The sequence below is a fragment of the Cryptomeria japonica genome, chromosome 3, assembly GCF_030272615.1.
Source record: "Cryptomeria japonica chromosome 3, Sugi_1.0, whole genome shotgun sequence".
In the NCBI taxonomy this organism is placed as follows: domain Eukaryota; kingdom Viridiplantae; phylum Streptophyta; class Pinopsida; order Cupressales; family Cupressaceae; genus Cryptomeria; species Cryptomeria japonica.
In genome coordinates, this window is record NC_081407.1 from 658,826,648 (window position 1) to 658,898,736 (window position 72,089).

At 35.3% G+C, this 72,089-nt stretch overlaps 2 protein-coding genes across 3 annotated transcripts; one reads left to right on the forward strand and one right to left on the reverse strand.

The window, feature by feature from the left end:
• Positions 1 to 9,896: 9,896 nt before the first annotated feature.
• On the forward strand, positions 9,897 to 31,721 carry LOC131033762 (serine/arginine-rich splicing factor SR45). 2 transcript variants are annotated; one of them, XM_057965038.2, is made up of 14 exons: positions 9,897 to 10,051; positions 10,284 to 10,515; positions 16,402 to 16,467; positions 26,769 to 26,857; positions 28,725 to 28,771; positions 28,904 to 28,984; positions 29,071 to 29,239; positions 29,331 to 29,616; positions 29,772 to 29,837; positions 30,391 to 30,510; positions 31,157 to 31,226; positions 31,346 to 31,395; positions 31,478 to 31,565; positions 31,661 to 31,721. In XM_057965038.2, the coding sequence occupies exons 2-13, from the start codon at positions 10,325 to 10,327 to the stop codon at positions 31,542 to 31,544; spliced, it is 1,302 nt and encodes a 433-aa protein (XP_057821021.2). In that variant the 5' UTR covers positions 9,897 to 10,051; positions 10,284 to 10,324; the 3' UTR covers positions 31,545 to 31,565; positions 31,661 to 31,721. The 2 variants fall into 2 exon arrangements, with proteins under 2 accessions (XP_057821021.2, XP_057821022.2); XM_057965039.2 differs by having other exon boundaries at positions 10,047 to 10,515.
• A 14,756-nt stretch (positions 31,722 to 46,477) lies between these two features.
• Positions 46,478 to 63,218, reverse strand: LOC131874309 (ribonuclease 3-like protein 3). Its single transcript, XM_059217617.1, has 5 exons — positions 63,035 to 63,218; positions 48,397 to 48,524; positions 48,120 to 48,269; positions 47,460 to 47,545; positions 46,478 to 46,736 (listed from the first exon to the last, which is right to left on the reverse strand). Exons 1-5 carry the CDS (start codon positions 63,216 to 63,218, stop codon positions 46,478 to 46,480), a joined length of 807 nt encoding a protein of 268 aa, XP_059073600.1.
• Between the last annotated feature and the right edge of the window lie 8,871 nt (positions 63,219 to 72,089).

Consider the following 72,089-nt stretch of genomic DNA (forward strand, 5'->3'; position numbering starts at 1 on the left):
CTTCCTACTTACAATTCTTTACATGATATGCATGATTTCCTTTCTACCAATGCATCTATATGAATCATTCATCTTCTCTAGACCTAATTAACGTCTTCTACCATATTCATTTCTTACTCTATAAACATTCCTCTTCTAAGGTATTACATTATACACATTCCATAGAATAATACGTTTAAACCATGATACAAATCCAATTCTATTTCCATCATAATCCATTTTATTTCCAAGATACATAAATCACATCCTTACAATAGTACAATTGCATCCCTAATGTCTCTTTACAACTTATAACATAATTCTAAATCCAACTACAATTCATCTTATAATTACAAGTACAATAGACACATCATGAGCATAGCTCTTCCTACTACAAGATTCCAAATACTACATATAAGAATATTACATTACATGTATTCCATCTTATCCATTACATAAATCTGCTACAAGGTACATCAATAATCATCATGAAGAAGAATCCACTTCCATGCATGAAGAATCCAAGAGAACATCCCAATGGCTAAAAAGCACCAACAACCCAACCATGTGGAACCAAAGGAACCATCCCCCATTCTACGAGATGACACAAGGTCACAACACACACACTCTAGACCTAAGTTGGCACCCTAACCAAAGAGACCAACCACACAAGAACACTCATGCAAGGACCCACACAATACAAAAAGAATAAACTCCCAGAGGCGTATAACTCATCAAAACATAAATGCATCCAATAAACCATAATCATAAATCATCAAAGGGAAACATGTAGGAGTGGAGTGTCATCACATGCCATCCTCAAAACATAATAATATAAGGTACTACCCTGATGGACATGCATACCCATCTCAACCTATGAGAGACCAAGGGAGATTAGCTTACCATCTTCACGACCTTATCATGTTTATCCTAAAACATCCTCCCTAGGACTAAGTCATAAGGCTCAAATCAATTTATTGTCTTATTAATAAATCTAGATACCCAACCCATCAATTATTAGGTTATCAATTATTTGCAAATCACGACAAACTCCTAATGTGCCCTGGTGGTCTAGACTTCATGCATCCTTACAAGGAACCTCATGCAAGCCTATCTCTCGTGACCCCGATCATCACAAGGAAGCCCACTCCCCCTATCATGGTCCAACAATAAATCATAGGAGGCTCTAAACCATAATGAAACATGAAAATAACATTCATATACAACCAAGAACATCCACACATACTCTTACAACATATGCAAGGCTACAACAACATCAAATATAACAAATGAGCCCCTTGGCCAATAAATACAAGGCATAACAAAGCCATCAAATCTGCCATCAAATAAGAAGATAACATCACAACAAGGCCAATCCACTTGCTGGTCCAAAACAACAATATAACCTACTCATCAACCATGGTTCATCAACATGGAGAGAGTCCAAAACATCCACAATAATGTAGGAAGACAAATAAGCACAACACCATGAAAAAGCATTAAATCTGATCAACTCCAATTTTGAAAATCTTCAACATACCTCAATCAAGTCTCTGGTACAAAAATCCAATCGGAAAAAGACCACAGGAATGAACAAAACTGAGATAACACTTAACACATACAGTTTAGCGCTTTTGTTTAACAATACAATGTATTTACACATTAAAACAACACTTTCAATCCACAAAACAACACAAACAACTCACAGAGCAACGCAATAAAATCACATAACAATGCTTTCAACCACAGAACAACGCATTCAATCCATAGAACAACGCAAACAACTCACAAAACAACGCAAATAATTCACAGAACAATGCAAACATGTTCTGAAACAATGCATTTGCTAAAATAGTGCAAATACATAAATTACACGAAAACTTCAGAAAACTTATGACATAAAAATAAAATCATACACTTAACCAAATCTCACGAAACAAAGACCAACAAGGTCGCCCAGAAATAAGGAATAAAAGGGTATGAATGAAATAAAATCTAACCAAGTATAAATCAAAATATATCAAAGTTTTTCTCACGGTAAAACACATAGATAAACCAGAATAAATACTCACAAAACCTTTGAACAACCCAACAAAACACACACAAGATAATCCTATTTAGAAAGGGGATCCTAAAGCACCCCAACAACCAAATAAGTTCTCAGAGAGGAAGAAACGTTTCTCAGAAAGCGTACAGAACCGTGAATGACATTCACAGGAAAGCCAAAGTAATATTTTCAGCAAACTATAAAAAAAACCCATATAATATAAATTTTCTCCCCCAAATATTATTTTGAAAATTATATTAAAACTCTAGGATATGCAAATATTTCTTCAACCCAAGCCCAATACACTTGCAGACATAATGCATACATAGAGAAGCCATTAAAATTAAAATAGAAAGGCTCAAAGCTCCAACCTGCAACCAAAAGTGATGGTATGTAGTTGAAGAAGAGATCCCCACAAAGCCAAGCCAAAATCCAAGTACAAAATTGAAAGCCAAAAGAAAATACTTGTAGGAAATTTTTTCGGAGAATAGCCAACCTGAAAAACATCACGGAAATGAAAATAAAAAGCAAACAATAACCAGAACCCTAGCCTCAATACCGACATATTAAAATATTCCTTTTTGGAATATATTTTACCAACCCCAACATATACTATAATTTATTCTCTCATTTTGAATTTAACCAATGAGAGTAAAGGGTAGGTATAGTAAATATCAAATGTATTTATCCAGCCAAGTGGGAATGTTTTATTATTATTTTAATTTAATGTGTTCATACACCCCACTTAGGAAATGAAAGTCAAACTATTAAATAAACATAAGCTATCGATAAATAATCCAAATGGGGATTAAAATTAAATAAACCAAAAGCTAATAAAATAAATTAAAGAACCCCAAATAAATATTAAATATCAAATAAATACTAAACCATAGAAAATCAAATAAATAATTAAATAATCAAATGCCGATATAAAATAAATATTAAACAACAATAAAGATTACCAACAAATAATAAATAATCATAAAATCTATAAAATTAAATAACAACTAATTAAATACTCACAACTAATAAATTAAATACATTTAAAATAAACATTATGAAATATGAAACCACACATCAAGAGCCACATAATTACTCTAAACATAATAAAGTAAATCAACCATCACTAAACATACTCACAACACCAAGAAGACCAAGATTACTAACTGACATGGCGAATCACGCCAAGACGCTGATGACTCATGGTGAACAACTTAGACCTAGAGTATGTGAAGGGAACTCATGTCATCTCCGAACCACATAAGCCATTGGAATTAAAGACACACTCAGACTTGTGAAGCCAAGTGGAGTCGATGTCTGGTATCTGCAAAGTCCTACAACCACAAAATGACAAATACATATACATATATAAAACAAGCAAGTGATAGAGAATCGCAATGACGCATCTTGCTCGCAATGAGTGATGTGCAATCATCTCTATCACAAAGACAGTCAAACAATAGTCAAACACATCTCATAAACATCTCATCAAATGTAACTGTGAAATAGGGTTAGCGTAATCATAATCATCATCAAAACCATGATAAATCTAATATATCCATAACCCATTCCATAGTAAGCATATGGAATCCATCGAGCACATATATCTATCAAATCACATGATCAATAATGATAGTATCAACATCCATATATATCATCAAAATAGCATATGTCTAATAGTGCCTAACATCAATAATAAGTAACTGAAGCACATGAGTAATCATCATCCAAATCATCAAATATAGTCTAGATAAGTTTATCAAACATAAAATAAAAGTCAACTCTAGTCAAAATAGGTCAAGTCAAGGGTGGACACTACAGATGTAGGATCCAAAGGTGAAGGATGAGCTTGAGGTGAACGCCTATACTTACCATAATGGGTAGGATGATAGATATTTGCAATGAATGGGAGCTCAAAGGGAGGGCAACTACATATGTTGACAATATAGGTGCCTTTCCTTTATCTGGATTGGGTGCAGACACAAGAAAAGAAGACACCATTGAGGATTGCATATTCCTAGGCGGGTGAGGGGGTCTACTCCAAGGAATAAGTATATCCTTAGCTCTAGATGAAGAAGGGGTAAAAGTAGGCAACACAAGGGTAGATAAGGAAAGAGGATCAAAAGCTAATGTAGGAGCAGGTAAAGAAATCATAGGCTGAACTAATTTAGGTGCCAAATCTCCCATCTTATACTTATAATAGGATTTATATAACAAGTTTCAATGAGGAAGCACGAGCCTAATCGAAGTAGGCCAAAAATGATCCAACGAAAAGCCCTCACGGGCAACCGGTGGTTAATATATAATGTCCTAGACAACGTGCATTACACCTTCATGGCGAAAATTTAAACACTTATGAACAATCGAGGGGATTGCTTCCATGGCAATTTGACAGGGGATATCTATCTTAGCATGAAACAATTTCGACTCAGGAATGACAACGAAAGTGCTCGATGTTGCCTTGGGTGCCACAAGGACTGTCAAGGTGGTGATACCCAAAGAAGGAAAAGACAACCTGCCATGCATACACATAATGACACGACACTCATCATATCTTGCTCAATATAAACCATTGATAAATAGAGCCTCCTCCATGACAACGTAGACTTGGCATGTAGGATTAACCATCACACCTGTAATAGTGTGACCGTTTATCTTAGCCGAGATGTATAAAGGAGCAAGCTACCCACTATAAGGAGCATCCAAAGGTGTAAAATGCATGCCATAAGACTTTGTCGTCTAGCTAAGGAGTGAGATTGGAGTGATAGTGACCGTGTTGACATAAGGGGCACCACTTGATGCAAGATCTGATGATGCAAAAATGAAGTTTGATGATTGAGGTGGGAAATGATTAGTGTAGATTTATAGCTTACAATTGGTCTCATCAACAAACTTATTCAATTTTTGTTTCTAATCACCAATCCGGATAACACCACTGTCTATATAATACTGATAGAATTTGAAACTATCATACCACCAAGGTTATGGTTTGTTGTTGGGAAGTGGTCTAATTTCAAGAAGTGTTACAAGATTGTCCTATAATAATTTTGCAATATACTTAGATAAGAATCATACAATTTCATGAAAAATTGATTCTATTATGGTTCCTGCATAGATCTCTTAGTCTCTTGGGGCACAACTATGAAATTCACCACAACTTTGTTCTTTTTAAACCCTCTTGAAGAAGACACGTTGTTGAAAGCATTAGCACGAGAGTTCAAAGAAGATTCCTAAAACTAAGATTGCATATGTCGATAATTAGTAAGTGTGGAACAAAGATTAGTGAAATTCAAATAATGATTAAGAACCAACTTCTCCCTTAATGTCGATTGCAGATTTCCAATAAACATCCTCTACAAATTACTATCTGGCAAGATAAAGGGGATCTTTGTAGAGATTGATTGATAACAAGAAATGACATCAATAACGTTATTATTAAGTTTTTTCTTACAGTGAACAAGGTTTACTATAGTGACCTTGCTTCTAATGTTCGCTTGAAACATTATACGAAAGGCATCCATGAGTTGATCAAATGATTTAATAGAATAGTCAAGCAATTAATTATACCACTCTAGCATAGTTCCCTTAAAAGACATAGAAAAATCATCAAATGGTATTACAAAAGCACGAGCTAAAACTACCCAATAAAGTGGCACCCATCTTATCTCAAATCCAAGATGCCTTGTGATGTGTCAAAACACAAATCAAAGCATCTACCTCCCTTTTACAACTCATTTATGTGTTCGAAGTGTTTTTACATTTCCTATTTTAGGAGACTTAATTTTCAGACATCATAACTTTTGAATTGGGTGTCCAATTGACAAGTCGTTTGAAGCGCCATAAAGATCGTGACATCCTCTATCAAGATATAACTTTTACATTAGTTACAACCACTTTTGGTCCATTTTGGAGCTTCTAAAGCCCTTAAAATTAACTTTGAAACTTTAATTTGTAACTTTCAAAAATGAAAACATTAATATCTTCAAATATAGACATGTTCTTGCAACAAAAAATTATCGACATGCTTATCAAGCCAATATAAAGCTTTGGAAAAAAATTCAGATCAAGTTGTGCTTAAACAAAAACTTACTATGAATAGTGACCTTATGCAAATGAAAGGTTGAGACACCATTTTCCAGACACAAGATGCTCAATTCAAGTGGACTATGACAATAGTAAGTAGGCAACAAAGATTGATTGGTGACAAATGCAAGGGTGATAAGTTGTTGTTAGAATATTTAATCTTTACTTGGCTTAGGTTTATTTGTATTTAGTTTGGGATATTCCTTAAAAATCCCTACATGCAATTTATCCTCTAGTACATGTGTGAGGACAAGTCATTTCTTTTATTTTCCTTTATTAAGGAATATTAGTTTATCCTCCTTAAGAGGATGTTGACACATTGCACACACATATTATGAATGGTGGCATTCATAGATTTGGGAGTTACTTTGTATCTCCTCTTCTCATCTCTATTTAAGAGATGCTTCTTCTCTCATTCTTCACTTTGGATATCATTGTAATGAGCTTATTGCTCTCTCTATCTCTCTTTTTTCTCTTTAGGCTTTGCCTTCATTCATAATACATAAGGGGTTTTTCTTTGCTTTTCCCCTTTCAAAAGCTCTCGTGTCTCCTCTTCAAGTTTTGGGTGATTTCTCTCAAGTTGCTCTCTACTTTGGTAACATTATTTCAATCAACATACTTACTTGGATTAATTTTTCATTTCCTTGCTCTTGTATTTCCTTCCAGTTTTTTGTGCAATTATCCCATGTTTTGCAAGATGGTGTTTAAAACTGGGTTGTTAAGTGGAGGCAAAGGTAGAGCAATAAAGACACGAACACATCCACCACTCCTAGCACCAGAACCAGGACCAGTACTAGAAACCGCACTAGTGCTAGCAAAAGCATCCCGTGTACTAGAACTAGAGGTAGTGGAAGTAGTAGCCATATTGATATATCCTAAGGGTGGTTGAGAGACATTAACACTAGGTATAGTTCCACCTAATAACAGCTGAACAATAGGTCCATCATTCGCCATGTGAACCGACAATGTAGAGATATCGACACCAAGTTGTGACATTAAATCTTACAATCATAAAAAGAGCCCTTAACGCCTTCAAGTCCTTGTTGTCTGATATAAACACATTTCTCATATTATGATAACAAAATCAACCTAGGGGAGAACATTTTCTTGATCAAGAAAGCCCTTGAAGTCCCCTTAGCTTCTCTAAATATTGAATATGGTTAAATGGAATTGCAAGAGCAAACTCATGATCAACAACAGGAGGAGACCCAGGGGGAGTATTTGTCAGAGTATTATTTTGAGAATTATGTTGTGAGCTAGATTTAGAAGAGCCTCCCATAAGAATGTTCTTAATAGGATCAGAAGCAAAAGGATCATTTCGATCCACCATACCTAAGAACATCAGGCTAGGTTGAGTAGGACTACAACAATCTAGAGGGATACTTGGTCTATAAGTTCTCCTTACAACCACCCCAAAGGCATTCTAGGTCATAAAAGCTCATAGACAATCTCTACAACACTTCGATAGCTTTAGAAGTGTGCAACAAAGGAACTCTGCAAAATTATTAGAATGATTGTTTAAGGAAAGCATTTTCACAAAGCATTAAGATAAACCAAACAAAAAAGAGACAAGCTTTCACATCAGGTTCTCCAAAATGTAGAGAGGAAAAACGCGAACCACTCCTTAAAGGCATTTGGCAACCTCTCGAGGACTCACTTAATCAACCTCTCTACTTAGGATAAGCACAAAGTGTGAAAATCGTCAAGTGCCAATCGATAACAATGTTTTAATTACTGAACTTGAAAGTAAAATTCATAAAGATCTTTTGGTGACCTTAGTTAATTCTCTACCCCAGGACACACATGCGGGTCGTGGATGACAACATGACATGTTGGCGTCCCGTATGAATAAAGTACGAAGTTGCACACCAAAATATGTAAATGTGTTAGGTTACGTATTTTTTATATTTTAAATATAAGAAACCGATGATAGAAGATTAAACTAACTACAAATGGAAAATAGAATGACAAGGGAAATGAAGAAGTTTACAAAGGGTCCACAAATGAAACTTCCAACTAGCCCAATGCTTCTTCAACACACCTACACATAAGATGGAGAGATGAAAATGTTGGGGTTGTATTTAAGGGGTTTGCCATGGTCAAACCCCATTTCAATATTTCCACCTACACGAATAGCCAAGATAGATAATAGGTAATATAATAGTTGAAACACAAACGAATAAGATAATTGATATGTTACGAAGATAATTGAAAATGCAATGAAAGAAAAAGAAATCCCCCTTCAACACCAGAAAAGAAAGAGCCTACAAGAGTGAAGAAGAAACATGAAACCCTTTGGGATGCGAAGCTACAATGAGAGTGAGGACACAACGAACAAGATGCAATAATGGTGGAAAATAAAACAAAACTAGTGATGGAGTTTCAAACACAAGGTTAAACCAAAGATGAAGAATAAATTATAGTTTTCAAAATGTGAGAGAGTGTGAGAGCCAAAATGAAGCCTAGAAAGGCAAGATATGCAACCTGGAAGGTAAATCAATGTCAATTCACATAGGAGGTGTTACAACTGCTACAAATAATAGGTGTAATGTTCCAATGATCACCTTTAGACTATATTTTCATGGGGTGCTAGCATGGTGTGTGGATTTCTCTGTGGCACGCTACAGTCCCCAAGTCAAACAATCAACTGGGTCAGGGAAAGGACAATTAGGAAGTTAATAGGACAAGCCAAGTGGGTGAGCAGACAAGAGTTAGGAGAATTCTCCAATCATCTTAAAGTGGAGTCGCTTATGTAGCGTGGAATTGCATGGGGTACAATTTACAACGTTACACCTAGTCATTTGATAGGACAGGAATTCTCATGGTATATTAAATAATTATTGTGATATTGACATGGTATATTGAGTTTGTAATGTTTAAATAACAATATATAGACTCAAGTAATCTAATTAATTACCCTCTCCAGACTGAAGATATCACGTGCAAGCCTTTAGTTGTGAATATTGAAGTCATGATATAAAAAGTATAAAGAATCAATTAATGGTAAATATTGAAATGAAGAAGAAAGTGAAACTTACATCAAAGACTGCAACCAACCTACTAATAACTAACATTCATTTGAAGATAAAGTCATTAGAGAATTTACATTGCACGTGTTATTTGTTGAAAATCATGACCTTATCCAACAATGCTTTTAAGTTTTTCATTTTTAATTTAAGATTTTTGGTTTGTGATTCTCTTAGGCAAGCTTCCTTTTAGGATCACTCCTCACAATGAAAAATTTGGAACCAAGTTGTAGCCTCCTCGATGGGATAAAATTGAATGAGGATGACTGCAAACTTGTTTCTATATGTATAAAACGATAGTTTAGATAGAGGACTCGATTTAACATCCATGAGATTATAATCAATAAAAAGATCAAACATGTATTTGTATGTTGGTCCAACAAACATATCAATTGTTAGTAGCTCAAAGACATAAGGGTAGTTGATATTTATTTAATTATATAGATAATTTATTACTATTTTTTGTTCATATTTGAACATATAAGTGAATTTTTTTTGTGATAATATATTCAACTATTAATGCAAGTGCAATTGAAAACTAAGTGTGGTAACTAACTATTATGGGTTGGGACCCAAGATAATGGTGTTTTGGACACCTTTTATGACTACGTGTAATAAAGACATCAAAATTGATAATGACAACTTAAACCTTAGATTTAAATATTTCAAATGAACAAGAAATCTCATTACAAATTTCAAACCTACTTAAAAATTGAAAAGTTAAACCTTGCCATTGAGGGTTGCTATAAAATTTAAGTTCCTATTCAAAAAGAAGTTGGAAAAAAGAAAAACGGAAAACTGAAAAATTGAAAATCAAACACGACCACATAGTCTCTTTTGTCACTGTGAAGGAACCTAGCGCCACTTGAAGTATCTCTAGTTAAAGGCCAAATCTACAATTGACAAAGATCAACAGGTGAATGTTTTTCCCCTGCTTTCATCCGGATTTCATTTTTATTATATTATTATGTTTTTCCCCTGGTTTTTGATATAGACTCTCTTTCACGGCATAACGTTAATATTAACGAGTTTTTTTTCCACTTGTTTGCGAGGGTTTAAGTATTAATATTATTTTTGTGTCGCCAGGGCTTAAGTAGATTTTGCGTTGCCTGGTAGGGTTTTAAGTGCATTTTGCATTATTTTTGTAGGGGTTGTGTTGAAGCTAGGGTTTAAAAAAGGAGCTTTCTGCATGGCGAGATCAGGGCGGCCTAGACCTGCAACTCCTTCGGGCTCAATATCACGGTCTTCTTCGTATACTTCTTCTTCTTCAGCCTCGGGCTCACGCTCACGCTCTCGGTCCCGTTCGGCATCGTTTTCTTCGTCGTCTGTGTCTCGCAGTGATAGTTCCCGGAGCCGCAGCCCACCCCCACCCGAGAAAAGGTACCATTTCTATTCCATTAATTAATCAAATTCAGTTGTTTCTCTCTTTTTTCCACACTGAACAAAAAAGATTAAGGCCAGTAGCCGCATTCCTGGAAAGGATACCATTTTTATCCCATTAATTTATAAAAATTCAATTTTTTTTCTCTTTTTTAGACTGAATGAAAAAGAGCAAGGCCAGTTAGTAGTTTTAGTGGCTCTAGCATAGTTAGGTTTTATGGTTTTGTTTGTCATGATTAGTTGCTTGTTTGCAGGAATTTTATTTCTCTCTTCTTTCTTCCTCCTACATATTGTGAAATTCATTATTGTTGTTGTAGAAGCTTCTTTTCTGGATGGGAAGCAGTGAACAATGTTTGAAATCCTTTAAACGAGAAACTCTAATAATAATTTCCTTTGAAGCTTCTCTTCTGGATGGGAACCATGCACCCATTTAGTTTAGGGTTATATTGTTGATTTATATAATGTTGCTGCATGGAATTGTCCATTGGTCTAAATGTTCATATAGGTTCAGGGTATGGGGTTCAATATTTCATATTTATTGGATTTGGGGCCCAAGTTTTAGTATGTAAATAGGATTGAGGTTAGTTAAGTACGAGGCTGTGTGAAGTCTCATTATGCTAGTTAATCTGTAATAACGAATGTAGAGTAGATCATTATTCTCAATCTCTCAAGGAATGTTTGTTGGTTAAAAGGGTTGAGGTTTGGTGTTTTTGCGTAATTATGACTCAGGGTTTGGTATTTATACGACTCAGTGTTAAGGTTCTCATGCCTATGCGGGTAGGGTTTGTAGGGAACAGTTTTGCGACATCTAATTTTCCTGGTTTCTATCCTTTTGTGTGTATGGAATGCTTGGAATATGAACTTAACTGTTTGAGCTGAACTTCATGCCTGTGAGAGAGGGGCTTTGGGAAGTGTTACTCACTAGAGATGAGGCCTAGAAGAAATGACTTTAGTATTAAGTGCATTAGTTAGTTAAATCCCAAAATTTCCTTGGGTTAAACTTCTGTACCAAGTGACGAGAATGTCAACTTGCTAGTCAACCCCTGGGGCATTCACTTGGCAAATAATAGAATCTTAAATAAGACCAGTAATCTCTTTTCTTCCTTTACATATTCATTTTTTTATGTTCCCTCCTAACACACAATTCCTATATTAAAATATCCTTTCCTTTTACCATATATCCTAAATACCTATTTTTTAATAACATTTTTATACCCCTCCTAGTTCAATTTAACATTTCATTTCTGCTTCCTTTTGCTTGTGATGCGGGTGCTATCAATAAATTGGCCATTTTCCACCACCCCTTCTCAAAATATTGCTTAAGACATTTGCCTTTTAGGGGACATTGGCATGATATTGGTCAAGGGATTTTTTTTAGTAATCTTTCCACCCATGGGACACCCCTATCGCAATCCATGATCTCTCATGCTATTCAATGAATATTCAACTAGCTTCATGTCCTTGTCCAGTAAGGTGCCATGCACCTTTTCATAACATGGTCCCTTGTACATTTTTGAAGCCTTATTAATTTTGCTCATCATTTCTTACCAATATGGTTAGCGAACAATGTTGAAAGAAAACCCATTTGCATAAATACCAAGGGTACACGGGGATGTGTCTTTGGTTTTTTTTGCCTGTGTCCCCACACTGAAGATGTCTTCGGGTCAGGGACGACTTGGGGATATATTGGGGAGGGCTGGCCATCGCTGGTATGCATCAAGGATTTTTGAGATGTCCCTGACCGTCCTGAGGATGGCTGGCCATCTCCTTTTTTCCAATGCTTGAATAAAAAACGGTCAGCTTAAAAAAGCTCATTTTAAAAATTTTGGTACTCAGTTACTCGATTTTCAATTTTTCTACCAAATCATAGTACTTACATAATACAACAGAAAAACATAATTATGTACTGGATCACTTGTTACTTTAGTGAACCTTACTCTGCAAATAATAATTTTAAATGTATACCAGACCCAGACTAGAAACTAATAGATTTTCTGCATGGCAACATTTACAATAATGACAATGGAAATGCTAAGAACAATTACAGTACCAGAAAAGCAATCTAACAAGGCTCCGAATATGCTTACAGTAAGAAATTCTCAGGTTATATTACATTCCACAGTGCTTAAAACAAAATATTAAAATAAACAAAAATTAATAGAAATCATAGTAAAGATAAAGCAATCATTTCTTTAATAAATCCTACATATGTACAAAAACAAATTGACAAAGTACATGTAGTTTGTAATTTGTATTTATACAGTTATTGGAACATATATCCAGAACCTTAAGAGTACAACGACTAGTGTATGGTTGGAACAATATGTACACAAATATATCAAATTTATATACATAGGCTATCATATGAATATTTGAAATCATATGTACATATGTATATATATCTACACATGTACATATGTATATATATCTACATATCTACATATGTTTAGATATCTACATATGTACATATGTATACATATCTTTGCATATATATATATATATATATATATATGTACAAATGATGTAAATATCTATACATATGTACATATCATGTAGATATATGTACACATGTAGTTATATATACATATGATTTCAAATATTCATATGTACATATATCTACATCATATGTACATATGTATAGATATCTACATCATGTGTACATATGTAGAGATATTTACATATGTACACACACACACATATACACACACATATAGATATACATATACACACATATACATATGCATATACATATGTACATACGTACATATATGTGTCTGTGTGTGTATATATGTGTGTGTGTGTGTATATACACGTGTATATATGTACGTATGTGTGTATATATATACATATGTACATGTGTATATACATATATACATATGTACATGTGTGTATATATATCTATATATATATAGCCATCCCCTTTGTCATCACCTGCCTTCCCCAAAAATAGCCTCAAAAAATGTTGTCCTCGAAATGCGTCTCCCCATCCCTGCATTCTTGTGTCTCGGAAACTTGGCGGAACATAGACAAATAACTCTTGATATGTGTTGATCGGCAATGCCTCAAGTCTCATTAGAATTGCCATTTCCTGAGGTTTGTTTTGTCTTTTATTTGTAGCGAGTTGTTCTGAGGAGTGGCCAAAAATGGGTGGCTCTCTACCACAACATTGGGATTAGATGGGAGCATAGGAGGTGTCATTGCCTTTGATCTTCTCTTGGTTAGTAGATGGTTTGTTCTATGGCATGCTAATTCATTTGTTTGCTTCTGCTCATCAATATATACTATAACTTGCTTAGATGGCACAGGCATGCCATTCCTTCCAGGGCAAGAATTCATGTTTAGTCTAGAAATTCCACACAAATGTGCTTTCATCTGACTATGTGAACTTGAATACTTGACATCACACTCCTTGCAAATTGAAATGTAACCCCTACAACATGGAACTAGTTGTATTATATCATTGTAATTTGAAAGAGAACTTGTTTTAAATTTTGGTTAGCTTGTGGAATTAGTACTAGTTGCAATTGCAGTTTTTATGGCAAGAAATTTATTAGCAACACATTCAAAATTCAAACCAAATAAAAACAAAAATTAGCTATAATGATACATTCATAGAAAAATGAAAGAAAAAGAAAGCTAGAGAGTTTGTTTTGTGTTTGCAAAACAAAAATGCAGGAAAGAAACAATTCTATCTCTCTTCAAACAAATTATTCTATGGTCTTCTTGGTAGCTAATGGACACTTGCACATTTGTAGGAATACTGATTAACAATGCAATTGCTATGGAAGTTTCAATGATCAATCTTGGACTTTTTTGGTTGAATGACAATCAAGAGGGGAAGTTCATCCTTTTAGAATTGTATTTGTCGTGTGCAATGAAAATGAGTAAAATCAGTTTGTTTAGTTTTTAAATGTTTTAGTTGCACTTTGAGGGTTAGGAATTCATTTCAGGGCATTTATTTTAAATTCAAAAGTGTCTTATAAAAAATAAAGATATTTAAATTTTAATAAAAAAATTGATGATTTTCATGTGGGTTTATTGTGATCTGTATGGATCCTTCCCATGTTCGCCTGCCCTGTCACACCTTGCTGGAATCCACAAGTGATCCTTTGTAACATAGTTAAATTAGATCCTTTGTGGGCCATTTAAAGGATCCCCAAGCCTAGGAGATGAATTCATGGAGACTGTAGAAGTGTTATAAGCTAAGTACTGCAGGATATAGTTACAACACTTGTGAATCCTCCAGAGTAGCTTCCTACCCGTATAGTAATAAATCTTGTCCCATTTTATGGTCAGTTAGTTTCTTGATTTATTACATTGCAAGTCCTTTATTCTGTTTATGAATTTGGCCATTTTCCCTTGTAAAATTTTAGAGTGAACCTTAGAAACAAAACAGTAATGGAACTTCTACATATTGAAGGAATAAATTGACACAAAGTAAGACTATGGTTCCAACTGGTACATTATTCTTGGCCAATGCATCCTATTGATATGTGGTACCATGTTATCTTCTTTGAACAGATATTCTATCTATTTGAACAAGCAAATGAGGTAAGTCCATGTAATTCATTATTGTCCTTGGTAATGGAATAACTTTTGGGTAAAGATTCTGATCTTGCTGTTTAGTTACTGGGCTATTAAGTGGGCAGTGGAAAGGCTTTGGGAAGGGAATGGGTGTGGTCTGTTACTCTGATTACAGTCAAATGATAAAGGGTTGAGACCAAGGTTAGCATGACATTTCTAAACTCTAAGGAGAAGATTAAATTGTTTGCAATGGGAAACCTAAAATTGCAAGTGTATTTATGTGCTTAGCAAGAGACATCTTTCTGACAAAAGATATGCGGACCATGGTGGACCATCAGATTGCTGGTAAAGACTGGTTTTGAATTGGTTACATATGAAATGTATGTTGAATCCATTGATCAAAATGGTTGACAAAGAACATTTATGGTGTACTATGTTTCAAATGAATGGTAGAAGATCCTTTTGGTGACAAACTCCTTTCCATCTCTTCCTACCATGTATAAGGATATTGTATAAAATTGCTGTATGAATTATATTATCAATGCCGACTTTTATTAAGTTATGTTACTGAAAGATATCAATTAACATTGTCTTTTGTAAAGTGTGTAAAATTAAGATCAAGTGAAATTCATATAAAAGTCATTAGAGAACTTCCAATTTACCTATTTTAAACACACTTGGAGCTGAGATAGACATCTGAACAAGAATAGATAAGAAACAGTGACAGAGAATTGAAAACACATGACTATGAGATTGAAATTGGCTTAAAAGTAGGTCTGGAATCTGGATCAACTTGTAGTGAAGAGTTGTCATATGGATCAACTTCCTATGATTGGACTCCTTAGTGTGTTGATCCACCATGATAGAGGGTCGACGTGTATTCACAATAGGGTGTCCCGGAAGTCACTGCCTTGTAAGCCCAAGGGCAGTATTCCTTGTACCCCCTTGGCCTCATGGGACTCCCCAGTCTACTACCATGAGGTGGTGTACTTAGAATAGGACCCCAATGTTGTTTCCCCTCCTTGTAATCCCACATTGCCCCTATCGTGGCTGATTATAAGAGTTAAGCAAAACATTCCAGAGAGTGCAATTTTCATCATTACAGTTTCTTAGATCAAACTTGATGCATTGAATGTGTGAAGAGGTTCATTCAAACTATATGTTTAAGGGTCAAATACAAGATCTAGTAGATAGGCAGTTTCAACATATATATTAAGTTGGTGCTTTATAAACATTTTAAGTAGCTTTAATGTTTTAGAATCTAGATTATTTATCTTCTCATATGTTTTTACTGGTGGTTGACTACTATCCTGCATTTCTTTGACTATTCTCTTTGGTAACATTCAACATAAATTTTTACAGGTCAACATCATCAGCAAGGAGAGACCGGACACCACCAGTGCCACCTAAAAAGGCATCGCCAGTCAGGTTATGCATTATTTCACTTAAAAAGTTAGAACCATGTATTTTTTTTTCTGTTTTGGCACTTAAAATTATTTTGTTTCTTTTTTGGTTTTGTTTTTGTAGTGTATGAAGAATTTTGAATGTTATCTTTTTCCACATCAAGATAAATTAAAAAATAATTTGGATTTCTTTGTTTTGGTTGTCGAGATATTATTTTTCATGAAAAAGAACTTGGAATTCTGGGGAAACTTTCTTTCTTTCAATTTGTGAAAAGAAACTTTTTCAGAAACACTACTTTTTCTCTAAGTTACCAGTCCTAGAACTGGTTCAGTTTCAGGTTTGCGGGTTTGATAAAAAAAATTGGGGGCTGTGTTTGTTTTGGGTTCGTCCATGCAAAAACATATTAAAAAATTACATATAGAAGGCTTTTCTTTATTAATTATATAATAAATAACTATATTAAAATAAAAAAATATGTAATATCCATTAATATAAATAAAAGAAAATATAGTAATATGATTGAATATATGTAAGAAATATAAAGTTACATTGATATAAAATATTAATGTGAATATAATTATTAACTTAAAATATTAATATTCATAGTATTCCTCTTGTTATTTATATATTTTAAAATAAATTATATATATTAATAATTATAATATCCATTAATATAAATAAAAGAAAATATAGTAATATGATTGAATATATGTAAGAAATATAAAGTTACATTGATATAAAATATTAATGTGAATATAATTATTAACTTATAATATTAATATTCATAGCATTCCTCTTGTTATTTAAATATTTTAAAATAAATTAAATATATTAATAATTATATATTTTAAATATATTTAAACTATTAAATATTAATATTAAAAAGACAGTAAACATTTCTAAATCGAATGTTCAATGTACATTTATTTGACCTAGGTCAATTGTTTTAATATAGGTCCAGGAACAGTAGCCATTAGAGTTTGCATCAATCCAGTCAAAGAAAATAAAGAAAAATTGATATGATGTGATGCCCTTTCTTCTGCCTCCAGTAGCTGTCTTTTGCAGGGTCTACCACAGCAGTTTTTCGCAAGCTTGCAACATCTTGACACTCGCCTGAACAGAATACAGTATCCACGAATGCTAAAGTTTTCATTGCAGCAGCAGAGGAAAATGGTGGAAAATTTGTAGGACCCAGAAGGGGTTCCCTGTAAACCAAAACTGGATCCATATTCGGGCTAGATTGGACCTGAATCTGCAGGTTGAAGGAGGGTGGGGGGGGGTGGTGAACTGGTAACATAGCTTTTTTCATAGCCAAAAAGAGTTTGGGTATAGAAATGGTGAAAAGAAATTTTGTTGACATAAGTAAAGAAATGATGCCTGGCTTAACCTTATTGAATATTGACCAATCAGTTTCAAAGAGCTCGCTAGCTACAAATTTATTGTTCATTGTAACCTCGTTTAAAATACTATCTTTCTCAAATAAAATATCAATGGTGCTTGCAAGTAGATATGATTAGGTTTCAAAATTCAGAGTTCCCATTTCAAACATACAATTAAAATAATAGAACTATGAAAACAAACTTCAATATCTCTGCTATTAACACCTTCTCAGGAGCACACAGAAGACTTGGCAGAAATATAACAGGTTCCACTTTTTGTAGTAGCAGTCCAGATGAAGGATGAAACTGATACAAAGTTTATGTCTGTGTTTAGAGGTGCTAGACATTAATTTAAATATTTAATTCATTGAAAACGTAATTCCAACTTCTGGGTTCTTTCTGTGTATAGCAATGATGTACAGTAACCTATGATTGATGCAGAATGTTGTTATCCCAGAGAGATATTCATTGAAAACTCGGGCTACAAACTGAATATGGAACTCCTGATATAGACTCTAAATTCCCTCCATTACTGATAGATGAACATCCACTCACTTTACCATAAAACTCCGTCCAAGAACTGAGACATGCTCCCAGGATGACTCTATTATTGAATATGCCCAGACTTCCGAACTTTTATTTACTGTTTCTCCAAACCAGGAGCCCTGTTCAAAGATAAGCTCTTCCACTAAGTCTGAAGGAACTGTGCCCAAATTGTAGATGGCTCCGATTCAATCAGATTTACGGTGGCTCCGACTCAATAAGATGTGCGGTGGTAAGAAATATTATATCGGCCCTGTTATTACTTCTCAAAGTCACAGCTTCATATTATTTACCAAACTTTGTATTAGTTGGCCAAATAAAGAATGGGCCCAATAATTATATCGCTTGAAACCTTATCACTCCCGACAAGGCTTTAAACTTCCCAATTGCACAAATAATTAAAATATTCACTTACGCACCCAATGCTCATGATTTGGAGGAAACTTCAATATTAATCTTATCAAACCATATTGCCAACATTGGCCTACGGCAGATATTACCTTATTATTTCCAATAATGAAGAACCAAATGAAGAATCGGCTTCCACAAGAGTCATACCGAATTTTAACTAACAGCCACTATTATATTTAGAATAACTTTTTTGTTTTTTTAAACAGATACAAATTACCTCTGATCTGCAATATCTTTTATTTCTGCAAATTTGTCTTCGGAAGAAGACTTCACAAATTTGGCACAGATGTAGACTCCATCACGAATCCACCCCTTTAGAAGAACTAGGATTTTGTCCAGCCCTTCTGTCAAACTCATGAAGGTTTCCGTCTCCAGAAATCATAAATCATTTATCAAATCCATAAGCATGCCTGATACATCACTAGGAACTTCCTTATAATTATCTCCAAGAAGCATGTAGAAGATAGTGACTATTTTATAGTTTTATAATTTATTATTCAAATTATTTTATAATTATATTAATTAATTAAAGATCCTTAAGAAATAAAACTAATTTTTGGACAACCTAACCAATTAATTTAATTAAGCCACTTTTTAAAAATTTGGAGACATTACATTTACAGATTTTATAATTGAATCTTATCATTTGCCTTTCTGCCCTAGGTGCTGTCTCCTTAGTTATCCCCCTCGCTTTATTTTAGTTACAAAAGAGCACTCTAGGGTGCACTGTAAGGCACTTTTTTATCCGCAGAAGTTGTTTCTCTATCCAATTCTGTGCTGTTACAAATCAATGTCCTCCTTTCTGGTACATTCTACTGAGATTAGCACTATCTGATATGCAGGAAAAATGATGGCTATAAAAAATTGTCCAACTTTTCCACCACACAATTGCCTGCTGGCTCTTCATCTGTATTTCCTGTAATCTTTTGGTCCCCTTTTTAATTGCTTAATAAAAAGTATTGAGATCCCTTCTCCCTAAATTTTTTGCTGCCCCTTTCTTTACCAGCCTTATTCCTTTCAGGGTCATTGCTTGTGGTTTATTATTTGTCTATTCCCAAGTGGACTAGACCATAGTTTACAAACTTGGAACTTGGTTTCAGCAGACCAAAAATTTCCGACTTGGCAAAAACTCGGCAACTCAAAAAATACTTAAATTTAGGAAAAAAATGTAAATTTTATGCAAAATACAGATTCAAGTCATACCAAACAAGTTTGGTGGGCATTTGGGGGCAGTGCTCTTGCCGCAGTCCTTGTTGTGATACAGGGAGGGGTCGAGGGGCAGAGCCCCTGCCACCAATCCCAACTGAAGACCTTGGAAAGCACAGATCTTCACGGGCCACAACATTCCCATAATTTTCAAAGGGCAAAAGGCAAAAAAGAAGAAGCTTTTTTAAAGTCTTATCCGTAATTTTGACATGCAGTGTGAGTCAAGGCTTGAGACTTGCTGAAAATTGTCAAAGATTCTCCATAAAATTCTCTGAGTTAACTCTGGATTCTGGAAGAACTTGCCGTGAAATATTTTTTTGAGTACGCATGTCCACTGAGTCTGCTAATTATGGACCGCAATTTAAATGAGGTTGTACATCATCATAGCTTTAGATCCTCCTCATGTTAATCTGATAGTTTCTTTACATTTCAATCAAAATTTAGCTTAAATCCAAGGGGTTTCCTTTCCACAGCCTTGTATGTTTTCTATTCACTAGTAATGATTGAAATTTTGCTAAGTTACCGGTTCCGGTTCGGATTCAGGTTCGGATTTGGGTATGGATTCGCGGATTCGGCAAAAAAATAAATTTTGGGGGTACGGGTACGGGTTCGTCCGTACATATATGGATATTTTTAAATTTTTTTTATATATATATATATATATGTTCAAACTTCAAACATCAAAATTATATATGTTCACAGTTCAAACATACAAATATTAAGATTAAAAAATTTGTTTTTTAATTGTTTTTATTTGTTTTCTAACCCGTGGGCCCCGTTTTTGGGAACCCACAGGCTTGGGTTCACCTGGGTCCTCCTGGGTTCGACCTGGGTCCCACCCGGGTCCTGCCCAGGCGGCTGGGTTCCCTGTGGGTCCTGTGTGGGAACCCAGCCGCCTGGGCAGGACCCGGGTGGGACCTAGGTCGAACCAGGCTCGGACCAGGACCGGGCACGGACCAGGACCAGGACCCAGCCATTTTTGGCAAGAACCGGTAACTGAGAAATTTTGTTAAGCATTTGACTTTTTTAATTGGATAGAATATTTGTTTCAGTACTTTGATTCTCAGATGCTATGTAAAGCCATATCTTTGAAACAGATTTTTATTGAACGTAACTTTAAATTGTTTACTGATAAGTGTTACTAGAAGCGGTACATAGTACTGTTGGAATGCACTGATACCGGCAGTAAACTGAGAGGAGGGGCGGTGAATCAGTTTACTAACAATAACAACAATCAATTCAATTATAAACCTTAAACTGGAGCACAACCCAATGAAGAATATAACATGAAAGCACAACACACATAACACCAATATTTGACGTGGAAAACCCGGAAAGGGAAAAACCACGGTGGGAAACCCTACCCACAAGCAGATGAATACTCTGTAGTAGTATTGTGAATAATTACAATGGGGTTAGCACATGCAGAAAGACCAACAACCTAGGGCACACTGCTCATCACAAAGGGAAGTCTCGCTCACTTACAAAATCATCGGACTACCATCCGGAAAACAATGAACTGTGAAAGTAGCATCTACTAATGCCTGATACAGTTCCGGTTAAGCACTAATGTCTGTTTTGCAATACAAAACCTTTCCAACCTTCACCTAAATGATATGACTTTATTCGCACTTAATTCTTCTCTGATAATGCAAACTTAACCAATCATTGATATCTAAATTACATGAGCAAGTCACCTATAAATACAGATCATCAAACTTATTGACAAGGTCGGCTAAACCCTAAATCCACAAACCCATAATTACAAAAATTACATCACAGGATATCATCGGACCAATATTAGGATTTACATTACATAGCATGGACCTAAATCAAGTAACCAAACAATTATATTTGCTAGGGATTTCGCTAAGAGCAAATTCCAACACGCTTCACTTGTCGGTAGAAACCCTTAGTGAAAGTTTAACCGGATCCAAATAGGACCACCATAATAGCACACCATCCAATGCAAAGTCGCCAATGCTCGGGATATGATCAAGAAGCATCAACAACATGAAAGAAACCGATTCCATAAGCTAGATCCAAAATCCATTGACCAAGTCACCAAAACAACATATTGGTAAAGCTAACCGAGAACGCCAGAAGCCAGTAAAGGCAAAAGCTAGCCGGTGAAGCCAAGAACAAGCCGGTAACTGGAAATACCAAAAGCGATAACCAAATCTTGAAACCACCAGAATATAACAAGCATATAACCATCAGAATAAGCATCCAAAACTGATTCCAGAGGTCTGATCATACCGGATCAGAATCACAGCCAAAACCAAAAAGATCACCAAGACTAATCAGGATAGATCTAACCGAGATAGTCTCCAACCGGGATACAGTGTTGACATCAATGACAACACTTAACCAAATCCAGCATATTGCCAACAATCTCCCCCTTGGGCATTGATGGCAACACTGAATGTGAAAAACATCCAAGTGCCAAGGAATGCCAACAAACTCCAAAACCATCAAAGGATCTAGTAGTTTTCGCATGAATACCTTCTCCCCCTTTGACATCAATGACAAAGGACGGATACTAAACCAAGAATATTGAGCCAAACAGTTGACTACTCCCCTTGAGTAGCAGCACCATCTTCATCAACCCGGATCAGAAAAGTATGTCTGATAAGCTCACCAAATTGATGCATCTCTGCATCACTAAGTCTCTTCCGGAGGTTTGGTAACCCCCAACTAATCTCTTAGATATTCAAAAGTGTCTTTAGGCTATGACTTTGTTAGAATATCTGCAATCTGTTCCTTAGTAGGCACATAAACCAATCTGACTTCCTTTGCTTCAACCTTTTCCTTCAAGAAATTATACCTTATAGAAATGTGTTTTGATTTGGAATGAATACCGGATTCTTTGACATATCAATAGCAATACTATTATCACAGTGAATAACAATAGGCTCATTATAACTTACCCTTATATCCTTTAACATCCGTTTCATCCATAAAATTTGAGTATAGTTGGTAGCAGCTACAACATATTTTGCTTCAGCTGTAGACAATGAAGCGCATGATTGTTTCTTACTAAGCCATGAAACCAACTTCTTTCCAAGAAAGAATGCACTGCCAGTAGTGCTCTTTCGGTCATCCACATCTCCTGCCCAATCAGAATCAGTATCGCCTTTAATGTGTACTCTGTTGAAAGTGTATACAGCGGTGTTGACAACCTCTCTCCAATAGATATCAGGTAACTTAGCTTCAGTCATCATAGTCCTTGTAGAATCCAAAATTGTTCTGTTCTTTTTTTCCACCAATCCGTTCTGCTGTGGGGTTCTAGGTGCAGAAAGTTGTCTCCTAATACCATTCCTTTCACAAAAGTTGTTGAACTCACCGGATGTAAACTCACTGCCATGATCTGATCTTAAGCACTTTATCTTCAGTCTTGTCTCAGTCTCAACCATAGCCTTAAAGATTTTGAATTTTTCAAAAGCTTCAGATTTCTCTTTCAAAAATGCCACCCACATCATTCTAGAATAGTCATTAGTAAGTAACATAAAATATCTATCACCTTGAAAGCTTTTAGTCCTTGCCGGTCCACACAAATCAATATGAACAAGATCAAGAATTTCATTAGATTTATCATGTACACTTCTGAAAGAAGTTCTAACTTGCTTACCCATTTGACATTCTCTACATACTAGATTATGAGGTTTAACAATCTTGGGCAAATTCTGACAGCCGGTATTGAACTGATCTTTACTACGCAATCAAAATTAACATGACACACCCTCTTATGCCATAACCATCTTTCATCAATTTGAGCAATCAAGCAAGCCTTCTCATCGGAGTTCAAATGAAAGACATTACTATTAGTCTGAGTTTCGGAAGCAATCTCCAATCTTGATTTATTAAGGATCTTGCATTTTCCATCCTTGAATTGCAAATGAAATCCTCTATCCACCATCTGACCTACACTTAAAAGATTATGCTTTAAGCCTAAAACATAATAAACATTATCAGTATTAGTCTTACCATCCAATGAAATTGTTCCTTTGCCTTTGATCCTACATGCCTTGTTGTCTCCAAATCTGACCAATCCACCATCGAATTCTTGCAGTGATAGGAACTTTCTTTTGTCACCAGTCATGTGATGTGAGCAACCACTGTCTATAGCCCATTCATCATTTTCTTCAGTTTTAGCAGCCAAGGCCTTTTCCTCAGTATGTGTTGGTTCAATGATAGATTCCGGAGAATCATTCTTGATAGCAATAAAGACCCAATCTTTGCCGGATGAAGCACCATTACCGGATCCACTCACAAGTTCATCATCATCATCAGAAATACCATCATCATCACCAACATAATAACATGATTTATCCTTATTCCTTCTGAATCTAGGTCTGCATTGATATTCAGGATTAGGCTTATAATTTCTCATAAATCTTTCATGATTCCTAGCAGCTTTTTCAGGACATCCAGATGCAAAATGACCAATCTTATTGCATGAAAAACATTTAAAAGGGACTTTTCCTTCATACTTACTTCTAGATGGTCCTTTAGGAATTCTTCTAGCATACATCTCTTTCCAATCTATCTTCTGTTTATCGGATGTAGATGCTCTAAATGCAGTCTCAGTTTTAGCAGCACTCCGATCTCCAAATTCTTCAAGTTCAAAAGCAGTCAATTTCCCAAGTAGTGTATCTTTGCTCACAGGTGTACTTGACATTGTTCGGAGTTCATTGATAGCAGTAGCCTTCATCTTGTAAACCGGAGGTAGAACTCTTAGAACTTTTGACACTATCTCATCCTCACTAACAGATCCGCCACAACATTTTTGATACCCATGACAATCTCATTGACTCTATCTATAAAAGAACTTATCTTCTCATCGTCTTCCATCTTTAAAGTTTCATATCTTACTCAAAAACCTTCAAGTTTAGCAATCTTCAGACCCTGGTCGCCTTCATAAAGAGTTTCAAGCTTTGTACAGATTAGCTTAGCATTTTCCAACTCTATGACATTCAATAGCTTTTCATCAGATAGGGCGCTCAACAATGCTTCTTTTGCTCTCACATCATTTTCAGCTCTCTTCTGTTCATCAACAAGTGCCGGTGTTCCGAGATTAGGATCATGAGGTATATGCCCTTTCTCCACTATCTCCCAAACTTTAGCTCCAAGACATTTGAGATGAATCTTCATTCGCTCCTTCCATATCTTGTAATTTGTACCATCAAATTTGGGACTCTCCTTCTGATAAGGATTGAATGTAGAACTAGATGCAGTTGCCATCTGATCTCCTCAAGCGGTTAAGCTTCTGCAGAGAGGACCTCGCTCTAATATCAATTGTTGGAATGCATTGATACCGGCAGTAAACTGAGAGAGGGGGGGGGGGGGTGAATCAGTTTACTAACAATAACAACAATCAATTCAATTATAAACTTTAAGTCGGAGCAAAACCCAATGAAGAATATAACATGAAAGCACAACACACATAACACCAATATTTGACGTGGAAAACTTGGAAAGGGAAAAACCATGGTGGGAAACCCTATCCACAATCAGATGAATACTTTGTAGTAGTATTGTGAATAATTACAATGGGGTCTACACATGCAGAAAGGCCAATAGTCTAGAGTGCACTGCTTATCACAAAGGGAAGTCTCACTGACTTACAAAATCATCGGACTACAATCTGGAAAACAATGAACTGTGAAAGTAGCATCTACTAATGCCTGATACAGTTCCGGTTAAGCATTGATGTCTGCTCTGCAATACAAAACCTTTCCAACCTTCACCTGAATGATATGACTTTATTCGCATTTAATCCTTCTTTGATAATGCAGACTTAACCAACCATCAATATCTAAATTACATGAGCAAGTCACCTATAAATACAAATCATCAACCTTATTGATAGGGTCGGCTAAACCGTAAACCCATAAACCCATAATTACAAAAATTACATCACATGATATCATTGGACCAATATTATGATTTACATTACATAGCATGGACCCAAATCAAGTAACCAAACAATTATATCTGTCTGGGATTCCGCTAAGACTAAAATCCAACACGTTTCACGTGCCGGTAGAAACCCTCAGTGAAAGTTTAACTGGATCCAAATAGGACCACCATAATAGCACACCATCCAATGCAAAGTTGCCAAATGCTCGGGATATGATCAAGAAGCATCAACAACATGAAAGAAACCGATTCCATAAGCCGGATCCAAAATCCACTGACCAAGTCACCAAAACAACATATTGGTAAAGCTAACCGAGAACGCTAGAAGCCGGTAAAGGCAAAAGCTAGCCGGTGAAGCCAAGAAAAAGCCGGTAACTGGAAATACCAAAAGCGATAACCAAATCATGAAACCACCAAAATATAACAAGCATATAACCATTAGAATAAGCATCCAAAACTGATTCCAGAGGTCTGATCATACCGGATCAGAATCACAGCCAAAACCAAAAAGATCACCAAGACTAACCGGGATAGATCTAACTGGGATAGTCTCCAACCGGGATACAGTGTTGACATCAATGACAACACTTAACCAAATCCAGCATATTGCCAACAAGTACATGTGAAGACAATTGGAATAGACTATAGGATTATTGTTTACTGATTTAGAAGATGTATTTTATAATTCTAATTACATGCATGCAGTCTCTGTTCTTCATTTTCAAAGCCTCTCTGAATGTCTTAATTTGTAGCACAGGACTTGACAGGCTTGGCAGTTGATAGTTTTTAAATGTTTTTCTTTTGCCTCAAACGACATGTTTGATACATTCTTTGTCTTTGACATACACAAATGTTGCATTTCAGGAAATCTCCACCACCCCCTGAGTCAGTAGTTCTTCATGTTGCAAATTTGACCCGAAATGTGAATGAAGGTCATCTGAAGGAAATTTTCTGTAAGTATTTTATGACTTTTATATGTTTGTAGATTATTGTATAAGTATTATATTATGATGTTATATAATCTGTTTACTGGTTACACTATAATCCTATGACTCCCGCAAGCAGCGCAAAATGCATATACATACCAATTATAATTGCATCACTTATTATCTTATCATAAATTGTTGCAATTTGTTAAAGGGCAGGCAAAATTACATGAAGAGAAACTATAAAATTTGTATATGATACAGAACACACTGCTTTAGGACACTGTAAAGCAGGATATTCAATGATTTTTTCGTTTTATTTTTTGATAAATAACTCTCTCTTGCGATCTTTTAATAATCATTAATTAGTAACACAATTTCACAAGCTGAACTGTATCTGAATATTGAAGGATGACATATATTCTTTATTTAAATATTCTAAAAGTTTTCTATTCATGTGCTGAGTATTAGATTGTGCAATTTTGGTAGTGTTATATTAAATATGTCTGCATTCGGTTGAAAATTTGATTAACATTTTGTGTTGTCTTCCATTTTATCATTGTTAAATTGTGTGGAGGAAAACAATCTAGTACACACATTATTAAGGATGGTCTTAAAGTGTATATACACTATTTGAGTGTACCTGGATCTGTGGTGATGGATTTGACGAGTCCTTTTGCTTGGGGATGGCTAAGGGATGTTGCACTTCTCAGGCATTTTCAATTTGCCTAGAAATCTTGAACTGATAATCTTTTTTCCTTTAATTTACTCCTTATGGTTTTCGTATCTTGAAAAAGCTACTATTGTCAATAACAAATGAAGAGTGGTATTGTGCAAGATGTCAGTGTACTGGTAGTTTTGTGTGCTACATATAAGTAATCTGCACATCATTACTATATTTGTCTATATTGTTTTTCGACACTGCAAGCCAGCAGAAACTTCTCATTGCTATCTGTTTTAGTGTCATTGTTCACAAATGCTTGGAGATTTCCCAGAGTTCACCTTTCAACCACAAGATGGGAGGTAGTTTAGGGGCAACTCTTCCCGGGTACTCAAAAGGGTATCTCAGGGGGAGTTAGTTGTGGTGGCCCTTTAGAATTGTAGGGGGCTAGAATACGCTAGAGTAAGGAATCCTAGTTCGTTCATTAATGCTACCTGTTAGAATACTTAATTAGTTCATAACTATGCCCCCTGGGATGGGTGGGAGAACCTTAGCCCCCTTATTGTAGCAAGCTGATTAATTAACCAATTCAAAGCACAAGGTTTTATGTTGGGTTGTCAACGTTTGTTACCGTTATAACTTGTAAGTCTTTTAGATAAAGTGTTTCTCAAGTTCTGATCCCTTTTGGTCACTTATTATGCTAGCTTTTCTTCCTTGTTCATTATGGCAATTATTAACAAGAGGCAATACAGTTATGAGTTATGACTTGTGGACTCTCAGAACCCTTCCCTTTTCAATTTCAAAGACATTTTGTGTATAAATAAACAAGTGATAGCATTAATATTAATTAGTTCACCTTTATATTGTCAGGGTTGGTACATGTGGGTTGTCTTGAATAAGAATTCTATGGTAAATGTGAATTACCGTATAAAATTCTGCTTTTAGAATGGTCTCCATACAAAAACACGCTTGAAAGCATTTATATCCAGTGTATGTAATAACTATGTGCGGTGGACTTGGTGATGGTTTTTAGACTGTCTGTCAAATCAAGCACAAAAAGTATCTTAGGATATGTGAATCAAGCTGAAGGGTCCTTTTGCCCTTGGAACAAAATCCATGGGTCATATGGATGGTGTTTGTTTATCATTTCTTTAATCATTTGAAGTAAAGGTACTTCTAAGATATTTAACTTGAATGTACGCTAACTGATAGTTGTTATCTGAATATTTGCAGGTAACTTTGGCGATGTAGTAAATGTGGAACTGTCAATGGATCGAAGTGTAAGATTAATTGATCTTGTTGTGTGTTAACAGTTTTCATACTATTTACATAGTTTTCAATTTTTTGAAGTGCTTTTGAATGACATTATATGTTTCTTGTTTTTGAAGACACTCACAATTATTATTTTGCAGGTTCAGCTGCCCAAGGGATATGGATATGTTGAGTTTAAAGCAAGAGCTGATGCAGAAAAGGCTTTGTTGTACATGGACGGAGTAAGAAGTTAATTATGTTACAACCAATATTCAATAGTGATTGATTTGTTAGAAAGTTTAATCAGTTAATTCTTTACTATTTACAGGGACAGATTGATGGTAATGTTGTTAGTGCACGTTTTACACTTCCTCAACGTACAAAAGCATCCACACCCCCAAAGGCTGTTGCAACAGCCCCTCCTAAAAGAGAACATGGAACAAGGGAGCCTGTTGGTCCTGGTGTAGAAAAGGATGATTTAGTGCATCAGAGAGAAGGTGAGTTACTGTACAGGATACTTGATAATTCAATTATGAAGTGATCTTGGAGAACATGATTTTTGAGCCATGGATTGACATTGTTTTGCAGCTTCTCCACTACGAAGAAAAGCATCCCCACCACACAGACGATCTCCAATAGTGCGCCGTGTTGAATCTCCCCCTCGTCGTCGTGCTGAATCTCCTCCTCGCCGTCGTGTTGAGTCACCACCTCGTCGTCGAGGAGAGTCGCCTTTGCGGCGTCGGGTTGATTCACCACTTCGAAGACGGAGGGATTCTCCTCCTCGGCGAAGGGATTCTCCACCTCGGCGAAGAGATTCTCCTCCTCGGCGTCGTCCGTCCTCTCCACCTCGCAGGCGTTCTCGATCACCAATTAGGTTAGTTTCATAAGCAATATCCTCTTTCCCCTATTTGATTAGGGTTGAAGCATTTTCAATTTATTTTAAATATTTCACCAATTAGATGTTAGTTTTTTTCTATTAATGTATTCTGTATTTAACTAGTGTTTTGGAATGTGTACTGGGTTTTTTAGAATATCTCCTAGGAGGGTTAGAGGAAGCCCAGTTAGCCGCAAGCGTTCACCAATTTCTCGACGACGGTAAACATCTAACCTAAGCCAGATATTTGTGGTTAGAATTTCAATAGAAGGCTAGTGTAGTTGCAGGTGCGTTTTCTGAATTTAAATATGAAAGGAAAGCTACTTTTGAATCCTTCTAGTTCTACAGATTTTACAGTGTGGCTGCGGACTTCAATCTATAGAAAAAATTGTATTTTGTATTTATGTTGTGGTCTATTCATCAATGATATGTAATAATATAGTGATACATGACATTTCTCTTTTCTTCAATGAGCCAAGTTTTGGAATGTGAGCTTTTATCACGATAATCTGTAGCCCATATTGCATTTCCAAAATATTCACTCTATTTTCTTGTTGACACTCTATGTTGTCAAGAAGCAATTCCGATTTGTCTTCTTTGTTAGGTGTCTTAAATTGAATAGATTATTTAAGTATGGTCGATATTGTTTTGTTTATTTTTCATTTAGATTGTTCATGTCAAATGAAAGATGAAATTCTAAATTGTTTGCCTTTGTGCTACATCATGTATTATATATTATAACTCTTTAGTTAATACATTATACTGTTCTTACAGCTCACCTCCACCCAGACGTGGTCGTACTCCTCCACGTAGGTCTCCTCCTCATCGTCGCAGTCGGTCTCCTGTTCGTAGGCCTATACGATCTCAATCAAGATCATTGTCTCCACCTCACAGGTAGTCATCTATTTTCTTTTATAGAGTAAATGGCCGTTCTTGAGCTAAATATTTTTTCTTATTTTTTTTAGATAAAAAACTACAATAATTCAGATGTGACCTCTATGCACCAAATCAATATTGATATTTGGGCCAGTGCTCATACAGATTTGCTGTTCTGATCCTACAATTGAATGCAGATGATTGGTTCGAAATAAATTCTAGGATCGTAAGATTTAAAAAATAAATATAGCTTGTAACAAGGCAATCAAATATTAGTGTTCTGGCATTCGTCTGTAAACAAAAGGAACTTTAGAAGTTGTAGGGAGCTTTAGTTATCAAATCATGTCCCTGGTAGGTCGAGACACAAAATGTATGAGTTTGTGGCTCTTCTAAACTGTTGTATGTGTAATCAGATTGATTAAATAAATGATTTTTTCTTCTTTTACAAACTTCTTTGCAATATGTTATGAATATTTTTTGTATCACATCTTTTGATATTTGGTAGTCTCATCTTTCCTAACTGGAACCTGTATAATGTGCAAGTGTTGATGCCCTCATATTGTATAGGCTATAGTTCCTTGTTTGTATGTTGTCTATAATGTTTCAAGGAAGCTTGTATTGTTGTTTTATCTGCGTACACATAATCGGTTATGTTTCTTATCAGGGTGCGAGGGCCCACTCGAAGACGAGGAAGGTCTGATTCTTCATCATCGGAGTCCCCGAGCCCAAGAAAGGTGTGCCCCTTTGCTTTGATATTGTGTTTTTCTTTTTTTGATATCATGTTTGGCCTGCTTATTTTAAAATGATTGCAAGTCCCTGTTCTTCTGACCTGAAATATATGTTTGATGCACAGCGTTCACCTCGTGGAAGCAGGAAAGCTTCAAGAAGTCGAAGTCCTAAAAGGTATGTTTTAATAGATGTAATATTTATTGCACTATCTTGCAGTAGTTATGTAGTGAGAATGCCTAACAAAATTTGTGTACAGGCTTGCAAGAGGAAGAAGTGTTAGTAATACTAGTAGCAGTAGCTCCCCCTCTCCATCTAAAAATTAGCCAATATTTAATCAAATTGAGGTAATATTTTCTTGTAGTCATTTCACCCAATAATTTGATATTCATGTTTGGCATTTGAAGCTCACTTAGATTTATTTGCTATCTGCTTATTGCAGGTTCCCTGATTTGGATGGGGACTCAGCTGCTAGCATAGAGCAATGGGTAGGCTTGACATCTTGTCCTCTGCACAAGCATTGTTTGCTTGTCGGCAATGGCTAGGTCTCTTATTTTCTTTTGAGTTTGTTTCCCTTGGTTGTCTGTTGTCATTCTTTAGAAATATGTCGTAGGACCTTAACTTTTTCGTGTTTCTTGTGATTCCATAGATTAATTGTGCATCAGGCCATCTTTGTTTTGTTTGTACTGTTGTTTTTCTGTTAGTTTCTTCAGGGCCCCACTTATCAACCAAGCAAGTCTTCAGTTAGTAGAGCATGCGATCGACATGGCATGTTTCAGTTCACAGGTTAAACTTGCAGTTCGGTCTCAAAAAGGTTGAGAAATCAAGCCAGAGTTTTTGCATGATGGATAGGAATCTGGCAGTTTCAATGGGCAAAGGAATAAAGCATGATGCCATATGTGTCTATCTTGCTTTTTCTTCAATATCTACCTGGTTGACACACTCATGGTAATGCTTCGATGTTCTGGAATATGGAATGCAGAGGAGAGTCACTAAGTTCTCTAAATGGCATTACTTTGTGTTGCTATGCAGCAAAATTATATACATCAAACTTCATCTGTGGGCTTAAAATTGAACAAGTCATTGTGAGGAGAAGAAATTAGGACTTCTATCAGTGTAAGGCAGTTTCATGGGTGCTGTGCTATGGGACTATTGAGTTTGTTTCCAAAATTCATCATTTTAGAAATTTGTCTTACTTCACATTTTCCTAATACTTTAGCTGATCTTAGGTGCAATACCCTAAAATTATCCCAGTTATGAATCTCTTTTATGTCTTGTTTTAAACGTTTATCAATGTGTTAAGTTTATTTGGTGGACTTTAACTACTTGAAATTGTTTGCATTGTTTTATTTGCTATTTGTGTTGTGGGACCCACTAAATGAAATATCAGCAGGGGAGCAACACATCAGTCTGAGGAGGAGAATCTCTATATAGAGTAGTATAGGCAGAAATTGCCAAAGATATTTTAATTGCCAAAGATATTTTAATTGCCAATGTTCTCAATTTCATAGTTGAAGGTCACTAATAGATAGATAGTTCCATTGATGATTGCAATGCCCTAAAACATCCCACTTATGCATCTCTTTTGCCTCTTGTCTAAAACCTTACCTATGTTTAAGGTTTTTGGGTGGACCTAAGACAGTTTCAAATTTGCTCGATCACCTGTAATTTTCTTGCAAAATAAATGTGATTCTCTAGATTTGCTAATGTTTTGTGGGCCCCTCTAAATGAAATATCAGTAGAGGGAGCAACACATCATAGCAATATTGTTGATCTCATAGTTGAAGTTCCCTAATAGATAGATGGTTTCATTGGCGGTGTTATTTATTTGATTTGTTTTGTTTTTGGCAATTCTATTTCATCCCATTTTACTGTCTTTATTGACAACATATTACAATATGAAATTGGTTTAAACGAAAGGTTTTTTCCCCAATTTCAAATGGATACTAAAGTAGTTGATTAAGTTGACTGCTATAGCTCAATTGTTTAAGCTAAAACTAAGTATGTTTTAGTTCACTTACATAAAAGTGAAGATACTGTATGTGTTCTTATTACCAGCGTTACCTCTATTAGTGAACGATGCTTTGAACTTGAGTAAGATAATGTATTGATGTAGGTGTGGATAATTAGCAAACCATGACTAGTAATGTAGCTTTTTGAAATTATTAGGTCACAAATCATAACTCAAAAGGCCTGACAATGAAATAAGCAATCGAGTTGCAAAAATACCTATGGATCTAATGACATAGGGAAGTGTAGACAACGTGAGGTAGGTTAGGTGTGGGCTAGCTAGGATGGGACAAAAGGTTTTTTAGAATTTTAACAAACAAATAATCTGTTTGGATTTTTTTAGTTGTGCACATTCATGTTGACTGTAAAAGTTCTTGGTTTGATGTAAAAGCATATGCCACAACACTAATCCAGCTTTTTAAAACATTTTTTGAATTCAATAAAAAGGTTTTCATTCAATAGAAAATTTAATGCTACGAGAACATTGTTGTTAGTTTCCTTGAAGTCCCTAATGATAGGAGAGGTCTCAGACAAATTGAATGATGTCGGATTCTTTGATGGAGTTTTCACCATGTTGAGGATTCTTTAGGTGGAGCGCACATGGTTAACATTCGTTTCATGGGATGTTCCATTGCCTGCTTATGCAATCTCCTCACTGATTCCTAATGTTTTATCAGTTTCTGAGACTCAATATGCTCAGGGCTACAAAAACTAGCAGTGGTGGATGCTTTCATGCAGGCTTATGATGGCGAGGGAAATAACAGCACTGGAAAGATAGGCAGTGGCACTATTTCTTAGGTATTTGGGTGAATTGACAATAACCAAATGGTTTGATTTCGAGGAATATACCTGATGCTTTGTAAGCTTGAAGCATAGAGCACTTATGTATGTCATGAGTTTGTGTGATGAATTTTGTGATATGCTGTCTTGCAAAGCCTATGATGCCAGTAAGAGTCATGGTTGGTAGGTTTAAGGGCTATGAGATCAATTATAGTTGATGACATGATCAGTAAGATCATTATGGCAAAGCTTCAAGAAAATACATCTTGATTGCATCAGAAGAATGGGCTTTGGCATTACATGCAAATTTACAGTATTGAATAGCAAATTCTTCAAATTGTGATAAATCACAGATCTTCATTTTTGCAATTCATTGATGGGATTTTATTTCTTTATTGACTTGTGGTGGTGCAAACTTATTTATCAACATTTAAAATAATGCTTTTGTAGGATTACTAAGAGAGAAGACCATCACCTCTGCTTGATGATACTATATAGTAGAGGTTCTTCTCTGATTCCTATTTCAAGTTTGTGACGAGAAGATTCACCCAGAAACATTGATTAACCTCTCTTCTGGAAGCTAATACACTGCTTTAGCTTTTCATTTGTCCAAGATTTTGTATCTTGGATTAGCAAGAGTAGCTTTCTGAAATTTCTCCATTATCTCCTCAACTAAAATACTTGAGAAAGTGAAGTCAAACTGCAACTATCAACAGAGAATAAAGAAAACATGACAATAAATTATCTTGAAAGAAACTTTCTCAGGAGGTTTACAATTATCACAAACACAGGCATTAAGATACTAAACATACCCAGGCTTACAAAAACAAGCGGTCGATGGTGTGGCTGGAATGGACATGACTTCAAATTTATAAAATAAATCAGTTACAAGGCTTATTTTACGATATGACTTGTAAAGCAAATTTTTAATTCCTTACACCGCTGTAGGCACAAAAGAACATACACATTGCTTAAACTTATTAAGACTGAGTCTGCTTCAAATGAGGGAGGAGCATCATGTTATAGAATAAGAAGTCATCGGATGAACCAGGAAAAAGAAAAATAACCTAGAAACCTAAGTAAACAGTAAGCAGGTGATGAGTTCTTATATGCATATCTTTTTGACAGTCTGTTACCATCTACTTTTACAATAGTGATTTTATTTAAATTGAAATAGTATTAATCAGATGAGAACTGTGAATAATTTCTCGGTGCATTAAATAATTTCTCGGTGAGTAGATCAATTTCATTTATGGTATTAAATGGACACCTGTTCTGGTAAATTATGTTGTGCTCCAGTCCTTGTCATCATCAGTCGTCTAGAGCTTGACGTGGAATTAAGTATACCACTCGACTTCTTTGTATTCTTGTGCTGATCATAGTTTTCTTGAGAGAAATAGACATCATGAATAGCATGTGGGATATAACTTTTATAAACCTATATAGAAATTTAATTAGATTTGTTCTGATCTTTATTTTCTTGGTCTAATTTGCTCTTATGATCAGATCTGCATATTGCTGTAGTTGAAGACCATAAGCGTGTATATAATTATTTTTCCAATGTTTTCTCTTGCAATATTATGGGCCTCCCCAATCATCTGCAAATCCTCGCATCTGAGGATCTGACTTTGAGTTTGTGCATTTAGATCAGACAATCATAAATTTTTAATTTTATTAAATCAAATCGTGAAATTGGTTGATAGTAGCAAGACTAATCGGCAACTGTATTTTTTTTGGCTTGCTATATGCTCAACGACATAATAGAACTGACTGCAGTCCCGTGACTAGACATACTCTTCCATATTTTTTGCCATAATCTTTCTCCTTGAAAGGAAGGAATTTCGTATGGTCAATCATAGTACTAAATTACTTCGAATGCATCAACTTAAGGCAAAATTTTTTAATAGATTTTTTAACGGCATAGATTTCCTTGTAAAGCAAATTTTTAATAGTTTTTTCAACGGCATAGATTTTTAAACTTATTTACATTGTCAGCAAATATGATACTAACACCTTTTACAAATCTAAGAATACCACTCCAAGCTGTATGATAGGTGCAAGTGTACAAAACATAATATTCTATAGAAGGAACCTGTATAAGAGGTAGATTTTTAATTTTTTCTTTTGTTTATTGTACTACTTGCAAATGCTCTATGTTCCATTCAAATTTGTTCCTTTCCTGTAGTAAATATTGGAGTAAGTACATATCATTACCTAAATTCTAGGAAAAGCGATTTACATAATGCAGGATGTCCAAGAATGCTTGAAGTTGACAGTGGAATAGAAGATTTCTTATTCACATTGTCAACAAACATGCTACTAACATATTCACAGACAAACTCGTTAACAAACATGCTACTAACATATTCACAGACAAACTCGTTAACAAACATGCTACTAACATATTCACAGACAAACTCATTATCTTCTTTTACAAAACTTAGAATACCTCCCCGAGCTGTGTAAGAGGTGTTAGTTTATGAAACATAATCATCCATAGAACGAACAAGTATAATGAGTAGCTTTTTATATAATTTTATTTTCTCTTACCATTCAAACTTGTAGATTTTTTGTATCTATCATAACTTGAATCTTGGAAAAAGGTATTTACATAATGAGGGATCTCTAAGAAGGCTTGAGTTTGCTTTCTATATAAAGCATCGGAAACTAGAGGTTTTCTTCTTGGATATGGGGTTGTATCTGTAATTCCCTATTCTTATATCCATCCCAAGAAAATTGCGATTTTGCTAGTAGGGTTGTATCTTTGTGCTTGATAGCGCAATTCTTGCTTTGTAAGAAAGGATTGTTGTCAATAGGTGGTTTCCAAAAGTATCTTTTCTTCTTGGATATGGGGTTGTATCTGTAATTCCCTATTCTTATATCCATCTCAAGAAAATTGCGATTTTGCTAGTAGGGTTGGATCTTTGTGCTTGATAGCGCAATTCTTGCTTTCTAAGAAAGGATTGTTGTCAATAGGTGGTTTCCAAAAGTATCTTTGCAAACTAGAATGCCACCAATGTATATACGGAGAAATTCAGGTGTTCCTACAAAGATTTTAGCCATGTGAGCTTGAAAGTAATAGGGGCATTCATGGGGTCAAAAGGTATCGCATTCCATTGAAAGTGCCCGAAGTGACAATAAAAGTGCTCTTATGTTTATCTTTCTTTTATATCCTAATTTGATAAAAATCTAGATATGTAATCAAAATGCTGAAAATATTTATAATTATCTAGCGTTTTGCAACAATCAACTTTTGTCAGGTATAGGATAGGGATAAAGCTTTGTGATACCCGTTCCAGGTTAGTTGGGGGTAGGGGTTGTTAGATAATGAGAGGTTCACTTTTTATTAATTGATTGATGGATTATTTCAGTGCTTGGATTTTAGGATTTCTTAACCAGCCTTTTCTATTTCTTCATAATCTGTTGTTGGGTCACAAAACTAATTTACCATCTTTATGGTTTTCCGTCTGATTATTATTCCATTTTTTGGCATAGATTTTTGCTAGAATTTTGAGGATTGTTAAGAGTAGATTTCTTATCTATTTTTTCCCACTGTTTTCTCTTCCTCACTAGTTTGATTAGTGGGCCATTAGTTCACTGATTAGTGGGACTGGATTATTGATCAGAGAAATTGCTTAGCAGTATATGCTAATCTAGGGAGCTTTTTTTCGTTCTTCATACAGGGTAAACAATAAATTCTTAAGTGTGCTACAATATGGAGAGTTGGTATCTTTGAAATATCCTCGTAATATATTTACAGGCATTTTGCCTGCCTAAAAGAAATCACAATTGATTTATTAGCATTGTGTTGTCATTGGTTATTGATGTTTATACTTGTAGACCAAATCATTACCCTATAAGAGACCTGTATTGATGCTCTAATTGCTAGAGAAAACACGAGAGAAATAACCGCACACAAGTTTTTACTAGTGATCTTCATTGCAATATCTGATCTTAAGACCTAATTAGATGGATAAAAAAATATTTGAATAAATGCGAATGAATTCCTATACATGCGTATTGAAGTTATGGCCCACATGCTATTCATGCCGATCTCTCTCTCTCTCTAATGCTATGCAGAAGGCTTGAGTGGGAAAACCGTCTTTTTAATTCTATAAATGAAGTCAATTTACTTGGAGGATCATAATCATTGAACTAAATAGAAGGATATAAACAACTATATAATTCAACAGTATATTTTTGTGAAAGTTGCATTATGGTCTGTGGATTGACTAAGCATTTGATCGATTTAGATATGCACTTGATTGTGTTTGAACCTTTGATAATGAATACGTGGTGTTAAAAACCATCCACTTGACTATAGAACATTAGAAATTAAAAAGAAATATAGAATGTGTGAGGAAAAGATAATTAGAAATTCGAAAAGAAATATAGAATGTGATGAAAAGATAATTAGAAATTCAAAAATAAATATAAAATGTGTGGTAAAAAGATGTTAGTGTTTTTTCTTGTTAAAATTCATTTTTTTTTCCTTTTTTTTTTTTTTACCTCCTTAAGATTTGAATGTGAGCAATAAATTGATGTTAGTGAATTATACAATAGAATCTCTTTATTTATCACATATTAAATATCATTGGGTTAATCAACATGCAATTTTTTTACATGATCTCTTAAGGTTAAAAGGTGATAGGCGATTCAAGTTTTAAAATGATTATTTGAAGAAATCATGAATTTTAAAGCATTAAATAAGAGTCAAGATATATTCATAACAATGCGGATAAGATTTAAATTTTTTCTTAGATGCTGAACATACATTTATAATGACTAAATAAATAAGAGCAATGGTGTGTTTAATTCCTGTGTTGTAAAGAGCCAAAGACATGAATAATTATTTCGAAGGCGATTGTTTCTTTAAGAGAAAATGAGATGGATCTAAGGTCAATGATTCAGATTACTAAAGGAGTACACGAGAATAATGAAAAACCAATATTGTGTAGCACTTTTAAAAATGAAAGTTAATATCGATAATAGCTTAATAATTAGAATGTTTTGAATTTTAAAATGATGTATTAATGAAATAATTTGTTTTGTGTGTATTTTATGTTAATACTAAAAAATAAATGTAATTTTCTATAAAATTGACATTATAATTTAGTTGTTGATAAAAATGTTAAAAAATAAGATTAAGGGGGGCTCTTTTTAAAATAAATATTCTTTTTCCATTTATAATTTGAAATTTTAATGCGTAGATTTTTTCTTATTTTTATAGATATTTTAAAAATAAATATTGAAAGTCTTATGTACAAAAAAGATAATTATTTTGAGGGGCCCTAAATTTTTGTCATAACATGATTTCAATACTATCCGTCTTCTAATGAATCATATATGTTTTTACAAACTTTAATATTTTTTCTTGAGAAAATAATCAATCTTATATTCTAGTGTTGATGATCTATTTTTTAGTAAAAACAAAAATAAATATTAAATTAATAATTAAAATAATTAAAAAAAAAGATATTTACATATTGATAATTTTATAATTAAAAAATATTATTTATGCGTGTAGGAGTAACACTACATTTTTTGAATTGATTTATATTACCAATAAAAATTGCTTTCAAGCATAGGTTTAGAAAAGACCATATACAGTTCAAGTATAAATAAGACCCCAAAAAGAAGATCAATGCTTACCAACATATAGGGATTTAGTACAAAAATAGCACAAAATTCAGTAGTTCCATCATTCACTAAACTTGTCCTTTTTATCCAATAGGAGGATCAATTTAGGAGTACTCTCTTTAGATTTGACAACTTCAAGATTGTAGTCTTCATTAGGAGCGCATTGCTTCTCCTTGAGATCGACGTCCTCAAGAAGCATTTCGTGAGTATAATTTTTATTGTATTTCTTTTTAAATTCCAAGTAGTTATTTAAAAAAATATTATCTTCATCCTTGGCATAAGGCCAATATTTCGTTGGCTTCACTTTACACCTCTTGAAATTAACTTGACTTGTGTCCATAAGATACCACAATTTCTCTTTAGACAACTCCAAAGTTATGCAACCTACATGGAAATGGAATGAAACATGAGTCTTTTTGAAAACTCATCAAACTTTCTCTTTTTTACCTTGGAAACAATCCTCACTTTTTTCTTTATATAAACACCACAAAATATCACTAGTCAAAACCAACTTAAAGAGATTAAAAGCTTTACTAAGCTCTTTGACATAACCAAATAATATTTCTTTTCAAGAGGAGTTGCCTTTGCTATCCCAACCCCCAAAATAAAAAAATAATCAAATTTATTTGGTAAAAAAAAATTATTCACAGTCTCAAGGGTCTTACAAATTGAAGCCACAGTATTAATTGGTTCAATATGAATTATATTGATAAGAAATATTTTCAACATAAGGATAAATTTAAAGTAGAATTTTTAAGGCTTAATAACATACGATGATGACCCCTCTCAGAATGAAGTTGTGCCTCTTACTATTGAGCCCCTTACTGGCCCTCTGGTTGTTATTGATGTGGCCTCCTTTGGATATGAACCTGTTGCTCTTGTTTTGCAACAATGATCTGCTCCTGGTGAGTTGTTGTTTTGCAACAATACTCTGCTCCTGTTGTGGATAGAAACTCTGTGGGGATTTCCCTGCTTGATTCTTCTTACGATAGTCCTAATAATAGTATTTCTTGGACTGTTGTTTATTGTAGGTGGAAAGGTAAAAACTCCTTCGTGTTAGGTTTTGGGTGTTTCTTCCCACTCTTGAGTTAGTTCCTTTTGGGCTGTTATTGGTTCGATAAGCCTCTAATAGTGGTATCTTGACTTGCTGTTGAAGGCGTGTTTGACTTGAGTTTGTTAAGGGTCAACACCCTTGTTCTTTTATTTTTTTGTTGCCTACAGACTGTTTTTATACATGTCCAACACCCTTGTTTTGCTGCTTATTTTAATAAAAAACATAGGATGAAGAGTGCTTAAATATTTTACACGAGTGACTATGATTAAATTTAAATGCCAACATTCATTAAGGTCCTTAACAACCTCCTTATAATGAGCAAGAGTATTGTAAATCTTCTTGGAATTCACTTTTTAAAGGGAAGTTCCATTACACCATTGAGATTATCATAAATTTCAATGTCAAAACCAAGCTGCATAGGATAATGAAAGCTCTTCCATGCTCTCCTAAGGACTACCTATGTTCTCATGTGAGATTGAGGTAGACTATACTCACCACTCAAGGAGGCCCAATATTTCAAGTGATCATTGTTCAAGATGTTTCCATAATCTTTAATCTCTTTACTATCCTATTTTTAAATAGAGCAACCATGCATGCGTGCAAGGGGTTTGTTCTTCCATTGTAGGTTCCACCAAACTTGAAACTGCAGATTTTATTTTTCTATTCATTATATAACTCATTACCTTTTATCTTATTTTGATAAACTCCCAAGTCTTTCATATACTCTTTAAAATATTAGAGCCAAAACCTTCATTATTTAGAAATGTTAGAGACATAGATGGTCAAAAACTTGGAGTACCCAAAATTTAAAATTCATAGGTTAGAAAATAAAAATAGTTGAAGCGTGAGCAACAATGGAAGACGATCATGGGTTTTTTGTTCCTCTTTGTGCTAATCATTCTAGAGCAATCAATATCATGACTCGACAAACCCATGAAAATTTCCCCTAAATATTATTGATTCTTTACATTTAATGAGGTGCTTAGTTTCTTCATTATTTAGAAATCTCAACACAAATTTGATTAGGACTATGAAATTAAAAATGAGTGACAATGGAAGATGATCACGGGTATTTATACCTATTTGTGCTAATAATCTAAGAGTTATCAATATTATGTCTCGATAGAACCATGATATTTTTTCCCAAATGTTATTGATTCTTTACATATAATCAAGTGCTTACTTTTTCATCATTTAGAAATGTCAAAGATGCAGATGATCAAAACCCGAATTGGCCCGACTTTGAAATTGGCAAGTTAGAGAATAAAAAATGTACAAGCATGAGTGAAAATGGAAGATGATCATGAGTATTTGTTCCTATTTGTGCTCATTATCTTAGGGCAATCAATATAGTGACTTGATATACCCGTGACAGTTTTTTGCAATGCTAATGAAGCTACAAACTTCAAAGGATTGACCGAGGAAATACCTTTCAAAAGAGAGTGTTGCAACATGAGCTTGCATGAATACTGCAAAATGATCAATTGATACTGAGTTATGTTACAATGTACAAGCATATTGAACATATAGGCAAGGTGTAATGATGTATGATAACTACCCTTGATACAAACATTAAATACTTAATGCATAACAATAAATGCCTAAAGCAAATATTAAATATCTAAATGACTAAAAGTAAATAATTAGACATGGCTCCATTATAATAACACCTAGAATGTGACACCTAGGACTAACTTAACTCCTAAGTAAACTTAACATGTGAATAGGTTCCCACTAATAACTAGATAGGAAATCACCTCATTCACACTAACACCCCCCCCTAAGTGGAAATTAGAGAGTGAGATCATTATGCAAATGATGTAAGATCCTAAACTTGATGATGCAATATGCAAATGAAAATGCAATATGGTTCCTAACAACTAAGGCGTGCTAGGCACCCAAGTACAACTAAGGAATGCTAGGTACCCAAGCACAACTAATCTCTCACAATTGGAGAAGAGGAGAAAACCTTGTGGGACAAAACTCCTTTCCAAAAGAGAGAAAATGCAAATCATGTACAAGTGATAGAATAAGTGATGTATGGGGGTCTCAACACTAATGCCCTCCAAGAACTATATCCATCACAAGGATACAATACATAACCCTTCCAATGAAGGGAAACATAGAGACTATATTGTCCTCCCATAATGAAGTATCATCAAAACCAGTGAAGTAATTCTAAAGCCAAAAGAAAATTCAATAATGAACAAACAACATGTCTCCCCTTAGGAAGAAACAAATCAAATTTCCAATGATATCTTCTTTGATTTTTTTGCCTCCTGGATCAAAAGTTATCTCAATTTGAAAAAAAGGCCCATATGGAGCCAAAGGAGGGCCACGAATAACCCCTAGGCTCTTAGGTGTTGTCATTTGGTCACCAATCTGATCATGGTGGAGTGCTAGGAAAAAATTAAAAAGTCCTTGAGGGTTTAAGGTAGACGAACACTTGGCGGGTGGAGTTGGAGCAATAGTTTATTTCTTAGTATTTTTCCATTTCACATTATTTATTGTATCTTGAAGTGGAAAATCCCTTTTGGACTCCTGAGCTCATAAATTTTTTCTACATTGTTCAACTTTGGTGATTCAAAATGACATTAGAAAGGTGATAAGGAGCTATATCATTATGTCCATGCACTTTTTCCAAATTCAGCTCCAGGTATTATTTATTGAGTTTTTGCAATTTGAGGCATCAACTTGATTACTTGGACATGCTATATCTTGGAGAAGTTCTATTTGTTGGGGGGCTTCATTTTTAGTTGTGCATAATATCTTGGAAGTTTCTCTATTCATGTGATGGTTCTATCTTTGTGATTTTGAAAAATGTCATAGCATGTAATGGGTTTTTCATTTCACCCTTCTTTGATTATCTTGAGGGGTAACTATAGGGATTAGAGAGGTGGCCTTATCACCCATCTTAGATGACTTCATTTGTTGTCCCATTTGTATAATCTTGTTCTCCTACTTAACACTCCTTGTCAAAAATTTGTTTGGAATTGCAAAATTGATCATGTCATATGTGTTATTGCTATGCATGTATATGATGACATTTTGAAGTCTATTGTTGGTTTTGAGTTTCTTCATGCTCTTTGGACTGAAATTTGGGAGTTATATGGAGATCCTGATAGTCAACCATTCCCAGATGATCCTATTTTAGATTGCAATATGCCTCTACACTTTTTTAGAAAGGATACCCTATGCTTGCGATACTATTAGGGAATTTGATACTTTGGAGTACTTTTAAACTTGAGATTAGGACAAGGTTGCTTTAGGCGTTCCAAATTTTTCTTTAGAGATAGTTGATGTAAATTCACTTCCATTGATTCCAAGACTTTAGTAGAGTAGGACACATTTGGTTTTCAAATTTGTAGTTGTTGGATGGATTGATTTTAGATGTTTCAAACTTGGTTTGTCATTCTTCTTCTATAGCTTTGGAGGACATGCTTGAGTGTGTAACTCTTATCTTTGCTTATATCACATTGGAGGATGTTCTTGAGTCTCTCCATTCAATCCTTGATTTGGATTATTCTTTATTTTGATGATACATCTTTAGATGCACTTGATTATTCTTGAAAGACGCTATTCTTGAGACTTCTTCCTTCTTACTTTGTCATGGAGATGGAGTTTCTTCTAAACTTACCATTGGACAAACCTATGACAATTTTTCCTAAATGTTACTGATCACATGCATTTGTGTCTATTTATGCTAATCATCTTAGCACAATCAATATCGTGACTCAACTAACCCATGAAAAATTTCTCTAAATGTTATCAATTCTTTATATTGAATAAAGTTCTTAGTTTCTTTAGTCTTTAGAAATGTTAGAGATGCAGATGATTAGGACTTAGAGTGGCTTGCCTTTGACATTGGTAGGTTAGAAAATTTAAAACTAAAATCATGAGAAATAATGGAAGATGATCATGAGTATTTGTGTAATCATCTCAGGGAAATCAATATTGTGGCTCGATAGGCCCATAGCATTTTGCCCTAAATATTACTAATCCTTTATATTTAATGAAGTGCTTAGCTTCTTAATTATTTAGAAATATCAGAGATTGGAAGTTAGTTTAGTTATATTTAGTTTACTCTTACATCAATAACACATCCCTAATACTTTGTAATTTAATACATTTATTATGAGTTGATTTTTCTTTCAAATCTCTAATACTTATCCTCTACATACTTTGATTCATTATGAGTTGATTTTTCTTTCAAATCTCTAATACTTACTCTACACACTTTGATTCAAGCTTAATTTGGCATGCTAGAATAAATAAAGAAGTAAGTTTGTACCTTCTTATGGAGCTTTTTGGATATCTAGAGTTTTTGGACATATTTAAAATTTCTGACACATCCAATAGAACCAAATTTATGATTAATGCTTTTCGATGGGGAACTTGGGGTTTGTTGAGATTTTCAATAACCCTTGAGACTCGCTTTCCATTTAGACTTGAATTCATTAATATTTTAGATTTGAATTCCAAGTCCCCTAGATCTTTAGGACAACAATACAATTAAATTTTGGACCCTAAGTATACTCCATTGTTGCATTAAATTCAATCTTTTCAATTTCATAGAAGCTTCAATTTCTTGGTTTCTTAATATTCATTGGTCAATTGATTTTTTAAAATTTAATAAGATATTAGAACCTATCTCAAGAAAATAATACATGATTATGATGAAATGAACTCCAACATTTTAGATTAAAATGAACTACAACGTTTCATATTTGAACAAAGCTAATGCTAGACTCTTTCATTTCCTTGTCCTTGAATTCTTACCTTTATAGTGTGTGGTGGACATGAGAATAAAACAATGTTGACCCAAATTTCTACTTAAGATAAAATAATAATATAGAAATAAAATAAAATCTAACATGACCAAGAATATAATTTTTTTTTTGAATATATTATAATAGCTCCACAACACCTTCTATATTAGCCAAAGGATTGGATATAATTCATTTTTTTTAAAATTTAATAAATAATCAATATTCACTAGTTTGTAGAGACTAGGAAAATTTACATAAGAGAATATTTGATTTTCTTCAAAAAATTAAACCATGTTTTTGATATTAAAAGCAACGAAAACAAGGGCACTGTCCCTTAACACAACTTGAAGGCATTTAGCATTAACAACACATTCACAACAAAAAGTTAACCAATAACAAAAACATAAAGTCTAACCAGAATAATATCATCAAAATAAACATCACCAAAGGATAAAACTCCGTAAGTCCATAGTAGCCATGAAATGAAACACCTAGACCTAGGGATCAAACTTTCGTAACCCAACCTATTTGAGGACATTGTCCCAGTCTTTAGTGAGAAACTTGAGGAGCTCCTTGTGCATCACCCTTATACAAAACTTGTTTATGTTTGTCAGTTGCTTGTCGTGAGCATCCCATTTTCTCTTTATTTCTCTCATCTCTATCTTTAAGGCTTACAGTTTTGCATCCACCCCTTGACTCTCTAGGTTGTTTCTCAGCTCTTGTAATTCCAATTTCAAGGCTTGCAGCTCACCATCCACGGACTGGCCGCTCATCTCAACACCTTCACCCACCTTTAGGGTTTCACTCCTTTCTTCTTGCTAGTCCCTTTCCTCCCCTTGTCTTCTCCCTTCACTGCGCTAACCAAATTGTCCCCTTCCCTCTCATGGTCCACCTTGTCCCCAACATTTAGTCCCAACACTTCAGTAGGGTCCACCTTCTCTAGCTCTTCGACAGGGTCCACCTTTTCTATCTCTTTGGGAGGGTCCACCTTCTCCACCTTCATTTATTAAGAGTTCAAAGGAGGGCCAATAGTAGCCAAAATTCCTGTATAATCACCAACACCAACATCCCCAATGGACGTGTCCTCCTTATCACTCTTCTCAAAATTCTTATTCCCACCATCGCACTCCTCAATGTCCTCTTCAGTCTCAATAGCAGCATGCTTTTCTTCTTTCGTGCCGCTCTCATAACAGGCGGCAAGCTTGTGCGATTTCCTCTTCCCTTCAATCCCAACATTTGGGTCCTCTTTCTCATTCTCTTCAGAGCTCAAATTGTCGATGACAATTCACTTCCTTTTACCCGAGCTTTTGCTCTTTCCCTTGGAACATGTGGGTTTTGGTCTTTGAGAGTGCTACCAGCAGGTGAGGAAAATTTGGGAGGGCCAAGTTTAGTGATAATTACCGAGGAGGAAGAAATAGGTAGGTGGAGAGGCAAGGGCAAGGCATGTTGTATAAATACTGATAAAATAGTTAAGTATGTAAAGAAATATGTATGGTAAAATAAATGAAAAGGATAAAACAAGGAACTTGATTTTAAATAAAATTATATCATATGCCTATATATTTGTATATCCAAATATTCCTCTCAAAATAAACCTAAGCTTAAAAAACCCATGAATAATACCCATTTCACTATTGCACTTACATAAAATTAGAAAGATTGAAATCAAAATTATTTCTATTTTATCGAGTCTCAATGAATCCTTAGTCTCTGCAATAAATTCTAGTGAATTCCAAATGACCAGAGAAGATTGTTGACAAAACCATATGATCCTTGTATTGATTTTTTAAATTTAGATTATTTACAAAACAATATGATCTTTCTATTGATTTTTGAAATTTAGGAAGGCATTTCTAGCGGCTGCCCTCTTTGCCAAGTCTTTTCTTTCATTTTTAGCGCTTCCCATCAACTGGCCATCAATATATACATCAACATATATGAAAAGATTGTCCATTCTAGACAATTTGTATTCGATAAATTTTCTTTGCCTTTGACAAATTTCTTGAAGCTCTGCAACTGGATGCATCTCAAGTGTCTCTGGGCCAACTAAGGGCTGTAACAATGGTTCAAATACCTATCATACACATATTTATATACGTTAGTTCTCTATTTATAACATAACAAAATTTAAAAGAACAATGGCTGTTTGGCTATAGCTGTATTGTTGTCTGACATTTATAAAAAATATAATTCTTATAAGTATCAATTTATCTTACTTTTGTAAAAGATTAGTAGCAAATTTTTGTCATCTACTTTTCGAATCATATTTCATGATCTATCATCAGGATGAAATGTATAGAGATCAGAAAGCTGACTTTTTTACTCTCTATACATTTCATCAAACAGATAGATCATGTAGTATACTCTTTGCTCTCTATACATTTTGTTATGAAGATGGATCATCCAATATGATCTTATCTGTTCTCTAAATGATCTTATCTATTCTCTATACATTTTATTCTGATAATGAATGATACAGTAGGATCTGAAACATTACTAAAAAATATTTGCATATAGTTTTAATTAAGAAATCTACTACTTATCTTCATGAACTGTATAAACAATTATTAAATCCTTTCAAAAATTATTTTTAATTCTTGATCAAAAGATAATAGAATAAAAATAATTTAGAGTTACTGATTAAATACCTCCCAAACTTTCTTTGCAGAATTTCCACTATCCACAAACACAACACCAACAATAGGTTCCACCATATCAGCAAGAATTTTCGGAGCTTTTGAATGGTCTGAGAGATGTGGTTTTGATTCATTTTCTACAGCTTGAATGAACTTCTCAATCTAAAAATCATAAAATTCCAACATTATCATTCAATCTAAAAATCATAAGATTTGAACCTTATTTTCAATTGAAGTTTAATTTTAAGCATATTTTATTAAAAAAATATTTTTGGAAAAAATATATTACCATATCTGGTAGATCTGGGAATTCGAAACGAAGGTAGTTAAAGAATCCATGTTTGACTGCAACACGCGCCAAAGTTTCATTTTTAATATTTTCAGACCGCAAACGTGTCAAAATGCCTGGTTTAATACCTGGTGAAGAGGGAAAAATAGATTTGAAAGGTAAACTGATCAAAACATAACGAAATAAACATAGAGAATGCTAAAATATCATAAAAAGACCATTTCACCTGGCTATTTTACCTTCTCCTTCGGATTGAGCTTGATGAAGTGAAGACGCCCCTTGATAATGCTCCACTTGATGTGCTCCTTTAATTGCTGGATGTGGATGGCTCTCCAATATTGTGCACAAATGATAAGGATGAATGATAAGGATGAAATGATCAAGTTGCCAAGATGATTTCCTGGGCTCAAAAGGGCAGCATAAGCTTACTGAATTTCAAGATGTTTTTTTGAATGAAGGGATGGAACCCTATTTTATAGGAAGAGGAGAGGAAAACGGATGGCTAGGATGAATTCGAGATGAAGGGCTAAGATTTACTTGTGAGGTCATACAAGGTCCAAGAGAGGGTGTGGAGACCAAGAAATATGCCTTAAAGGCATTTCGTATCTCCACACTCTACAAGATGCATTGGAGGAATTAAAAATTCTCCAAAAATGGATATTATGGGGATTAGAAGAATAAAAATGAATTAAAAATTCCTTGGGAGAGGGAAATGCCTAGAGGAATGTGAGATTTTGAAAATCTTACATTCATCTTGAAAAAGAGCATTTAAAGCTAGTGGCTGGATGAAAGGACAAAGAGTTGACTTTGTGGCTAATCATGATGATTAGCCATTAACGACTCATTAGGAGGGGAATTAGAGGAAATGTTAGGTGGGATTTATATTTGTAGGAGAATTTGACTAAAAGAATAATGTTAAGTGAGTTTAGGGAGTTTCTAGAAGAATTTATCAGGTTAATGATGAATTAAGGAGATGATTTGTAGGAATCATGTAGGTTAACTAATTAATTGAAATTAATTAGCTAAGAGGAAGATTTGCGAGGATTTGATTTTTTAGAAGAATAAAGAAAGGGATTGATTTATTAAATAAATCAATCATATGCTATAGTGACAATATTAATTATATTTAATTAATATTGAGAAGAATTTTAATTAACATAATTAATTAAGTAATTATGTGAGGAATTAAAAAATAATTAAAATAATTATTTTTAAGTGTCTACATTTTGCCCCTCTTTGAAGCGAGGTGTGATGACGCATTGATTCAAAGAATAATCTTGTGTTGATGTTGATATTGGTTTGATAGGATGCCCCGGCTCTTGATTTATAAATTACGGTATGGTGATGCCCCCTCGGGAGATCAATTGAGGTATTTGATCTTTGGAGTTTTGCGAAATTGATATCCCGATAGATTTTATTTTATTTGATTGATAAGATCTAGATTCAGTTTGGTTTCAAGAAGAATTCATCCTGTATAAGACAAAGATGATCAAAGTGTCTGGTTTCAGGAAGGATTCATCCTGTATAAGACATAATTGATCACAACGTCTAGTTTCAGAAAGGATTCATCCTGTATAAGACATGATAAGAGCGTCTGGTTTCAGGAAGGATTCATCCTGTATAAGACATGATAAGAGCATCTGGTTTCAAGAAGGATTCATCCTGTATAAGACATGATTGATCACAACGAATGTCTGGTTTCAGGAAGGATTCCTCCTGTACAAGACATGATAAGAGCATCTGGTTTCAGGAAGGATTCATCCTGTATAAGACATGATAAGAGCGTCTGGTTTCAGGAAGGATTCATCCTATATAAGACATGATTGATCACAACGAATGTCTGGTTTCAGGAAGGATTCATCCTGTATAAGACATGATCAGAGCGTCTGGTTTCAGGAAGGATTCATCCTGTATAAGACATGATCAAAGCGTTTGGTTTCAGGAAGGATTCATCCTGTATAAGACATGATCAGCTCGTCTGGTTCCAGGAAGGATTCATCCTGCATAAGACATGATCAGACCACAACATCTGGTTTCAGGAAGGATTCATCCTGTATAAGACATGATCAGATCACAACGTCTGGTTTCAGGAAGGATACATCCTGTATAAGACATGATCGATCACAACGTCTGGTTTAAGGAAGGATTCATCCTGTATAAGACATGATCAGATCACACCGTCTGGTTTCAGGAGGAATACATCCTGTATAAGACATGAATCAGAATCATAATTGATTATGTGAGGAAAAAAAAAGAAAAATAGAGGAAGAAAAATTAGGGTGGAAGGGATAAATGAGGAAGATATATGAAGTAGTCGTGAGGTATTTGGAAAGAAGAATAAGAGAAGCGAGACCGCGGAGGAAAATGGGGGCAATTGAAAACTCCATGAGATTATTGAGTTTAGGATTTGATGGAATGATGGTGAGATTTTGTGCACAACAAATGTGGAGAGCCAACCTAGTTTGACGTTGCCCTGAGCGACTTGCACCACTACTTATAGAAATCAGGATGCCATGAGAAACCCAGGGCGTGGATTGAGTCTGTAGACAAACGGGAATTTCTTGCACACAACAATGCAAGTGTTAAGAAACACTAATACAAAGTTGTGGGTTTGTGCAAGGAAACCCTCAAACACACCGATACCTCTTGTATACGAGAAGGTAAGTGTTGATAAACACTAGTACCAGGTCGCCGGTTTATACAAGAAGGATCCAAAACATGCCATACTATGAAATATGCCCCAATATGCACCTATCATAACATACCTGGATATGGAAGAACCCAGGCAGTCGTAAATAGTGGCATTTGTAGGGCAAAAGATGCAAGCCTATATGAAAAAAAAATCTAACAAGTCTCTTCCTTGCGACCACATGATACCTCTTGCCAAGAGTAGAACTAGGATGGACTTGGGATTGTTTCTCAAGACTTCTTGAAGCTTACACACAGAGGCATAAAATCTCAGTTTCAATGGGACATTCCTTGTTCATGACTCAGGCGAAGACTTCATCATCATACGCATGTTTTATTGGGAGGTGGAAAAGAAGGAATGTTGCCCATGGGTGGGCTGGATGGCAGATGATTTGTAGTATCAACATGATAGGCAGTGGATCCGGTTATTTAAATTGGCATCTGCATAGAGGTTTTCACCAAGGTACTTGTCCATAGCGCCACCAAGTGGTTTTTCTTTCTTTTCTTTTTTTAATTTTTTTTTTTTTGTATCATAAGGTGCCTGTTTGCCAGGTTTGCACCAAAGTGACAATTTTTTCAGGATCTTTTTTTTTTGTTCATTTTTTTATTTTTATTTATTTTTGACAATTTAAGACTTTCTGAGGACTAAGCATAAAACCTTTTGAGGTGCATGATATTCATCGGATCATCCAAAGGATCACCTTCAGGAGTAGCCAATTGATAAGCTCCTGATCCATATTTCGCTGTGATTACATATGGTCCAAGCCAGTTAGGCTCGAACTTGCCTTTCTTTTCTCGTTCTTGTAGATTTTTCTGATTCTCCATGAGGACAAGATCACCAACTTGGAATTCTCAGGTTTTGACTTTTTTATGATAACTCATGCGCAGACGGTTTTGATATACCCGGAGATGATTCAAGGCCTTGAGGCGCCTTTCATCTAACAATTCTAGCTCTTGTAAGCGGGCAATTCTGTATTCTTCCTCTGGTAGGATGTTTTGCAGCGATACCCTTAGAGAGGGGATCTCGATCTCAAGGGGAAGGATAGCTTCAGAACCAAATACTAGGGAATAAGGAGTGGCGCCTGTGGGGGTGCGGATGGAGGTGCGGTAGGCCCACAATGCAGGATGGATTTGGAGGTGCCAATCACGACCCGCTTCATTGACTGTCTTTTTGAGGATTTTTATTAGGGTTTTATTAGAAGCCTCAGCTTGGCCATTGCCTTGGGGATAATATGGAGTGGAGAAGCGGTGTTGGATGTTGAATTTTTGGCAGAGTTCTTTGACATCTTGGTTTTTAAATTGTTTACCATTATCTGTGATGATAACTTTTGGGATGCCATATCGGCAGATTAGGTAGTTTAAGATGAATTTGGATATTTGCTTGCCGGTGGTGAAAGTAAGAGGGATAGCCTCTACCCACTTGGTGAAGTATTCGGTGGCGGTGATAATGAATTTATGTCCGTTGGAAGATGAAGGGTGGATTTTCCCAATGAGATCGAGCCCCCACTGCGAGAAGGGCCATGGTGTAATGAATGGCTGCAATTCTTGTGACGGTGCATGAATCTTGTCACCATGTTGCTGGCAAGGGATGCATTTCTTCACATAGTTGTATGCATCTTCTTCCATTTTAGGCCAATAGTATCCTGTTCTCAAAAGTTTTTTAGCCAATGTGAGTCCACTTGAGTGTGCCCCACAGATGCCCTCATGTACTTCGCGTAATACCCATTTGGCTTCTTGTTTATCTAAACACCTTAGGAGGGAACCATCAAAATGCCTTCTGAACAAGGTGTTTGCAAGGATGGTGTAACGGGCACATCGGCGGATGAAAGTTTGTTGTTGGGTTTTGGTGAGATGTGGGGGAATGGTGTTGTCTTTGAGGAAAGCGAAGGTTTCTTGTTACCAAGGGGACTCTGGACCAACGAGAACACACACCATTTCAGATTCTGGTAGGTCGTATGCCGGTATAAACAATTGCTCGACCAAGAACTCGCATTTCTGACTATGTGCTGGCATTTGAAGGAGGGAGCCAATGGTGGCCATTGCATCTGCAGCCCTATTGTTTGTTCGTGGGATTTGATCAAACTTGATTTCCGTGAAATGTTGCTTAAGATCTTCAACCATGGTACGGTAGGGAAGGAGTTTATCATCTTTTGTCTGGTATTCATCATTGACTTGTTTTATGACGAGCTGGGAATCGCCATAGACTTGTAATTCCTTTATTTTCCAATGGATAGCCAAGCGTAAACCTGTGATGAGGGCCTCGTATTCTACTATGTTATTAGTACATGTAAAGGCTATCTTGTATGATTTGGGGATGCCATCTCCTTGAGGTGTGACCAATAATATTCCTGCCCCCAATCCATTTTGAGTGTAGGAGCCATCAAAATACAATTTCCATGTGGAGGATGTGGTAACAGTCATAATGAACTCATCTGGTAATTCTGTGAGAAAAGGATGGTCGCTTGGAAGTGGAGCTTCAGCCAGTTGATCTGCAATGACTTGTCCCTTGATTGCCTTTTTGTCCACATATTCAATGTCAAATTCGCTTAAGAGCATGACCCATTTAGCCGTTCTGCCAATGAGAGCAGCTTTTGACAGGAGATATTTAGGTGGATCAATTTTAGCTATTAATTTTGTCTTGTTGTTTAGCATATAGTGTCGTAGTTTCTGTGTGCTGAATACTAATGCCAAACATTCCCTTTCAATGGGGGTGTAGTTGAGTTCATATCCTACTAGCGTCCGACTGATGTAGTAAATGGCGTATTCCTTCCCTTGATCATCTGTTTGCGCCAGCAATGCCCCCAATGCCACTGTAGTAGCACATATGTACAAAATGAGGGGTTTTTCAGGGGTAGGTGGCATCAAAACTGGAGGTGATGTTAGATATTCTTTTAATTTTTCAAAGGCCTTTTGACAGAGGCAATCCCATTTGATTTTTGTGTCTTTACGTAACAAATGTGCAAATGGATGGCACTTGTCGGCTAGCTGTGAAATGAAACTTCTGATAGGCTGGAGTTTTCCCTGGAGACTGCGTAGTTGTCTGAGAGTTTTTGGCAGAGGCATTTCCATAATAGCTTTTACTTTTGCGGGATCAACCTCAATGCCTCTGCGAGAAACAATGAATCCTAGTAGTTTTCCCGATGTGACGCCAAACACACACTTTTTAGGATTTAGGCGCAGCTTGTATTTTTCCAATCTTTCGAAGATCTGTTTTAGAATAGGGATATGCTCTTGTCTTGTCTTGGATTTGCCTAGCAGATCATCCACATAGTCCTCCATAATTTTGTGCAAGAGGTCATGAAAAATTGTTGTCATTGCCCGTTGATATGTAGCTCCAGCATTTTTAAGGCCAAAAGGCATGACCCGGTAACAGAAAGTACCCCATGGTGTTGTGAATACAGTTTTATGCTGATCCTCATCTACTATCCTGATTTGGTTGTATCCAGAAAACCCATCCATTAGCGATAGCATTTCATGTCCTGCTGTAAGATCCACAATCATATCTATGTTTGGGAGCGGGAAATCGTCTTTAGGACAAGCTATATTTAGATCTCGGAAATCTGTGCAAATGCGGATGCCCCCAGCAGGTTTGCCGACAGGCACAATGTTGGAGACCCATTCAGCGTAGTCTATGGGTTTAATAAATTCTGCGTCTAACAACTTTTGAAGTTCTGCCTTGACCAAGAGAGCAATATGCGGGTGCATTTTGCGGAGTTTTTGTTTTACAGGTTTTGCATCTGGGCGGACGGCGAGATTGTGAACCACCAAGGCAGGATCTAACCCTGGCATATTAGAATAGGACCATGCAAAATTGATTTTAACCTCTGTAAGGAAGTTGATGAAGTCTTGTTTCTCGATTTCGGTGAGGGATTTGGCAATGAGCACATTTTTTGGAATGACTTCAGTGCCCATGTTGATGCTGTCTGTTTCTTCTATCAACAAATTTGATTTGTCCTATGGAAGGTAACCAATGGTAGGGAGGTCAAATCCCTCATCGTCAAGTGCTTTTTCCAGGTTTTCACTTTCAGATATGCCCTTTGTTTTTATTTCTTGTTCATTCAAAGGCGCTTCAGGGAGGTTTTCACCTAGGAAATCATATCTTTTTCTTTTATTATCTTTTTTGTGGATAAGGGCATTGACTTGACTACCAAAGTATCCCTTTTTGTGTAGTTGAATACCCTCAATTCTATTACAGTCTTCCATATTTTGCGTTGTTAGGAGAGCAGTGAGAGCATTATCGTCGACGCAGATATCTAAGTTGGGTTTGTCTCGTTGGCCCCAGTCAATGAGTTCAGGATGGACAAGATGTAGCTCATGTGAAGTGGGAGGGGTTACGGGGGTAATAGTATTGATGTAAGCATCGAAGAAGGTATCTTTCTCATATTCATAGGGCAATTCATGGAATTCCTCTTCGTCAGTGCTTTCGATATCCAAAGAAGGACTAGAAGGGGCACCAACGATAGTAATCTTAGGCACCGGGGTGTACCCCAAGCCTCTGTTGTATCTGTAGGAGATAGGATTTATGGGTGCTTTTCTTCCTTTCTCCTTTGGTCCCAGACCATGTCCTTTGTAACCCATTTTTTCAACTATGACAAATGCTTTTGGATACATTTCTTTGGATATTCTTGTTGGATCATCATCCTCTTCCCGGTACAGCCATGAAGAGATATCTGCTTCGAGGTTCTCGTTATCAAGTGGGCCCCATTGCTGGAAGGTGGTGCTTTGGCATTGCATGACTGGTTTCGGGTCCTTTTTTAGCTCTTTTGGTTTTCCAAATGAATTAGGAGAGAGAGGGAGGTTTCCTATTAATAAGACGTCCTCCAATTTGTATTCTCCACAGCCATTATCCAAGATCTTGATTTGATTATTTGGTTGGGATGATGTGGAGGCAACATTTGATGTGTCAGATGGAAGCATTGGCAAAGGTCTATTTAATGGGCAATGATACAGATGCTTCCCCTCTAATAGTTTGCAATATTGAAAAGGTTGGGGATCACCTTTGATAGTGATCACTTTTCCATTATAGGGGAATTTGATGCATTGGTGATAGGTGGAGGGTACGGCCTGCAAGGAATGAATCCATGGCCTCCCGAGGAGAATGTTGTAGGGGAGATCAAGATCTAGCACTTGGCAAGGGGTTTCAATTGTAATGGGGCCCACTTGAAGAGGTAAGGAGATCACGCCCTTTGAAATTCTTTCTGCATCATCATATGCCTTTATTGTGATCCTTCCTGATGTGTTTATCAAATCCTCAGAAAGTCCCAATTGTTTTATCAATTTGTATGTACACAGATTAAGCTCGGATCCACCATCTATCAGGATACGTTTGACCTTGTGCTTGTGGATGAGAGCTTCGATGTGCAAAGGTTTGTTATGGTCCTCATCTGCGGGAGCATCTTTGGAGTTAAATACAATGTGTTGCTGGGAAACAAGGTTTCCAATGAGGGTTTGAAATTGGGTGGCATTGATGTTATCAGGAACGCGTGATTGGAGAAGGGCTTGTTCCAAAATTTCTTTATGGACTGGAGAAGTCTTGAGAAGTTCCAAAATGGAGATCTGCACGGGTGTCTTCCCAAGTTGATCAAGGAGGTCATATCGGCGGGTGGAAGACATGGGTGGAGGGTTTGGTGGGGGAGGAACTCCTTGGATGGTGACTCTTCCTCAACGTGTAGTTGCATTATAGTCATTCTGGAAATGGGAGGTGGAAGGCGTGGCACCTTGAATGACTATTCTAGCCGGGTTTGGTCTGCTTTGGGAAGAAGGAGGATTAACTCCTTGGATGGTTATGACATTGACATGATTGTCTGCAGGTTCAATGCGACTTACTAAAAAATCAAAACCGGTTACGTGATTAGCATAGTCATAATCCATTACGTTAGATGATGAGCCTTTTCCTTTATCATGCTTTGGGAAGGGTTCTTGGTATATTTTGAGTTTATCATTATTATTACCAGGTTTTGCATTTGCTACCTCAATCTCACCTCTATCAATGAGATCTTGTATGTAGATCTTCAGTTTCATACACTTTCGTGTATCATGTCCCTTGATATGATGGTATTCACAATACTCATTTTCATTATACCATCTTGGTTTAGGTTGATTGGGATCAAACGAGCGAGTGATTGGAAAAACCACTATACCTGCTTGGACAAGTTTTTGAAACACCACTTCAATAGGCTCAGCAAGAGGAGTGAAATCTCTTGGAGTCCTGTTATTCGATTGGGGTTGTCATCCTTGGATTGAGACATTGTTGTGAGGTTTTTGAGATTGATTTGAATTATTTTGATTGTTGGTGGTGGATTTTGGGGGAGTGGCCACGGTTTGGACCCGATTCACATTAGTTACACCATCATTGACCATGTTTTTATTTTTAGCCCAGAATTTTGGCTTGTCGTTATGATAAGAGGAAGAACTTTGTGATGACTTCTGGTAATGTTTCAAGGTTCCTTCCTCCAACAAGACACGTTCGAGGGCGAGGCCCTTATCGGTCAATTTTTGGAAGGATTTGATACATTGAGATATTAAAGGTCTTGAAAGTTCAGGCACCAAGTTCTTTTGAAATAGTTCAATTTGATGTTGTTTTGACATGTCCCACTGGAATTTTTTGATAAGATGTCGCCATCTTTGTAGGAAATTGGTGAAGGTTTCTCCAGGCCTTTGTTTTGTATTACATAGGTCCATCATATAAACATCATTACCCATGTTGTATGCATAGTGGGCCACAAATTTTTCTGCCAATTCTGGAAAAGAGACAATGGAACCTCGTGGTAAAGATGAGAACCATGCCAGGGCGTCTCCCGTGAGACTCTTGGGAAAGAGTCTGCGAAGATAAAGGTCACTATAGGAGACTTCTTGGCATAAGATGTGGAATTCGCGGACATGGTCGCGAGGGTCTCCTTTGCCTTCATACTTGGTGAATTTAGGGATCTCAAATCCCAGGGGATACGGTGCAACTGATATAGATGGGTCATAAGGACAAGGGCAAAACTCTTCGAATGAGTAAGCTTTCCTTTTATTAGTCTTTTCTTTCATGTTTTTGATGATATTCTTCATGTCTTGAATTTCCTTGATGAGGTCTTGTTGTGGACTTTGATATTGATGAATTGTATTTGCCCCAAGAATTGGATGAACTAAAGAAGGTGCACCACCACCAATATATTGATATGATGAGGAAGTGGGAACGTGGGATGTGATGACTGATGTTGCTGGGGTTCGTGTGATAGTTGGTTGCGGTCTACCAACTGTTGTGACGGGATTGAATGCGGTCTAGATAAAATTTGCGACATTGTTGGGAGAAAGGGAAGTTTGTGGAATAGAAATATGTGGTTGAATAGAAGGAGGTGGTATAGAAGTTTGTTGGAGAATGGATGAGATTGGATTTGATAGTGGTATGGATGGTAAGAAGGAAGAAGGCGGGATGGAGATCGTGGTGGGAGGTGTCGCGGGTGGCATTGATTGGGCTTGGATGATTGATGGGGCTGCAATTGATTGAGTTTGAATAGTAGGTGTAGCACTTTGTGTGGGAGCGAGGTCTCCTTGTGGTTGTTGGACGAGAGCGGATCTATTAAATTCAGGTGGAAGTTGAGCTCCATGTTCAAGAAGAGTTTTCAGAAGTGCAGTAGGATTGTGTTTAATAAACTTTTCTATCATCTCTTGGTTATAAGAATCCGCTAGGAAAGTTTGCACTTCCGGACAAAGTTCATCTTGGTTAACCATGTCAAGATTTTGGCTTTGATCTTGATCGCTTGGTTGCCCACTTTGTGTATGATCTTGCGTGGGATCTTCATATAGGACACCAATGTCTGGCATGCCATATTGTTGATTAGCCATCTTTTTCTTTTGGGATCGAGTTGCAACCATACACGATATTTGTGATGAAAAGACTTAGGAAAAATGTGATGAAATGACTTAGAAAATTTGTGATGGAAGGATTTTAGAAATTTGTGATGAAAGGACTTAAGAAATTTGAGAATGAAAGGACTTAAGAAATTTGTGATGAAAGGACTTAAGAAATTTGAGGATGAAAGGACTTAAGAAATTTGTGATGAAAGGACTTAAGAAATTTGTGATGAAAAGAATTAAGAAATTTGTGATGAAAGGACTTAAGAAATTTGTGATGAAAGAACTTAAGAAATTTGAGGATGAAAGGACTTAAGAAATTCGAGGATGAAAGGATTTAAGAAATTTGTGATGAAAGGACTTAAGAAATTTGAGGATGAAAGGACTTAAGAAATTTGTGATGATTGATGAAGAAGGTATGGTAGTGATGATTTAGAAGAAAACTTGATGACTAGGTTGTCTTTGGCATGAACATGAAGGATCTATTTAAATGGCAAGTTGTATGAAGGGATATGACCACCCTGATTTGGATGATAGTATGTGTTTCAAGGGACAAACTTGAATGTTGACGTAGAGGATAAACTCTTAGCTTCTCTCTTAGGCTTATGAAAAATGGGACGGACGGAGTTTTGACGCAATTTTGAACTTGGTGTGGGTAATAACTTGGACAATTTGTTTGTGTCTTGACAAATATTTTTGCAAAGTTTTTTTTTGGGGGGATAGTGATGTGTTTTTAGTCTACTCTTGGCAAGTATGTATAAAACAAAGCAAACACAATGATTAAATGCATATTATCTCAAAGACAGTCATGCTCATATACAACATTCTTAAGGCTGGCAAGGACAATAGTCATTGAATCCCAATTGGTTTCCCATCTATGCTTACCCAGAGCGGACACTTAGATGCTTGACCCCACTGGCTCCCCTCCACGACACTCACTTCTCAGGGCAGCCAAGCATCAATTCCCATGAAAACTCCTCATGGCGAACTTTGTGTCTCTACTAAGGGCCGTAAGAATATGGGCCGCTTCAGAGGTCCGACCTCCTGCACCAATGACTAGAGGGTTTTTGGCCACTATGAACAAGGTGTTTAGTAAGTCTTCCCGTTAGGAGCTACCCTTCGAAGTTGCGCAAGCGCAATTGAGGCCTATAGCCCAACGAAGCACCAAGAACTTAGTAGTCACGCAAGCATGATTGAGATCTCTAGGATCCTACTAAGCACCCAATGTGAGAGTGAACTCTCATAGAGCCCCAACCATTAACCCTTTCGTAGTCAATGGCCTATTTATTATAGTGAGTTGGGAACCCCAGGTCCGGGTGTACTCACTTGGGTCGTTCCCCTCTTACCTTCTCAAAGAGCAAGTTGGGAGGGCAGACCCGCTAAAGATAAACACACAATCAAACAAGAAAAGGTTGGAGGGTCTGGATTTTTGATCATCTAGTAAGACGAGAGCATACTTTCCTACCTTTACGCTTTTCTTAAAGACACATAAGACAATGGTTCATTCCATTTTAATTAATATCTAGGTGCCTAATTTAAATAAATGCACAATATTTGGTTGAATCAGCTAGGCAACCTGCAAAACCACTTGATTAGTAGTTTGAAAAATGGAGTCTTCAAAAAGCGTCCTGCAAAACAACTTGATTAGTAGTTTGGAAAAATAGTCTTCAACAAGCGTCCTGCAAAAAATCAACAAAATGACAAAAATATTAATTTTTTTAATTTTTTGGGAATAAATAGAAAAACATGAATAAAAACTTTTTTACTAATGACAAATGTGGATTTGAAGAAAGCTTTGATGGGTAAATGGGGTTTGAATAGGTTTTTACCACTTTCTGAGGGAGATGCAAGTGAAAAAATGGGAATTTTGAAGGAGAGATGAAGGAATGGGAAAATTTGTCCAAGAGGGACAAAGAAGCAAAGGTTGAAGATGGATAATATGGGAAAAATTTGGAGGTGATTGGATGAAAAGGGAAGAAGTTATGGCAAACCCTAAAAATAGAGAAATATGGGATTTTGGGCTTCAAAAAGTGGATTTTTGAGATAAGGCCTCCAAGAAAGAAAATGTGGAAAATGACAATTTAAAGAATATGCTGAAGTTTGAAGGATAATGGAGTCAGGATAAAAAAGATATGGCGAAAAAACAGAAAAAAATTTACTTTTTTTTGGTTAACCCTAGATTTAACGGAACAAAAACCCTAAATTTAACGGAACAGAAACCCTAAATTTAACAGAACAGAAACCGTAAATTTAATAGAACAAAAACTCTAGATTTAACAGAGCAGACAGAAACCCTAGATTTAATAGAGTAAACAGAAACCCTAGATTTAATAGAGCAAATTGTCGCACTAAACAGAATAAAATAAAAATGTCAAATGTCCGGATTTCTGATTGTCTAGATAGACAAGAGCATACTCTCCTACTTTCACACTTTCCTGCGGGCGGACAGATTATATTTAAACAGAGCAGATAACAGGAAATAAATAAATTAAATGCAGACTACAGTTAGCGCCTAAAATTTTCAGACAGATTAACAAAGCAGACAGTAGCACTACACAGATAGAAAAGTGTCAAAGGTTCGGATTTCTGATTGTCTAGATAGACAAGAGCATACTCTCCTATTTTCACACTTTCTTGCGGTCAGAGCATACAGTCGTGCTAAATAGAATAGAAAAGTGAAAAGTCTGGATTTCTGATTGTCTATATAGACAAGAGCATACTCTCCTACTTTCGTACAGATTATACTAAAACAGAACAGACAACAAATCAAATAACAAATCAGATAACAGAGCTGTCGTGCTGCAACAGAAACAGAAAAGAAAAGAAAGAAACATAACAGAATAAGGAGGAGCTATCGCACAGAAATGCAAAGCCATGATTCTGGAACCTGCAAAAAAGATATATATATGTATATATTTTTTTTCTGCAGTCACGCTATTCTGGAACCTGCGTCTCACAACTCACAAAAACCTTAAAAAAAAAACAATAACATTAGTTCTCAGGGACGTGAGTCCCACCGGGCGTGCCAAAATGAAGAGGGAAAAATAGATTTGAAAGGTAAACTGATCAAAACATAATGAAATAAACATAGAGAATGCTAAAATATCATAAAAAGACCATTTCACCTGGCTATTTTACCTTCTCCTTCGGATTGAGCTTGATGAAGTGAAGGCGCCCCTTGATAATGCTCCACTTGATGTGCTCCTTTAATTGCTGGATGTGGATGACTCTCCAATATTGTGCACAAATGATAAGGATGAAATGATCAAGTTGCCAAGATGATTTCCTGGGCTCAAAAGGGCAGCATAAGCTTACTGAATTTCAAGATGTTTTTTTGAATGAAGGGATGGAACCCTATTTTATAGGAAGAGGAGAGGAAAACAGATGGCTAGGATGAATTCGAGATGAAGGGCTAAGATTTACTTGTGAGGTCATACAAGGTCCAAGAGAGGGTGTGGAGACCAAGAAATATGCCTTAAAGGCATTTCGTATCTCCACACTCTACAAGATGCATTGGAGGAATTAAAAATTCTCCAAAAATGGATATTATGGGGATTAGAAGAATAAAAATGAATTAAAAATTCCTTGGGAGAGGGAAATGCCTAGAGGAATGTGAGATTTTGAAAATCTTACATTCATCTTGAAAAAGAGCATTTAAAGCTAGTGGCTGGATGAAAGGACAAAGAGTTGACTTTGTGGCTAATCATGATGATTAGCCATTAACGACTCATTAGGAGGGGAATTAGAGGAAATGTTAGGTGGGATTTATATTTGTAGGAGAATTTGACTAAAAGAATAATGTTAAGTGAGTTTAGGGAGTTTCTAGAAGAATTTATTAGGTTAATGATGAATTAAGGAGATGATTTGTAGGAATCATGTAGGTTAACTAATTAATTGAAATTAATTAGCTAAGAGGAAGATTTGTGAGGATTTGATTTTTTAGAAGAATAAAGAAAGGGATTGATTTATTAAATAAATCAATCATATGCTATAGTGACAATATTAATTATATTTAATTAATATTGAGAAGAATTTTAATTAACATAATTAATTAAGTAATTATGTGAGGAATTAAAAAATAATTAAAATAATTATTTTTAAGTGTCTACACCTGGATAAGTTCCGTACAAATAAACTGTAATCAAATGACCCAAAACTGCATCTCCCACAAACTCCAAGCGTTCATATGAACAGCCATTCATATATTCCAAGTATTCAGACTCCTTCAAACCCAATAATTCCAGCTGCTTACAACATTTTTTTGTCACAGAAGAATGGGTGAGGGCTTCTTCCATAAGATTTCTTCTCTTGAATTTGTATTTTAAAATCTCTTCCAACTCGCTCAATTTCTCATTAAAAATTGTCCTCTGCAATGGCCAAAACCTGAGCTACTTTTTCTTTCATCCACTTATTATCTATTCCGTGAAGAAGATTTCTAAAATTTTGATGCGGACTTTTTTCCAACATTTATAAGCAATTTTTCTTGACATGGTAGGGCTGAGGTGGACATTCCATAGGGTGTTGACATGGTTGATAACATAGGTGTCCTGGTTAAGCAAGTTGTAGATAGCTTTGGATTTAATTTTAGGGAGGGGGGAACTATCCTTCCAAAGGAATGAGAGGTACCTGTGGGTGTCGACATGAGTGTTCTTAGGGAGATTGAGGGTGTTACAGGCATTCTAATCATATTGTAGGTCCGCTTATGCGAAGTAGGGAGATTAAATTTACTACTAAGTTCCTCCCAAGTGATGAGGTTGTCATTTTCTAGGATATCCATAAGATACTTGATCCCCTTATTATGCCAGAATCTAACAGAACAACCTTGGGTTAAGGCCAATGGCTTAGAGTTGTGGTGGAGGTTCCACCAAATCGACCTTTCACCACATATAGTATTGTCACAGTCAATGCTAGAGTTGCAGATAAGTCTATGCACATGCTCCCAGGCTTTCCAGATGGACTTAAAGACCTAGGTGCCTTGGACAGACACCGAGAAACTTCCAGCAAGTAGATCACTGAGTGGGAGGGCTTTCCATGATGTGGCAGCCTTTGGGAATCCATTTTGAATGTTGTTTCTGATAAAAATTAATCGATAATCTCTCTTTATAGGACACTAAGCTTCTTTCATTTAGACTTTAATCTCTTGTTTTTTAGGGTTTTCTCAGACTTTCATATGGAGTGTTTGCTTGTATTCCTTCTTTTCTACAAAAAGGAATTGGATGCACTTTTTGGACTTTGCTAAAACTATTGCTTTGTAAATTCTATATATTCTTAATATAATCTGGCTGTGACTTTACTGATAAAAATAAATAAAAATTAATCGATAATAAAATTTGTGAAATTATAAGATAGAACATACATTATCAAAGATTTAAAGTTTTACCTTTATATCTTATTTTGTTTTTTTGAATTGATTTTATTTAAAATTAAAATTAATTAGGATTGAGGGTTAAAGAAATTAGCTTTATGTCTTATTTTGTTTTTTGAATTGATTTTAAGATTAAGGGTTAAATAATAAGATTTTATTTATATTTGTTAAAATAATAATAAAAAATAATTAAAAATTAAGTTGTTAATTAATATTATAATTATAGAGATTAAATTATATTTATAATTACATCTATTTTAAATTCAATTTGATTAAAATTAAAATTATTAATTAATTAAAATATTTTTTAGTAAAATAATAAAATTTTGTTTATATATAAATTTTAAAATAACTAAAAATAGATTTAAGATTAACTATTTTAATCAATATTATAATTATATAGATTAAATTATACTTGTAATTATATGGATTTTAAATTAATTTTTTTTAAGATTATAATTATTAATTAATTTCAATACGTTCTCCACCACTAGATCAACTCAGGCTATAGTTAAAATTATATAATTTTATTTTAATAAAATAATTATTTAATTTTAAGATTAGAAAATATAATAAATATAAAATATAGTTTATTAATTATTATTTGAAAATTCACAATAATAATGAAATAGCTATAAATATTTTAATCAAATACATATGACGATTTCAATTCTATTTAATAAATATTTTAAGATCTATAATCATTTTGAATGTTGAAAATTGAGAATTATTAGTTAGCGTTATTATAATCACAATATTTAAGTAGCCAATTCTATTGTAATTATGATTTATATAACATAAGTTCATTTTTTAGATAATTATATTTACTTATATATGTGTTTCATATTCATTTGGATACCTATCAAACAATCTTTGGACAAGTCAAATCAAATAAAATTTGAATTGTAAGAGAAAATAATTTGACATACACTCAATTGATAAATGCTATGAAAAAGTGCACTGTAAGCTAATGTGGATTAAAACACTACCTCTTTTTCACACTTTTGTACATGGTAGAAGAATCTAGAAAACATGGTAATCTGTTGAAGCAATTTAACACTACCCTTATTTTTCTTATACCTAAGCTGTCTAACTTGTTATCCTTTGTTGATTATAGACCAATCTCGTTGTGTAACACAATTTATAAGATTGTCACCAAGGCCATATTTTAAAGATTGGATCACTTTATCCCAAGGATTATTTCTAAACAACAAGGAGGTTTTGTACTAGGGAGGGAAACAACTGAAGGGGCCCTTGTTGTCCATGAGATTATTCATTTGGTCATGGCTCAGAAGCAAGGATGGTTAAGCTTGATATGTTGAAGGTATATGATAGGGTCATTTGGAATTTTTTGCATCAAGTCCTCCTCAAACTAGGTTTCTCTAAGTTATGGTGCAAATGGATTCTTTCTTGTCTATCAGGGGCTAAATTTTTAGTTTTGGTAAATGGTACTCCAACAGGTTTCTTTTCTTTCTCCCAAGGGGTGAGACTAGGAGATCCTCTTTCACCTTATCTTTTCATCATTATGGAGGAGGCACTTAGTAGAATGATATCAACTCTACATGATACTTCTTGTTGGAAGGGTATATGTATTCCTCAAACACATGTAGTGGTCACAAATTGTTTATTTGTAGATTATACACTTTTGTTTGGGGAGGCTTCTGTTAGGGAAACAAAGGATCAAAAGAGCCCTGTACCTATATAGTGATGTCTCATGCCCAAAAGTGAGTTGAGCTAAGTCAAAAGTGTTTCTCTTTCATTTCTCAACAGTGCTTTCAAGAAAGTTGTTATTTAATCTTGGGTTCAAGCAAGTGTCTTTACCCTGTAAGTATCTTGGAATTCCCATGCTCTCAGGTGTTAATAAAGGATGTTATTGGGATTCCATAGGTTCATCGATTAAGAACATGATAGCCTCGTGGAAAAAATAATTGTTTATCATTAGCTGGGAGAATTTTGCTGATAAAATTCATGTTGAATTACATTCTAAATTATATTTTATCAGTTCTACCAATGCCCATTAAGATTAAAGAATAATTGGAATCTAATATTAAGAAATTTTAATGGAAAGGGAGTAGATACCCAAAAAATAAAATTCATTTATTGTCTTGGGAGAAAGTATGTTTTCCTAAAATATGGGGGGGGGGGGAGCGAGCATCCCAAAGTTTGAGGATAGAAATATTGCTTTATGTGCTAAGCTTGTATGGAAAATGCATTCAAATACCTCCTCAATTTGGTCATCAATATTTAGAGGTAACTATCTTGATTCAGAGGAACCTGGAAGAATATTTACAGTGTTAGATCCTCTTAAAGGATCTAAGATATGGATTTTTCTCTTAAAGTGTAGGGACAGTCTTCTTCCAAATTTAACTTGGGTTATTCATGAAGAGATGTCAAAAATATTTTGGGAGGACTCATGTAATAGTTAGCCTCCTTTGGATAGTGTACCTGGCTTAGAGGATATAAAGGCAGTTTTGTAGACTCTTTGTGTTTTTTACCGTAAGAAGTTATTTTTATAGTACATTGGTTAATGTTCTTTGGAAGGCAATTTAGAAAGATTTAGACAATGTCCGGGCTCCCTTGAATCATAAATGGATGTCAACTGATGAGCTTAAAACAAGTTTTTTTTTTTACAAAGGAACAAGAGATAAGATCATATGGCTTCCTTCTAAATCAAGATCCTATTCAGTCAAAGAGGAGTTTAGAGAATTGTCTTCTTAGGGTGGTGGTCAATCATCTAGAAAGTTTACATTTTGTTGGACGGGTTGTGGTTTGCAAAAGGAAGGTTCTTTTGCATGGATAGCCTTAAAATAAAGAATTTTAACTAGTGACAGATTGACAATATTAAGGATCACTCAGCCATTTCATTGTGTGTTGTGTAATCAAACAATTGAATCTATAGATCATTTGTTGCTAGGTTGTGAGATGGCACAAGAGTGTTGGAATTGATTATTTAGTAAACTTGGGTGGGCTTCTCCTTTACAAGCAACATTGTTTGAGGTGTTTAATTCATGGACGAAGTTGTATAAGTATTTTTTTTATTCTATTTTTTGGGAAGTAGCTCCCACTATACTTATTTGGAACCTCTGGTGGGAGAGGAACAAACACATTCTCAATATATAGCTAGATATAAAAAGTTGGACTCTCTTTATACTTCATGGGATAATGAGTCCATGGAGTGAAAACTTTTGAAACTTTCGTTCAAGGGAGGTCTCTTGGTAAATGCAAGAAGAAGAGTTAACATGAATGAAATTAAATGGAGACCTCCTCAAAAGAATTTTCATAAACTGAATTTTGATGGGTCTGCGAGGGGTAATCTGGGAGTCTCTGGAATTGGGAGTGTCATTAGGAATTTTGAAGGTCAGGTTTTGGCATCAGGGTACACTCGGATTCCAAATGGTACAAATAATATGGAAGAAGTAAGAGCACTTATGTTTGGTATCAATTTAGCCATTTCAGAGAAGGTTAAAAATTTAGAAATTAAAGGGGATTCTTGAAATATCATATCAGCCCTCACAAAATTTCAAGCTACTAATTGAAATATATATTATATTATTCTAGAAGTTAGAGAGGTGATGTCACTTCTATAGTCTTATCATATTTTGCACTTATATAGGGAAGCTAACAAGTTAGTAGATTCGTTGGCTAATATGGGATGTGATTCAAATGGGGATGAAAAAATTATGACTTCAAATCAGGTTCTTGAAGACTTGGAGCTAAGTTTGCAAATAAAAGCATATGTGGTGAAGTAATCTTCACACACCCTTTTATCTAATGGTTTGTTGCATTTGTTGTAGGATTTAATCTTCATATGGAAGGGTGGTGTGGTTATTCATTTTCCGCATGGGAAAGGGTGTACTGCATGTAATGCTATTTAGTTGGCAAACTCAATTTCTCTTTCATTTCCCAGGCTCAATGGGAAGGATATTTATGAAAATGACTTAATTTGACAACATGGAAGGAAACTTATGTTTCTCTCGAGTGGATTATGTCCTTGGTGAATACAAAATATCTATGCCTTGACACTTAGCTTGTCCTATCTTGGTAAATTTTTGCATGATGGTGGATTCATTAATAACATTTTAAATCTATCACATGTGCCTAGTATAGTTAAATATGGGAATTCAGGCTCTTGCTTCCCAATTTAGGCTTCTGCTTCCTTCACAGTTAAGGTTTTCTCTGTGGAGGTTGTATGGGGGAAAAGAAGGTCAATAGAGCTTAAAATATGAAAAATGAAGCCTAAGGAGCCTTGTTCACACACCCACAGGACTTCTTGGTGCAAGTTATGGAGTCATGAAGAACGACTCAACTTCCCAAGGTTGGTTCCATGGTTCTGTATCTCACAAGGTCCCTCAAACCAATGTCTTTGCTCTCAGATCACTGAGCAAAGTGGTTTAGGGATGACAAATGTAAGAACGAGGGATGCTTTGGTTGATTTTAAGATGAAATGCATCCTAAGCTATGCATGATCCTACAAATGCAATAAACTAGATTATAAGATGACAAGATTAGTAGAAAGACTATCCTAGCATGATATACTAGTCTATGATTAAGCTAAATGATAAGGAAAATACTCTAAACATGAATATTTGGATTAATTCCTTTTTAAAAGAGAGGCTAAATGATGAGCACAAATGATATATTAAAGCTTGGATGGATTTTAGTATAAGTATGATGCTAAAGACTTGGATCTATAAAAAATGGAGGAATGAGAGCTCTATTTATAGCAAATATAGGGCAATGGATGGCCAAGATTGAAAGAGTTAATCAAGGGTTGAGTTTGAAAGTTGGGAATCCATGTTTGCAATTTGCACCAATGAAATGGTGACAATTGTCAACATAAGGTTGGGCTGAGAAGAGAGGTAGGAAGCATTAAATGCTTGAGAATACCTCATGGTTACCTTAAGAGGTAAGGGTTAAGGTTAGGTTAAGGTTATCCAATGGATAAAGGTTTTATCCAAAGGATAAACTCTTGTGCAAAGGATTAAGGATTAACCATGGTCAAAGCAATAAATGCTTGATGAGACCCTTGGGTTACATGGAGGTTGAGTTTAGAGAAAGTCTCTAATCATGCAAGAGGGTTGAGTTAACTATTAATGGTTTGAAGACTTTGGGGATAAATTTGTAAGAGTCCTTCCAAATTTGGGGGATATCTTGTTGAATGGATAAAGGCTTTAATGCATTTTGAAGACTTTCCTGCAAATTTGAGAAGTGACCTCCTTAAATTTAGGGAAACGGGATGATGGATGAGTTTAGGCTAATTGATTAGGTTTCGAAGAATTTACAAGAATTTAGGAAGGGGATTAGGATGCAAGTGGGAGATGTAGGAAAATGCAAGTGGATGGAGAAATAATAGGATTTAATTTAAATAAAGTAAATTTAATTTGATTTGGTTGGGATTCCCTATTTAATTAAATGTAAATTTAATTAAAAGGTTTAGAAGAATAGATTAAATTAAATAAAATGATTTATTCAATTAAATGACCTAAAAGGGGGTTAATTGAATTTAGTTAAATAAATTGAGTAATTTACTTAATTAAATTGAGGAATGTGGATAATTTAATTAAATTAGATTTAATTAAATAGAGAAATGAACATAAAATATTCATTTAGGAATATAGTCATTTTTATACGTCTACAATAGTATTACGACTTCTAAAATTCATTTGTAGGGTGATTTTCATGTGGTTTTTCAATGGGGTAATGTTAATCCTCTTCATCTTAGCGATCATTTTGCAATCCCTAGTGTCAATATTGAATGGGTAATGTGAACGGTATTAGGGGAAGATTGGTTAGCAACTAACCCTTTTGCTTCTTTAGCAATAGTGGTGTCAAGGTTACCGTCAATGGTTACAGACTTGTCATATTCAACGGATTTAACAAAGTTGGCAATTGGAACTTTTGTTCATACATCCCTTTATAATTGGGAGGAATTGAAATCTCAGTTGGTCAGGTATCATTCCTTTTCAAGAGATGCTTGGCTAGGAGGTTTTTTAAACAGAGCTGAATTTATGCAAGGTTCAATAGCAAGGACTGCATATATTTCTTTCACCAATGGTCTCTGATATGCATCTCCTCTACCATTTCTGCATTGGATGCATGTGGACGCGACTCACTTTGGGGAACCCATATTTTCAGTTGCAATAGCTAAATTTAATTCTATGTGGGAGCTCTATTCTCATGCGTAGATTGAACCACATGGTTATCCGCTTTCATTCCCATAAATGATTCATATTTCCTTGAGATCACCATGTATCTAACACTATCTACACTTTTGCACATACTTATATGCATCCTTTTTCATAGTCAACCAGTAATATCTTGTGTGCAATAATTTCTTAGCTAGGACCGGTCCACTAGAATGGGCACCACAAAATCCATCATGTACCTCTTTCAAAACCAATTGTGCCTCTTTAGGATTGAAGCATCAGAGTAGTGTTTCATCAAAACCTTTTTGATACAAGGTGTCTGCAATGATTTCATGCCTGGATGCTTGTCATATCAATGTTTTGCACTAATTGCCAGAGAGATCAGGAGGTATGTATTGATCATGTAGATAGTTTTATATGTCGTTGTACCATGGTGAGCTTGGACCAACTATCATTCACACATATTATCATTGTGGGATCTCATCTATTGGTACCATTAATTTTTCAACCAATAATTTGAAATGTGTTATATTGCTTGGGATGTCAAGGATAGATCCTATAGTTGCCATAGCATTTGCTTCTTTGTTGTGGACTTGAGGAACTTTTTGAAAAATAATTCTATTGAAATATTTCTTAAAATTTTCCACCATTCTCTTATAAGGCATCAACTTACATGTTTAGTGATATAATAATCATTAACCTAGTTAATTATAAGCCGTGAATCTCCATCTACATGTAAGTCTGTGATTTTCCATTGTAGTGCCATGTAGAGTCCCATTAGAAGAGCCTCATATTCAGCCATATTATTTGTGTAGGCAAAATTGATTCTGTATTATTTTTGGATAGAATCGCCTTGAGGTGTAACAAAAAGTATACCAACTCCAAATCCATGATTAGTACATGATCCATCAAAGTACAACTTCCATTTTGTAGAGGCTATCAGTGCAAACATAGATTTGTCAAGAAAATCAGTCAACAAGGGGTGATCATCTTGAATTGAGGCTTTTGCCAGTTGATTTGCTATGATTTGACCCTTAATAGAGTTTTGATCCATGTATTCAATGTTAAATTCAGAAAGAATCATGACCCATTTAGCTAATCTTCCTATCAATGTAGCTTTTCTTTAAAGGTACTTGAGTGGGTCAATGTTAGCAATAAGTTGTATCTTGTGACTAGGCATATAATGTCTAGTTCTCTAAGATGTGAAGACTACTACCAAATATGCTCTTTCAATAAGATTGTAATTCATCTCATATCCCACTAGTGTCCTACTAATATACTAGATTGTCCATTCTCTCCCTTGGTCATCACGCGATGCTAAAAGTGCTCCTAGGGATGAATTAGTTAAAAAGATAATCTTTTAACTATTTTATTCATTTAATGGCCACTCCTCTTTTGACAAAATGTTGGAATAGTTGACACTTATCTGCTAGTTGCGCTATAAATTCCTTGATTGACTGCAATTTTCCCTGTAAACTTCATAATTCTTTCAAATTAGATGGTGTTGGCATTTCCAAGATTGGTTTCACTTTAGCCTGATTGACCTTAATACCCTATTTGACACTATGAATCCTAAGATATTTCTAGTTGCATGACTCCGAACACACACTTCTTTGGATTTAATTGGACCTTGTATTGTTTGAGCGTGTCAAAGG

Excerpts from the sequence above, each read along its gene's own strand:
- LOC131033762 (XM_057965038.2), top strand. The coding sequence starts at position 10,325 with ATGGCGAGATCAGGGCGGCCTAGACCTGCAACTCCTTCGGGCTCAATA. Across the intron at positions 26,858-28,724 it reads TCATCTGAAGGAAATTTTCT|GTAACTTTGGCGATGTAGTA; the intron begins GTAAGTATTTTA and ends GAATATTTGCAG. Across the intron at positions 28,772-28,903 it reads AACTGTCAATGGATCGAAGT|GTTCAGCTGCCCAAGGGATA; the intron begins GTAAGATTAATT and ends ATTATTTTGCAG.
- LOC131874309 (XM_059217617.1), bottom strand. The coding sequence starts at position 63,218 with ATGGAAGAAGCCCTCACCCATTCTTCTGTGACAAAAAAATGTTGTAAG. Across the intron at positions 48,525-63,034 it reads TTTGTACGGAACTTATCCAG|GTATTAAACCAGGCATTTTG; the intron begins GTGTAGACACTT and ends CCTCTTCACCAG. Across the intron at positions 46,737-47,459 it reads CTTCAAGAAATTTGTCAAAG|CTCTGAAGAGAATGAGAAAG; the intron begins GCAAAGAAAATT and ends CGACAATTTGAG.